Source organism: Phacochoerus africanus, chromosome 8 (assembly GCF_016906955.1).
Source record: "Phacochoerus africanus isolate WHEZ1 chromosome 8, ROS_Pafr_v1, whole genome shotgun sequence".
In the NCBI taxonomy this organism is placed as follows: Eukaryota; Metazoa; Chordata; class Mammalia; order Artiodactyla; family Suidae; genus Phacochoerus; species Phacochoerus africanus.
This window is the reverse complement of record NC_062551.1, coordinates 57167139-57228086: the sequence shown is the minus strand read 5'-3', so window position 1 is coordinate 57228086 and position 60948 is coordinate 57167139. Positions and strand designations below refer to the sequence as shown.

General features: G+C 45.9%; 1 protein-coding gene and 1 long non-coding RNA gene across 2 annotated transcripts in view; both read right to left on the bottom strand.

Annotated features, from left to right (window-relative positions):
* Nucleotides 1-5162: 5162 nt before the first annotated feature.
* Nucleotides 5163-26183, bottom strand: LOC125132731 (uncharacterized). Its single transcript, XR_007136310.1, has 4 exons — nt 26139-26183; nt 14883-15121; nt 8495-9871; nt 5163-5274 (listed from the first exon to the last, which is right to left on the bottom strand). It is a non-coding gene; the product is annotated as an uncharacterized LOC125132731 (long non-coding RNA).
* Nucleotides 26184-55028: 28845 nt separating this feature from the next.
* LOC125132694 (zinc finger protein 347-like) overlaps nt 55029-60948 on the bottom strand; it is a 17572-nt gene continuing 11652 nt past the window's right edge. The window contains exon 4 of the mRNA XM_047790329.1: nt 55029-58138. Within this exon, the coding sequence (XP_047646285.1) occupies nt 56619-58138 (1520 nt within the window). The 3' untranslated portion in view covers nt 55029-56618. The remainder of the gene's footprint in view (nt 58139-60948) is intronic.

The following is a 60948-nucleotide window of genomic DNA, read 5'->3' as shown; positions in this document are numbered from 1 at the left end:
GCTGGCTGCACACCCGCATATACGCAGTGCAGAGGCACTGTGCCCAGAACCATGGGGGAGCCACTGTGCATGAAGAATCCGAAAGAGCAGTGAGGAGTTTGCTGGTGGCACAGAGGGTTGAGGCGCTGGTATTGTCACTGCTGTGGCTCAGGTCACTACTGTGGCATGGGTTCAATCCCTGACCTGGGAAATTCTGCATGCCCACGGCTTGACCGAAAAAAGAAAAAAGAACTAGTTATCATACACACAAACTAGCAAACTAGTCAAGCTAGGTATCACATAAGGTACTTGACAGTACCATTAGTTACACATAATTCATCTTATCTTTGCTTAGTAACTGGGATGACCCGCTGTGTTAGCATATAATCTGGAGAGAAGTGGGAAACAGTTTTTCTACATTTAGGATAGGACATTGCTTGGAAACTGGGAGCCAGGTGCCCACTCTCGTTAGGCTCCTGCTCTCCCACATAAACTGGTTAAAAAAATAAAAAATCCCTAGGTTGCAAAGCTGAAAAATCCTTATTTAGTTTTGTGGAATGAGGAGACAAAGCTGGGACAGGTCTGTAGGGGACGCTCTCACCACCTGTCTTGCATCATAAAAGGCTCCACAGTGACTCAGGCTTACATCTGGAACAGGAAGGTGTCTCTAATATCCAGCAGGAAAGGAAAACACTCTGTCCCATGACGGCCGGGTTGTTCAGAGGCTGCAGCAGCCCAACTGAGTTGAAGCTTTCAAACTGTGGACCTAAATCTTCCTCCAAGGGACTCGGGTTATCACAGCCTATCCCAACTCACCTGTTTTTCCTATAAAAGAAAGAAAGATTTCCTTCTTTGATTTCTGGATATGCCTACGGTTACTTGCATGATCTGAATTCCAATTCCAGTTATATTAACAGCCAATAAATGAAGCAATTCCCTATCTATACAGTACACTTAAATGTCTACTTCAGTGGCTCCAAAATGTATGTAATAAGCTTTATCTATCTTTCTTTAAACGATGCTTTATCTAGTATGTATCATCTCCTGGTCATCATGGGGTCTCTGATAGCCACCCAAAGATAAATAAAAGCAATCAGCTTCAGAAGCAAGCTTAGAATCGCTTCTTAATTCAATTAAACTTTACGATGTCACAAAGTAAGGAATAACTTTTTGGAAAGTGAGTTTTAGACTGTAAACACTGACCTCAAGAAACAAAATGAATTTAATATTTGTTGAAACATTATCTTTTTATTTAAAATGTCCCTCATTAAAATATATATATATGCATATATAAAGCCAAGTTAAGACTATAGAAAGCATGCCAAATAGAAAACACATTTTCTAACCACTTTTTCTTTTTCATTGTAAGGGCATCTGCCCTGCAGCAAGGGAAGGCTTTCATTCACCAAATAAAAATGGGGTTTGCCTGGGACCTGGGAAGAACCAAGTGGCCTCCTTGGAATTCCCAGAGCCCTGACAGTTTAATTCACAGCTATCGTTAACCTATTTTTTTGGCCACACTCATGGCACGTGGAAGTTCCCCAGGTCAGGGATTGAACCCCCACCACAGCAGTAACTCCAAGCCACTGCAGTGACAATGCCAGATCCCTAACCTGCTGCGTTGCAAGGGAACTCCTTGTTTACCTACCTTAATTTCTCTGATTTAGGAGCACACTTGCTATGCTACAAGGATATCAGGAAACCAAAGTCTGACAAGGAGGTTAATTTTTGTAGAGATAGAATACACTGTATCTACATGTGCCATCATCTTGACAGATTTTCTTGCTGTTGCTTCTAATTTGACAATGTTTCTCCTGTAATTTAATCTATCAAATAATCCTAGTTAGTTTAATAATTTTTGAGATGCCTCAAGGGCCCTCTGAAGCACCCCAAAGTGAGCTGCAGGTCAGAGTTTTAATTAGAATTTGACACTCAGTAAATTTCTTTTCTTTTTTCTTTTTTTTTTTTGTCTTTTTGCCATTTTCTAGGGCCACACCTGCGGCATATGGAGATTCCCAGGCTAGGGGTCGAATCAGAGCTGTAGCCACTGGCCTCCACCACAACCACAACGCAGGATCTGAGCCTCGTCTGCGACCTACACCACAGATCACGGCAATGCTGGATCCTTAACCCACTGAGCAAGGCCAGGATCGAACCTGCAACCTCATGGTTCCTAGTCCGATTCCTGAACCACTGAGCCGCAATGGGAACTCCTACACTCAGTAAATTTCTTAAACATGGAGTTCCTCTTGGGGCTCAGCAGGTGACGAACCTGACATAGTGTCCATGAGGATACGAGCTCAATCCACGGCCTCGCTCAGTGGGTTAAGGATCCAGCATTACCATAAGGTTTCAGCTCTGATTTGACTCCTAGCCCAGGAACTTCCAAATGCCACAGGTACAGCCCTAAAAACAAAATTTGTTAACTATATAAAAAAGTTTAACACTTGGTCAAATAAAATCATAGGTTATTTTGAAACAGTGCTCATACAAAGTAACAGATTTCAAAACCAAATACAAATTAAAGACAATTTCAAAACAGACACAATCAAAAGCAACCTTGTTCCTGGACTTCCGTTGTGGCGCAGAGCAAACGAATCCGACTAGGAACCATGAAGCTGTGGGTTCGATCCCTGGCCTTGCTCACTGGGTTAAGGATCTGGCATTGCCATGAACTGTGGTGTAGGCTGCAAACATGTCTCGGATCCCACATGGCTATGGCTGTGGTGTAGGCCCAGGTGCAGCCTTAAAAAGACAAAAGACCAAAACAAAAAACAAACAAAAACAAACCTTGTTCTCTTTTAACAAAGACCAAATCCAAGTCTTGCCTCAGCTACTCCTAAATATTCTAGTTTCTCTGCAAAGGGAATTAAGGTTTCAGTGTTTTATTTTATCTGGGAAACACCCAGCCATTCAAACTTTGATCACCCAATTTAGCACACCCCAAGATTACCAAATATCTGGAGAGATCATTCTCCTAAAACAACCCAAAGTGAAAAAACTTAAGGGAAATAAATGTAAATAAGATAAGAGCTTTCAGATAAACTTTATAGAAATAACTGTTTTAGGAATATTAGCAATTTATAAATTTATTAAGTTAGGGTCAGACACAGGGTTGATGAGAATAAATTTCAAAAAAAGAAAAGAACATATAAGATAATATGCAAACAAAAGGGATAACAAACATGACAGTATTAACATAGCTTTTTATAAAAAAGCAACTTTTGAGTCCTTACTTAAAAAAAAAAAGCACTATTTTAAGGCATCTCACAGTACTAGTTTCTCTTAAAAGCCTTAAGGAAACATATGATTTTTCAATTAAGGACACTAGACTCACAGGTTTATGTACACGACCCCAAAAGGCACAGAAAGTGAGGGAACCAGGATTTGAACCTGGACCTACACACTAAGACAACATAACAAGCATGACTGCCCATCCAAGGAGCAGAGAGGACATACTATTACACCAACTTCCAGGAGTTTAGGGGAAAAAAAAAAGCTTCAAGGGAAATGCAAGAAGAGAGGAGCTATGCAACTAAAAATACTATTCAGCCATGCCTCCTGGAAATGGTTTCTGGTTCATCATTGAAGGTATAAGCCACTTCATAAGCTCTCACATAAAGGTGCTTCAAAATTAGGAGTTGAGGTAGAATGAACAATGGCGACCAAAAAAAAAAAAAAAATGTCATCAGCAACAGTTTACTCAATAGCATCACAAATACGAAGATGTGAACTTGGACAGTGCTCTTCCTCCCTAGGAGAAATCCCTGTATCACTCACTGAGGCTGAAATGGGATGGTCATTAGCACATGAGAAAGGGGAGGGTCATTAGCACATGAGAAAGGGGACGGTCATTAGCACATGAGAAAGGGGACAGTCATTAGTACATGAGAAACACTATCACAGTGCCCTGGAGACAAGCCTTTGTCACATTCCTCAAAACCAGAAAGTCTCATCAGGAGGCTCCGGATGTACTTTCTATCCCCTCTCCTAGACATCATGACCACTCCACAAAGTGGCTTGACGTGGAGATTTTGAAGGTAGAAGGAAAATATTACAACAGTTGAGGGAACACAGTCTCCAACAAAACTGTAACCCAGTAAGCCCACTCCACAGACTCCACCAGCAGGTATCCATTAACTAGGGTGGACCATCACAGCAAAGAAACCAGAAAAAATTTCAGACCCTAGGACTATGCATTTCAAAAGCAAATTTCAGGAGCAAAATCATGCAAACCTAGAAAACACAAAATCAGGAAACACATAGATTCCTAGACAAGGCAGAGCAGTAAGAGTGGTAAAAATACAAGATATGTGTGTCACGTATTGTAGGACCATCAAACGCTAATGAGGGCTCTAAGGGCAGATACCCAACAAAAAGCCTGAAAGATGCAGCTCTTCACTCCACGGGGACCTGGGGACTACGAAGAGACCTCTCTGTCCACTGACCTCAACCTTTTCCTAAATAACAGTCACAGAAGAACAATCCACCTGGCTGTTACATGCATCTCTGAAGCATGTGGCAAAAGCCGAAGAGAAGAAACGTCTCAGGGGTGCAAACACGCAGACAGGGCTTGAGGCAGCTGCATGCAGGCTCTGAGGGGCCGGAGGGACTCAGAGCAGCCAGTGTTTGTCCATCTTCGGACGAGGTCTCCTGAGAACATGAGATGAGGATGGAACCCAGAGAAGTTCAGGGACTGGGGTCTGGAGGCCTCACCTCTTCTCTATGTGGACTGAGAATTGAGCTTCCAAAGCAACTGAGAGATGAGGGGCAGGGGGCCTATGTCAAACAGGCAGTAGTCCAGTGAGCAGGGGCTCACGGAGGATGCTCAGGAGCGCGCCTGGTCCTGGCAGCTTTTTTTTTCCTGAGCAAGGCACGACTGCCGGGGAGGGGACAGGGTGGGCTCCCCACTCCGCAGAGCGCCTCCTGGCCCACTCTGGGCCTGTGCCGGGCGAAGGACTTGGCTTCCAAGTTCCACCAAAGGTGGCCCTCAGCCCGTGCGCACGCAGAGGAGTTTTCGGCATCATCTTCAGCCCGTTTCACACCCTCTGTGCGCAAGAGAGGTGACTCCCTCCTCCGCAGCCCCACGGTCCCCACGACAGAGAGACATCAAATAATGAGGCTAAGGAAAATGCAGTAACATTTAAAGGAAAAAAACTAAAAAAAAAAAAAAAAAAAAAAGCCCGCCACATGCTCCTGTAGGTCAAGTGACAACGATTTCCCAGGCGCCAGATGGCGAGTGAGGCGGATCACGATCCAGAGCTTCTATTCGTCTCCGGTCGAACCGCAGCGCCACTGGGAAAAAAATCAAAGAATACGTTTCACATGTGGAAGGAGAGAGTGGTAAATTATGGAAAAGAAAATTTTCCCTCTGCGTTCAAATATCAAACTACCTATTATTCCCAAAGCACTCTCTGACAGGGAAGTGTCTCACTTTTCTTTTCTTTTTTCTTTTTTTTTTTTTTTTTTTTTTGACTGTCCCCATGGAAGATAGGAATTCCTGGGCCAGGGACTGAATTAGAGCTGCAGCTGCGACCTCCGTGGCAGCTGCACAAACGCTGGAATCTTTTTTTTTTTTTGGTCTTTTTGCCATTTCCTGGGACGCTCTCACAGCATATGAAGGTTCCCAGGCTAGGGGTCTCATCGGAGCTGTTGCTGCCGGCCTACACCACAGCCACAGCAATGCGGGATCTGAGGTGCGTCTGCAACCTACACCACAGCTCATGGCAACGCTGGATCCTCAACCCACTGAGCAAGGCCAGGGATCGAACCTGCAACCTCATGGTTCCTAGTTGGATGCGTTAACCACTGCGCAACGACGGGAACTCCAGAAACACTGGAATCTTAACGCATTGTGCTGGGCCTGGGATTGAACCAGTGCCACCACAGAGACACTGAACCCACAGTGGGAACTCCTCAAGCACTATGAATAAGAAGGCTTCCCCTTGGCCCTTCGGAGAGTGGTCCTGGGTTCACACTCTGATACATCCCAGGGTATTCTCATCACTCTCCATGGCCCAGCGCTCTTTCTCTTGCTACAAAGTGGGTAAAAAGTTCAGATGAGAAAAATTCCTCCATGTAAGAAGGAAGAAACATGATTGGCTGTGGCTTTTCCAGGAACCCAGTTCTTTGTTCACTGGAGGATTCAGGACATCCCTGATGGGTCTAGAAAAATATTTCAAAACTCCACCCTCCTTCTGAATACACAGCGAACAGTATAACACATTGAAATGTAGTTCCCTTCATAGAACTGTTAAATCTAAAACACATGGGTAGAACTATGTCTCGTCACTTACAATGGAGCGTGATAATGTGCAAAAATAGAATGTGTACATGTATGTGTAACTGGGTCACCATGCTGTACAGTAGGAAAAAATTGTATTGGGGAAATAACTATTAAAAAATGATAATAATTAAAAAATAAAAGTACTAGGAGTTCCCGTCGTGGCAGCAGTAGTTAATGAATCTGACTAGGAACCGTGAGGTTGCGGGTTCGGTCCCTGCCCTTGCTCAGTGGGTTAAGGATCAGGTGTGGCCGTGAGCTGTGGTGTAGGTTGCAGATGCGGCTCGGATCCCGCGTTGCTGTGGCTCTGGCGTAGGCCGGTGGCTACAGCGCCGATTCAACCCCTAGCCTGGGAACCTCCATATGCCGCGGGAGCAGCCCTAGAAAAGGCAAAAAGGCAAAAACATAAAAATAAAAGTACTAATCAATAAACAGCTTAAAAAATAAAATAAAACGCATGGGTAGAAAACGGGAAAGTGGGTATGTGAAAAGTTTGTCATTATGCTTTATAAATGAACTGCCTTCAGGTTTCCACTTAATGGCAAGAAAGCCATCTCCTGTCTTACTCTACATTCCTGAATCCATTCTAGTGGTTTTGTTTGCCTTTTTCATTCTGGGAGGACTGGGACCCACTGAAAATTCTAAATATGGCGGGACACGCTCTCCAAAAAGACCTGCCATACATAAGACACACACCTAATTAGGCCAATGATTTCAAGGGTCAGTGTGCCTCAGACTTAGAGTTTCTGGTCTAGTCTCTTATCTCCATGTTACAAGTGGGCTCCCTGAGGTGCAGACGGGAGACATTTCTGAGAAAATCTGAGCTGAGTGACCTGAACCAGGTGTAGCTGAATTCTGAAATGGGAGCCGGAATGGCCCGTGATCGGAGTTTGTCCTTACTGATTTCCTCATTTAAAATACCACCTTTCAGGATCTTTAGCAATGGAAACTTCTTGTTCCAGGACTGACCATGCTGACGACCAGGGAATTCCCATGCTATTTAGCAGGTTATATGTCTCCAGAAATTCACAGTAAAATAATAAAAAGTACAGAAGTGCCAAAAAATAAAAAATAAAAAAAGCTAAAAAACATTAGAAGGCATCAGCTTATAAATAAGCTCTGAGCAAACTTCTTCATCATGAAGAGAGGGGCTATGGTGGAAGAAGATACCAGGGCAGTCCAATCCTGCCATCATCATTTGTAGAGAACAGTTAAGACAGACTTGATGGGGAGTTCCCTTGGTGGCTCAGCAGGTTGAGGATCTGGCATCATCACTACTGTGTTGTGTGTTCAATCTCTGGCCTGGGAACTTCTGAATGCCATGGATGCAGTCAAAAAAAAAAAAAAAAAGATGGACCTGATGAAAATATCTGATCACTTCACAGCTATTTCAACAGATCACAGAAAAAGGAGGAAAATGGAATATAAGGCTAACTGTTAAACTAGGTTTGAATGTTAATATGAAAGACCTTTGAGTAAATCAACTATAATAAAATTTTTTTAAAGAAATAGAAATAAACAGAATATATGTTAAAAAAAAAGACCTTTGACATCTTTGCCAAATACTCATCAAAACAGACTAAAATTATTTATGATTTTCCAAAGTCCTCTTCCAAATCTTACACAAATGGAGGAAGCACACAAATATCAAATAAGCCACATGAAAATTTAAATGGAAACAATTTGTGAATTATGTGAAACCTAAAAATTCTGGTGTAAAGTTTTAAATAATTGAGAATATATCATATAGAGAACAGAGGATGACATGAGTTAATTATAGAAAGCCACTGAAACTTATTTCAGAAATTAATATTTATAGAAAAGTAGAAACTGGAGCTCCTGTTGTGGCTCAGGGGAAAGGAATCCGATGAGGAACCATGAGGTTGCAGGTTCCATCCCTGGCCTTGCTCAGTGGGTTAAGGATCCGGCGTTGCCGTGAACTGTGGTATAGGCTGTGGCGTAGGATCTGACATTGCTGTGGCTGTGGCGCAGGCCAGCAGCTACTCCATTGGACCCCTAGCCTGGGAACCTCCGTATACCTTGGCTGCAGCCCTAAAAAGGAAAAAAAAAAAAGAAAGTAGGAACTGAACTTGCCGCAGCTTGATGTGGCCTCCAACGTGGAGGAGCTGCCCTGCAAGGTGTGAATCCAACTCACAGAAAAGGATTTTACATGGTGGGGTCAGGGGAGTAAAGGGTTTTAAGCAGGAAAATGTCAGGAAAGGCGATGCCTACCTGGGTTGCTCACCATAATGTTTTCTCTGACTTGAAAGGGTTGGACTTTGAGTAAAGACCTTGTAAGGTTGAATGCTCTGATGAACTGTGAGGTTTCCTTCCATCCTAAAGACCACACTCACTCCATTGGTAAGGTTTCTCTCCAGTATGAATCCTCTGATAATGAGCAAGGATTGAATCGCGACTGAAGACTTTCCCACACACATCACATTTATATGGTTTTGCCCCTGTGTGGATTATCTCATGTTTTCTGAGGCCTGTACTAAAAACAAAGGTTTTCTCACAAAAATGACATTTGTAAGGTTTCTCTCCGGTATGAATTCTCTGATGACGCTTAAGATAGGAATTTCGACCAAAGACGTTGCCGCATAAATCGCATTTATATGGTTTGGCTCCTGCATGGCTGACCTCATGGGCCCTGAGGCCTGTGCCACAAACAAAGGTTTTCCCACACAGACTGCATTTGTAAAGGTTCTCTCCAGTATGAATCCTCTGATGATGTTTGAGGGATATATTCTGACGATAGACTTTGCCACAGTTGTCACATTTATGTAAATTGTCACATTTATATAATTTGCCTTGAATGCAGATGAGCTGATGTCTTCTGAGGTATGAGCCAAGAGGGAAGGTCTTGCCACACTTGTTACATTTGTAAGGTTTCTCGCCAGTATGAATTCTCCAGTGAGCTGATATAGTTCCTTTCCAACTAAAGGCCTTGCCACACACATTACACCTATAAGGTTTCTCGCCAGTATGAATTCGTCGATGAACTACAAGGTCTGAATTTCAGCGGAAGAACTTGTGACATACATTGCATTTGGGTAACTTCTCTGCCATGTGGATTCTCTGCTGACTCCTGAGATTTGAGCCCCGGGGAAAGGTTTTGCCACACTGGTGACATGTGTGAGGTCCTTCCCTGTGTGTGCTCTGCACCTGTGTCAGTGCTGATGTCTGAAGAAAGTCGCCCCTGTCCATGTTAGATATGCTGGCCTGGGCAGTAGGAGACCTACGGTGGATGCTCTTCTCGGCTTGATTAAATTCATCACTTTTTGGTTCATCTTGAAACATAGTCCGTTCATCCTGAAAGCCTAACACAAGTCTGTTTCCAACATGCTTGTGTCTTGTATCCCTTCTTGAATGGTGACATCTTCTATCAGTGACATTTTGGTCAGGGGATGTAGGGGTAGTTTTGTAATTTCTTTCATCACCTCTCCACGGACAACCATGGTCACACGTATTTTCCTCAATTTCCCGATGATACGAATGTTTGATTTCCTGGCTTTCATGTCTTCCCAGCATCAGTGTTTGGAATACGTCACCTCTGTCGGTGTTTGGCTTTAGTTTCCTGGTCACATCCATATGAGCGATATCTATAAGCTAGAACGAACCACAGATATCTTACTCATGAGGATGCATGAGTAAATGATTCACGTTGAAGAAATGACATTACACCAAAGATAATACTTACAACAAACAGTGAGGAAATTTTACAACCATGGTAAAATTCTTAGAAACATTAAGAATAGGATCCTTTACTAAAGAAAAAGTGATTACATGTAATTCAATTAAGTTTAGGGTATAGCATCAAACATAGCATGATAAAACATTTGAATTGGAAACATTTATATGAGCTCACAAAAAAAGGGTTTTTTTCCCACCATGACCTCAAGAACATACCCATTCATGGTAAACACACAAATAACCTGCAGTTTAGAGAGAAAACTTCCAGGGAGATGAAAGAAGTGAGTCATATAGCAAATCAAGTTATTCAGTCATTCCTTCTAGAAATGATTTCGGCATTATCAGGGCTGCCTCGCAACTTAGGTAATGTCCTGAGAAAGTTGTTGAGTTGGTGAAAGGAGATGGTTTTCACAGGGTGATTAAGAAGGGAAGTGGCGGATCGGGTGGAGGAGTATTTGGGGAAAGTGGGAAGATGAGGACAACAATTTAAATTATATGAGCACATGACAGAATCATGAACATGAAGGGACCATGTAAAGAAGCAGCAGGATGGAGATGGGGGCTGAGAGGACCACAAAGGATCATCAGTAATACCAACCTGCGATTGCATACATGTGAGAGTAAAACTGCACGAGGCAACTGAAAGACTGCGGTTAAAGAAAAGCACTGGCTTAGCAAGTAACATATCCTGTTCCATTTTGAACTGTGGGAATTACAATATGGGTAGGGGACAGAAACAAGGAATTTAAAAAGGGTCAAAATGAGGGAGTTCCCGTCGTGGCGCAGTGGTTAACGAATCCGACTAGGAACCATGAGGTTGCGGGTTCGATCCCTGCCCTTGCTCAGTGGGTTAACGATCCAGCGTTGCCGTGAGCTGTGGTGTAGGTTGCAGACTCGGCTCAGATCCCGCGTTGCTGTGGCTCTGGCGTAGGCCAGTGGCTACAGCTCCGATTCCACCCCTGGCCTGAGAACCTCCATATGCCGCGGGAGCGGCCCAAGAAATAGCAAAAAGACAAAAAAAAAATAAAAAAAAAATAAAAAGGGACAAAATGAGATATTGCAGAAACAAAGCAAGGTTTATATCTATTACATTATTTGCTATGTAAGGTATCAAACTGAATATTCCATAAGTCCTATTTCCATGCATACATTCACGAAGAGCATACATAATATTCCAGAAGATGTGGAACCCTTGGCCGAAACCTGAAAGAAAAGCTAGAAAAAGGCCATCAAAGGCAGATGGATGGGAATTCCCATCATGGCACAGCGGAAACGAATCCGACTAGGAACAATGAGGTTGAGGGTTTGATCCCTGGCTTCGCTCAGTGGGTTAAGGATTCAGTGTTGCTGTGGCTGTGGCGTAGGCCAGCACCTATAGCTCCACTTTGACCCCTAGCCTGGGAACCTCCATACGCTGCAGGTGCAGCCCTAAAAAGCAAAACAAACAAACAAACAAAGCAGATGGATGAGTTTATCTCAGACACAAATAGAGATACAAAGAAATCAAAGTACAAAAATTCCTGAAATAATTTTAAAAAGAAAAATACTGCTAGAATGCAGCAATTACTTTCTTGGGACTCTACCACACAAAATGAAGTCATTGTCTTAAAAGACACCTGTACTCCCACACTTGTTAGAGCAGTAACCACAATAACCAAGGCCACAGAACAACCTTGGTGTCCAACAGGTGAATGGAAAAACCTGGGAGATACACGAATGCAGTATGGTTTACCCATAATGAAGAAAAAAGTCCTTTTTTTTTTTTGGTTTTTAGGGCCATAGGGTCAGCATATGGAAGTTCCCAGGCTAGGGGTCAAATTGGAGCTGCAGCTGCCCGCCATAGCCACAGCCACGCAAGATCTAGCTACATCTGAGACCTACATCATAGCTCACAGCAATACCGGATCCTTAACCCACTGAGAGAGGCCAGGGATCAAACCCACATCTTCATGGATACTGGTCAGGTCTGTAAGCCGCTAAGCCGTAATGGAAATTCCCCTCCTATTTAAAACCACACAGATGGACAATGAGGGTATGGGCTCAGGAAAATATTTCTTTTCTTTCTTTCCCCCTATTTTGGCTGCCCTGTGGCAAATGCAGTTCCCAGGCTAGGGACTGGATCAGGCCCACAGCTGCAGCAACAACAGGTCATTTAATCCACTGTGCCAGGCCAAGCATGCCACAGATCCCGTTGCACTACAGCAGAAACTCCTCAGTAAAATATTTCAAAGGGCAAGAATACTGAATGATCAGGAGTTCCCATCGTGACTCAGTGGAAATGAATCTGACTAGTATCCATGAGGACACAGGTTCCATTCCTGGCCTTGGTCAGTGGGTTAAGGATCCGGTATTGCTGTGAGCTGTGGTGTAGGTCGTGGATATGGTTGAGATCCCACGTTGCCATGGCTGTGGCACAGGCCGGTGGCTACAGCTCCGATTTGACTCCTAGCCTGGGAACTTCCATGTGCCAGGAGTGCAGTCCTAAAAAGACAAAATAAAATAAAATAAAATCACTGAATGATCCCACCTATGTGTAAAATATATTTTTTAAAAAAGAGCCAAACTAAGACCAACATAAAGTAGAAGAGTGGTCATCAAAGGTTGGTTTTTAGTAGAATGGGGAGATATTCATCAAAGGAATAAATTTACCATCTTAAGTTGAAATAGTTCTACAAATTTAATGTAAAGCATGGTAATTACTGTTATCAATAATATACTATATATTTGAAAGTTTATAAGACAGTAGACCTTAGATGTTCTCATCATAGACAAAAAAATCTGTAATTATGTCAAAGATGAATTTATTAAGTAACTCATTGAAGCAATTATTTTGGAATAAAACTGGATCAAATCATTACAGTGTACAACTTAAACTGATCCAACAATATATATTAATTAAATTTCAGGAGTTCCCGTCACGGCTCAGTGGCTAACAAATCCGACTAGGAACCAAGGAATCCCTGGCCTTGCTCAGTGGGTTAAGGATCTGGCGTTGCCATGAGCTGTGGTGTACGTCGCAGATGCAGCTCAGATCCCACATTGCTGTGGCTCTGGCGAAGGCTGGCAGCTACAGCTTGGATTCAACCCCTTGCCTGGAAACCTCCATATGCCAAGGGAACGGCCCTAGAAAAGGCAAAAAGACAAAAATAAAATAAAATTAAATAAATAAAAAAATTTCAATAAGTCAGGGAAAGAAAACAGAATTAAGTAGATAAAAAAAGGTCACAGTCAGAGTTCTACGGTAGCCTAGTGGTTAATGATCCACCATTGCCATTGCTGTGGCTCTGGTTTGCTCCCTGGCCTGAGACCTTCTGCATGCTGTAGGTGCACCAAAAAAAAAAAAAAAAAAAGTTGTGGTTTACCAAAGGAAAAAAAATAAATCTTAAAAAACATATAAATAAAATATTTTAGGAGTACAAAATACACCATAGCTGGCAGAAGTGAAAAGAATTAGATTATAGGTCAAAGAAATAGAGCATAAAAACTACATAAAATCACAACCCTACAAGTTGGTTCTTACCTACATCTAGAATAACAAAAGGAGAGAAGGCTCAAATTACTGAAATCAGAAATGAAAGAGGACATTACAAATGATTAAAAAACAATCAAGAAAATTAGAACAGAACATCAGGACAATACTGTGAGTAGGTACCGGAAAAACAAGAAATGAATAAATTCTGAGAAAAACACAACCTAGTGACACAACCATGAAGAAATTTAAAGTCTGTATGAATTGGCAAGGAGACAAAATCACTAATCAAAGACAACTGATAAGGAAAATCAGATAATTCTATACAACATTCCAAAACTAAATTAGAATCATATTGCTTAAACTGTTCCCCCCAAAACAAACAAAAAGGAACAGTTTCAAACTCTGTGACACTAGAATTAATCTAATACCAACTCTAGTCAAAGACACTATAAGAAAACCAGAGACTAAAATCTCTACTGGGAGTTCTCATCGTGGCTCAGTGGTTAACGAGTCCGACTAGGAACCATGAGATTGCGATTTCGATCCCTGGCCTTGCTCAGTGGGTTAAGGATCCAGCGTTGCCATGAGCTGTGGCGTAGGTTACAGATGTGGCTCGGATCCCACGCTGCTGTGGCTGTGGTGTAGGCCTGTGGCTATAGCTCCAATTGGACCCCTAGCCTGGGAACCTCCATATGCTACAGAAGCAGCCCTAGAAATGGCAGAAAGACCAAACAAACAAACAAAAACAAAAGCAAAAAAAACCCCAAAAACCTCTACTGAATAATGATGCAAAAAGCATCAATAAAACAACAGCAAACTAAAATGAACATACAATTAAAAGGATTACATACCATAACAAAGAAAAATATGTCCATGAAATATAAGGATGGTTCAATATATGAAAACTTTCAATGTAAAACAAATACATTAACAGAAGGAAACTAAAAAATTTACATGATGGTCTCAATTGATGTTGTAAAAAGCATTTGACAAAAACCAACAGGCTTTCAAGATAAAAATACTTAATAAAGTAGGAACTAAGACAAAGCTACTGCAACACAATAAAGGACATGTATTAACAGCAGCTGGAGTTCCCACTGTGGTGCAGTAGAAACAAACCAGACTAGGAACCATGAGGTTGCAGATTCGATCTCTGGCCTCAGTGGGTTAAGGATCTGGTGTTGCCATGAGCTGTTGGTGTAGGTCGCAGATACGGCTTGGATCCTGCATTGCTGTGGCTGTGGTGTAGGCCGGAGGCTACAGCTCCGATTGGACCCCTAGCCTGGAAACCTCCATATGCTGAGAGTGTGGCCCTAAGAAGCAAAAAAGAAAAAAAAAACAAACTGAACAAACTTTAAGCACTGGAAAAATTTCTGGTGTAACATGAAGTGGGGAGATCATCTCAAGAAAAGGCATGCTGAAACTCCTGGTGCTTTATCAGGAAGCTTTTCATACCTGAGTCCACTGGGCTTTGAGCTCAACTAAGCAAGGCAGGTGAAAAGCAAACAGGGAAAATGCAAAGATATCCAAGGGCAGACCCCCAACTTCTGGAGTAAGACATCCTCCCCCAGGGAGAGCAGGTTCCTGCAGGTCTCCAGCATCACGTCCCTGTACAAGGCCCTCTGGGAAGGGTCCAGGCAGGCCCACTCCTCCCGAGAGAACTCAATGGCCACCTCCTCCAAGGTCAATGGTCCCTGAAATGCAAAGCACATTGCACCAACTGTGAAAGAGTTTATCTGTGTATTCCACTAACAGTATACTGACTCAAAATTAGAAAAGTTACTAATATATGCTTATTTAATGGATTAAGAAAGAAAATTAGGGTGCTCCCATGGTGGCTCAGTGGTAACAAACCTGGCTAGTATCCATGAGGACGTGGGTTTGATCCCTGGCCTTGCTCAGTGGGTTAAGGATCCAGCATTGCCATGAGCTGTGCTGTAGGTCACAGATGCACCTCGGATCTCGAGTTTCTGTTTCTGTGGCTGTGGCATAGGCCAGCAGCTGTAGCTCCAGTTTCACCTCTAGCCTGGGAACTTCCATATATCACAGGTGCAGCTCCCCTGCCCCACCCCCCCAAAAAAGGAGAAGAAAAAAAAGAAAACACAATAATAAAGTTAAAAACTTACTGGAACATTAAAAATGATTAAAAATACGGAAAAAATACTGTAATTAAGCAAGAACAGCAAGTTCCTGTCATGGCTCAGAGGTAACAAACCCAACTAGTATCCATAGGGATGCGGTTTCAATCCCTGGCCTACCTCAGTGGATTAAGGATCTGGCATTGCTGTGAGCTGTGATTTAGGTTGCAGATGTGGCTCAGATCCCACATTGCTGTGGCTGTGGTGTAAGCTGGCAGCTGTAGCTCTATTTGACCCCTAGCCTGGGAACGTCCATATGCTATGGTGTGTCCCTTAAAAAAGAAAAAAAGAAAAAAGGCAAGAACATTTCACCAAATGTGATGATCAGAAGAACACACTCAGAGAAAAGGGAACCCTCTTACACTGTTGGTGGGAGTGTAAATTGGCTTAGTCATTATGGAAAACAGTATGGAGGTCCCCTCCCAAAAAATTAAAAGTTGAGCTGTCATATTTTTGACACATACACCCACCAAAAGCCATCATTGGAAAAAGACCATGCATCCCTATGTTTATAGCATCACTAGCTACAATAGTCAAGACATGGAAATAATCTAAATGCCCATCAACAGACGAATGGATAAAGAAGATGTGGTGTACATATATATAATGGAATATTACTCAGCCATAAAAAATAATAAAATAATGCCATATGCAGCAACATGGATGGACCTAGACTTATCACACTAAGCAAAACAAGTCAGAAGAAGAAAGACACTTCCCATACTATATCATTTACATGTGGACTCTAAACTGTAACACAAATGAACTTAGCTAAGAACCAGAAATAGACTCATGGGCATAGAGAACAGACTTGTGGTTGCCAAGGGGGAAGAGGTATGGGGAAAGGAAGGATTGAGACTTTAAGATTAGCAGATAAAAACTAGTATATATAGGATAGATAAATTATAAGGTCCTCCAGTGTGGCACAGGGAACCATATTCAACATCCTGTGATAAACCATCATAGAGAATAATATGAAGGAGTTGCTGATCTGGCTCAGCAGTAACAAACTGGACCAGGATCCATGAGGACATGGAGGATACATGAGGATGGGGGTTCAATCCCTGGCCTAGCTCAGTGGGTTAAGGATCTGGCGTTGCCAAGAGTTGTAATGTAGATCACAGACACAGCTCGGATCCCACACTGCTGTGGCGTAGGCCGGCAGGGTGATGACTGCCTGTCAGGCAAAATGAATTAAAGAGAAAATTTGACATAAAAAAGAAAGGCATTACATTATTAGAAAGGGGTCCATTCTCCATAGAAGCCATAACAATTATAAATATGCATAATCTGACATCAGAGCTCCCAGCAAAAGAAAACAATCACTAACAGAAATGAAGAGAGGAATACACAGCAGCCACAGTAATTTTACAAAGTAACTTCCATACCCGAGTTTTATGTACAAATGAAAGCAAAGCAAAGACCAAAGGGACACAGCACTGGAACAACATTACAGACCCAATGGACCAAAGAGATCACCCCACCCAACAGCAACAGAAAACACATGCTTCTGGAGCACACATGAAATAGTCTCCACGACAGACTACATGGTAGGCCACAAAACAAATCTTAGTAAAGCTAAGGAGGCCAAGATGATAAAAATTATCTTCTCCAAACACAATGAAATCAAACTTCAACTAACCAGCAGAAAACAGAAATACTTCAAACATGTGGATTCAACAATCCATTCCTAAACAACCAATATGTGTTGGAGAAGACAAGGTAACTTTTTAAATTTTTAAATGGCTACACCTGTGGCATATGACGGTCCTGGGCAAGGGCCTGAATCCAAGCCACAGCTGCAACTAACTAGATCCTTTAACCCACTGCACTGGGCCGGGGATCAAGCCCACATCTCCACAGCAACTGAGGCACTGCAGCTGGATTCTTAACACACCAAGCCACCGCAGGAAATCCAGGTCGAGCTAATTTTTAAAGTCTCTAAATGAAAATAACAACACAACATACTAAAAATTATAGCATATTGGAGTTCCTGTCGTGGTTCAGTGGTTAATGAATCTGACTAAGAACCATGAGGTTGCAGGTTAGATCCCTGGCCTTGCCCAGTGGGTTGGGGATCTGGCGTTGCTGTGAGCTGTGGTGTAGGTCACAGACATGGCTTGGATCCCGTGTTGCTGTGGCTGTGGTGTAGGCCAGCAGCTATAGCTCCGATTCAACCCTGAGCCTGGGAACCTCCACATGCCGTGGGTGCAGCCCAAGAAATGGCAAAAAGACAAAAAAAAATAAAAATTATAGCAGACAGTTGAATTTGTACAGAAAGAGAAGTCTAGGGAGTTCCCGTCATGGCTCAATGGTTAATGAATCTGACTAGGAACCACGAGCTTGCAGGTTCGATCCCTGGCCTTGCTCAGTGGGTTAAGGATCCAGCATTGCCATGAGCTGTGGTGTAGGTTGCAGACGCAGCTTGGATCCCACATTGCTGTGGCTCTGGCATAGGCCAGTGGCTACAGCTCTGATTCAACCCCTAGCCTGGGAACCTCCACATGCTGTGGGTGTGGCCCAAGAAATGGCAAAAAGAAAAAAAAAAAAAAAAAGGAAGTCTACACTGCTAAATACCTACCACAAAAAAGAGAGAACACAAATCAGAAATATATTTATCATGACGAGGAAGCAGAAACAGAAAAAAGGGAACAGAAATTTAGTAGAAAGAAAGAGCGAGAGAAGAAAGATTAGATGAGAGAGAAATGAAATAGTGTGTAGAAAAACATACCCGTGGCATATGGAAGTTCCTGAGCCAGGGGTTAAACCTGAGCCACTGCAGTGATAATGCCAGATCCTTAACCCACGATGCCACAAGAGAACTCCCAGAGTTGGTGTTTTGAAAACATTAAATGGACAAACCAATAGCTAGACTAGAAAAGAAAAAAACAAGATTCAAATAGCTAAAAACATATAGGAGAATTGAATCAATATTGTGTGATAATCTACATGGAATCTGAAAAAGAATACATGTAAGTATATGTATTAGCGAAACACTACTGTGCAGCAGAAATTATCACAATATTGTAAATCAACCACGCGTCAAGAAAACTTGAAAATATGAAAAAAAAAATACAAGAGATTGCAACTGATGTCACAAAAAATGTCTTTGGTTTTTTTTTTTAATGCTTATAAGGGAGTACCATGAACAACAATGTTGACAAGTTACATAAACTAGAAGATACAGGTAAATTCAGGCAAATGTCAAACCTGGTAAGGCCTAATCATTAGAAAATTTAAAAAACTCTCCTAGAGTTATAACTGGGAGATTAAAGCCAAAATCAAAAACCCCAAACAAGGAAAAACCTAGGACAAGAGAGCATCACTACCAAATGCTACCAAACATTTACAGAAGAATTACCTCAAATCCTGCTAAAAATCTTCTGAAGAGTCTCAGAGGGAACACTGGCAAACTCTGTCTATGGAGCCTGCATGACTCTGATACCAAAGTCAGAAAAAGACACAAGAAGAAAACTACAAAACCAGTAACCCCCATGCATACTGATGCAAAATTCTTTTCTATTCTTTCTTTCTTTCTTTTTTTTTTTTTTTGGTCTTTTTAGGACCCCAGGCTAGGGGTCCAATCGTAGCTACAGCTGCCAGCCAATGCCACAGCTACAGCAACGCAGGATCTGAGCCGAGTCTGTGACCTACACCACAGCTCAGGGCAACACCAGATCCTTAACCCACTGAGCAAGACCAAGGATCACACTCACGTTCTCATGGATACTAGTCAGGTTCGTTAACCACTGAGCCACCACAGGAACTCCCTGATAAAAAATTCTTTTAAAAAACTCTACGAGGAGTTCCTATCATGGCACAGTGAAAACGAATCCGACTAGGAACCATGAGGTTGTGGGTTCGAACCCTGGCCGCACTCAGTGGGTTAAGGATCCGGCATTGCCACAAGCTGTGGTGTAGGCTGCAGAAATAGCTCGGATCACGTGTTGCTGTGGCTGTGGCGTAGGCTGGCAGCTCTAGCTTTGATTTGATCCCTAGCCTGGGAACCTCCACATGCTGCAAGAGCAGCCCTAGAAAGCAAAAAAAAAAAAAAAAACTCTATAAAACAAAATTCAATAGCACATTAAAATTTGTTCAAATCATGACCAAATAGATTTTATTCCTTTAAAGCAAGGATGGCTAAATATACAAACATTTATTAATGTGACACAGCACATTAATAAAGGAAAAAAAACTCACAAATGATTGGGAGTTCCCATCATGGCTCAGCGATAATGAACCCAACAAGTAACAATGAGAATGTGGGTTTGATCCCTGGCCTCACTCACTGGGTTAAGGATCCAGCATTGCTGTAGCTGTGGAACTTCCATATGCTGCAGGTGTGGCATAAAAATAAACAAACAAAACAAAAAAACAAATCTAGGAGTTCCTGTCGTGACGCAGTGGTTAATGAATCCAACTAGGAACCATGAGGTTGAGGTTCCATCCCTGCCCTTGCTCAGTGGGTTAAGGATCCAGCGTTGCCGTAAGCTGTGGTGTAGGTTGCAGACATGGCTCGGATCCCACATTGCTGTGGCTCTGGTGTAGGCCGGCAGCTACAGCTCCGATTAGACCCCTAGCCCTGGAAGCTCCATATGCTGCCGGAGCGGCCCTAGAAAAGACAAAAACAAACAAACAAACAAAAACAAAAAACAAACAAAAAACAAATCTAGAGCACTAAAAGAGACAGATATTTAGAAATAAATTAATGAAGATGGAAGGCTTGTATATTGCATACTACAAAATTTGTTACATCTAAGGAGATACAAACAGAAAGATCCAGGAGTTCCCGTTGTGGCACAGTGGTTAAAGAATCCAACTAGGAACCATGAGGTTGCGGGTTCGGTCCCTGCCCTTGCTCAGTGGGTTAACGATCCGGCGTTGCCGTGAGCTGTGGTGTAGGTTGCAGACGCGGCTAGGATCCCGTGTTGCTGTGGCTCTGGCGTAGGCCAGTGGCTACAGCTCCGATTGGACCCCTAGCCTGGGAACCTCCATATGCCGTGGGAGCGGCCCAAGAAATAGCAAAAAGACAAAAAAAAAAAAAAAAGAAAAGGACCCGAAATAACAAAAATACTCTTGAAATAGAAGGAAGATTTTATTTATTTATTTATTTATTTATTTATTTATTGTCTTTTTGCCATTTCTTGGGCCACTCCTGCGGCATACGGAGGTTCCCAGGCTAGGGGTCTGATGGGAGCTGTAGCCGCCGGCCCACGCCAGAGCCACAGCAACGTGGGATCCGAGCCATGTCTGCAACCTACACCACAGCTCACGGCAATGCTGGATCCTTAACCCACTGAGCAAGGCCAGGGATCGAACCTGAAACCTCATGGTTCCTATTCGGATTTGTTAGCCACTGAGCCACAACAGGAACTCCGAGGAGGACCTTTTTAAATACCAAAACCCACTACATACAAAGTAGTCAGGAGAGTTGGTAGGGGCAAGAACACAGACACATAAAGCAATGGAACAGAACAGAATGCTCACAAATAATCCTTTGCATGTACATAAAATGGACTCACAAGGGTGCTAAGACTACACAACGGACAAAGGACAGTCTCAGGAACAAAAGGTGCTGGGAAACTGTGTGCGGACCAGCAAAAGGATAAAGCTGGAGCCTTACCTGCATCAAAGAGAAAAACTTCTGTCTCAAAGGCAGCAATCAACAGAGTGGAAAACATCTCCTGAGGAATGGAGGTGATGCAAGTGACTTCAAGTATCTCCAAGTATCAGAGAAGTTTGTTGATATCATAGCTTAAAACAAATGATGGAATAAAACACCCTCTAATACTGCTATCTCTTTCTGAACTTTCCATTCCATTTCCAATCATTAAGCTTCTGAAATGATTTATCTTCTAGTGTATTATAAAAAAAAAATCAGAACAAATTTCTCATTACTGGGCAGTTTCCCAGAATTTACCAAGTATTATGCATATTAATATCTAACTTCAGGAATAGGGATTTACAGAGAGGCAGACAGTGCATCCAGATGACCCCCTTAAGCAATGCTTGCAGCCCAATAGCACTGACACCCCATCTCCAGTCCATGGGTGCAAAGCCCCACCAATTTGATGTCCAGTGGGACCTCAGGGGAGATGGAATCTGAGGGGACATGACTGTCCCTGAGGGAAGAGGAGGTAAGGGTGTCAGTGTCAGGCAGGATACTTCAGAGTCAGACGAGATTAGCGAGTCCAAAGAAGGGCACCTCCGGAAATTCAGACTGAGAATCAACTGAGAAACAGCCATTCCCGACTCCTTGTCTTTCCTCTTCTTCCTCTTAAGATCTTCTTAGACAAGAGGATTCTTTAGAAGTCAATCTTAAAAGTCAAAATCGTGCTGTTCAATGCTTAGGATCCACACGCCCCCTTCCTGTGCCACAACCACACACACAGGGGAGGGCTCACCATGGGGAAGAGACAGGCCTCTGCTGCCCACGGTCCCAGGAGGGACTCGGGACAGGAGACTCCCACAAAGACCAAGAGGGGAGATTTCCCCACACTTTCTTCTCATCTCGCTCCCCTCCTGGTGAGGCCCTCACCCACACTGCAGCCATGGGCACCTTAGCTGGACCCCACAATGCCCTGCAGAGCAGAGCCCCCTCGCCCTCAGCCCAGATCCCAGCCCCCAGGATTGGGAGGACACAGAGCCTTGCTGCTCAAGGATGGATCCAGATTGGAATCTCCTGGGGCACCTTAAATATTATTAATGTTGGGCTCCACCCAGACTATTTGAAGGCAAATCTCTGGTCAGGGGGTATAAGACAAGTATAAGAAGATGAATTTTTTGAACCAACGTGAAGTCTGCGTTAGCACCACCTAGAGGAGGTAAATCCAACACAACATCCAAATTCCTTTTCTTTTCAAGCTCTACCGAAGTGACGAATACAAATGCTGTACCTATAGCTGTACGATGAGATTACCTGGCAGACACACACCCTGTGTAATAACTATCATAAAAAATACAGGCGGAGATTCCCAAGGACCCACTAGACCCAAGGTACCATATTTTCATTTACAGCGACTCCAGCCCAAACACTGTCATCTCCCAAACCTAAGTAAAGACGAATGGCTCCAATGATGCGCATGCCACAGTCAGACCACAACCTCTCTTTTGCTCCAAACTCCCACTTTTGCATCTTTCTAAGGGCACCTGAAATGTTCTTCACTTGCACAACAGGCTCAAAAATTCCAAAGGTAATCCACAAAAATCTGAGATTTTCCTTATATTACTTTAAGAGTTGCATGACGATTCTCCCTTTGTCAAAGACACAGTCTTATAGAGAAGATTCTGTGGGGCACCCTAGAGAAGCATTGCCTCAGGACCAATCATGTCACCCATCCTCCTACACCCAGAGCCCAGAGCACCCTGTGGGCACAGCTCAGATCATATCTCTAACAACCCTGGAGGAAAACACTTCTTTCTAAACCCACTGCCTTCATTCCCACTTACACGTGACCATGAGTTACCCAATGCGATCAATGCATGCAATCCAGTCCCAGCATGTACGTCCCAGGGAACCTGAGCTAGGACTTGACGGCAATTCAGTTCATGCAGTGAGGCCCATAAAAACCCCATAAACCCACCTCAAGGTGTCCCAGCCAGAATTAAAGACATCCCTTTCCAATATGTCCCAACATCCCTTGATCCCATAAGAGCCAGGTGCAGGCAACATTCAATCTGCTCACCCTGATGCCCACACTTGCTGCCCTACCCCTCCTGCGGACCCCTCCAGGCTCCCCTCCACTCCCCCATTTTTCTACCTCTCCTCCATGTGCTCATGGGCAAACGGGGACAAAACGCACAAGGACCTCTCAGCTAAGCCATCCCAACAGGAATGCACAGAAGCGGCCACCCAGAGGACACTGGGCATTCAGTGGAAAGATCAAGAAGCTGCCTCTCCTGGGAAAACATACCAGCACCTGGGGTCATTTTGGAGTCCAGTTACAAAGGCATTTGAGCTCAGTCTCAAAGACAGACGGTTCTCAAGTTTCTTGTCTCCTGTTCTCGCCAAGCACAGGTAATGAAAAGACACCCTAGTTCTTTGAGGGGAGCCTCCTTCACGCCTCCCCGAGGTTCCAGACTTCTGCCCTCCCTTAGCACAGCGAAATCACCACCCCTGACCGTGAGCAGATGAATGGCTGGAAGGCAAAGCTCCCGTCCAAGGAAGGAACTGGTCCCTGGGTGTGCACAGCCTGGAACCCCTGGGGTTACAGCAGAGCAGTGGCACAGCAGATGACACATGGGGACACCTGCAGCGCACTGCCATTTGTATAGGACTTCTTAGGCCTCCCTACATCTTTATGCTCTTAGGTAATTAAGTACAGAAGGAAAAGAAAAGTTAGAGGGCAAGGATCTAGAACAAGTGTGAGAATCATCCTCCATACCTACCCTGGTGCCCTGGTCTCCCACGAGGAGTACTCAGCCCAGTGGACAATCCTAGTCGCAAAACTAGCCCCAGATGAGGTGCTGCAGCCACCCTGGGAAGAGGACGAACCCTTTGTCCTTCAATGGAAGTGAAACAGGAAAGACTAAAAAGAATCGTGGCGCAGGGGAAACGAATCCAACTAGGAACCATGAGGTTTCGGGTTTGATCCCTGGCCTCGCTCAGTGGGTTAAGGATCCGGCGTTGCCGTCGGCTGTGGTATAGATCGCAGACGCGGCTCGGATCTGGTGTTTCTGTGGCTGTGGTGTAGGCTGGCAGCTACAGCTCCGATTAGACCCCTAGCCTGGGAACCTCCCTATGCCGTGGGTGCGGCCCTACAAAAGACAAAAAGACAAAAAATAATCAGTGGAGAAGTGCATTTCTGCTGAGGGTGACTGATGGAGAGGTAATTAACCCCGGTGAACTTGACAGAGAGAGAAGGGAAGACACCTCTGAGATAAGGTGAGTGTGCCAGGGCAGAGCGAACCCTGAGAACAGGGTCAGCTCCCAGGATGGGGCTGGAGACACGGGCAGGACCCTGAGGATGACACAGGGCTGTGTAGCCACAGGCAGGAGTTGGGATTTGGTCCTGAGGACAAAGAAGAGCCAGGGGAAGTCTAAGGGCCGGGACTGACAGAAACTCTCTTCAAATTCGAACTTTATGCAGAGAAATATATCTCTGGTCATTTTTACTCTGAGCCCATGTTCTCGCCTCCATTCTAGCATTTCTGTTTTTCTTACGCATTCTAAGAGGACTGGGACCCATTTAAAATTCTTTTTATTTCTAAATTTTTTCTTATTAGGGCTGCACTTGCAGCATATGGAACTTCCTGGGCTAGGGGTTGCATCGGAGTCACAGCCGCCGACCTAACCCACTGACACAGCAACACTGGATCCGAGCTGCTGGATCCTTAACCCACAGATCGAGGCCAGAGATCGAACCTGCATCCTCAAAGACACTCTTTTGGGTTCTTAACCCGCTGAGCCATAAAGTGAACTCCAAAAATTCTAAATACACCTGCACACTCTCTCCAAGAAGAGCTGCCACACACCAACGCCACAGCAGGAACTCCTACGTATTTACCTTCAATTAGATTTTTCTATCTGTCTGCTTCTTTCTCTGCCTCCATCATTTTGTTCCCCTCTACTCTCCTGCTGTTTGTTCTTTCCCCTATTTCTTTCTTTCTTTTTTTAGGGTCACATCTGCGGCATATGGAAGTCCCCAGGCTAGGGATTGAATCTAAGCTACAGCATCTGGCCTACACCACAGCCACAGCAAGGCCAGATCCAAGCAGGGTCTGCAACCGACACCACAGCTCATGTCAACTGCTGGATCCTTACACCCCTCGAGGCCAGGGATCGAACCCGCACCCTCATGGGTACTAGTCGGGTTACCACTGAGCCACACCGGGAACTCCTGTCCTCTCCCCTACTTCTGCCCTCACACCTGTCCCGCCTCACTCTGCAACTTGTTTCCCCTCTTGCTGCTCTTCCCCCCTCCCCCCGCAACATATCGAATTGTCCTAAATATCCGTATATTTCTACATCCTTATTCCCTGTCTCGGCTTCCTCTCTGATACCCAGGTTACAGCCCTTTCACCTCTGTTACCATCCCTTTTGATTCACGCTCTGGCACCTCCAAGTGGCTATACTTCCAGTCTGTTCTCTAACTCTGCTCTTCTAGTCACTACGGGAGTCCGGAAGGACCCGCCGGAGGGGCCGCGAGGACAGAGGGGCTGCTGGGCGGGTGTCTCCGGAGAGGCGGGGCTCCCGAATCCCAGGACCAGGGCGAGGACGCGGCCTCTCCGGGAGACCGGCGGCCTGCGCTGCCTCCAGGGTCGGGGGGCGAGGTGGGGGCGCGGACCCAACTCCGGGAAGAGGACGTTACAAGGATTCGGGGCGGGATTCAGGGAAGGGTTTAAAGCAAGAAAACGGAGCCAAAGGCCGTGTCTACGTGGAATGAAGGCCGAAAAGCTCCCGCAGGGACCAATCTCAGCGATTTCAAACCCGAAGGAATAGGCGCCCGCCTGTAACAGCAACGGCTGGATCCACCTGGGGCGGAGGGCTAGGTGTTGGCATTCCTGGAGTGCCCGGAGGTTGGCGTAAGGGAGACTGCGAAACACAGATCTTGACCAGAAAAAACAAATTTACCTCTGCAGGGGGACCTCCCCGCCATGCTTTCCTTCTCTGGTCGCCCGGCGGGGGCGGGGGCGGGGGGCGGGGCGATACGTCCGTGGGCGGGGTCTGGGCGGGGCGCTAGTGCGAGGGGCGGGGCGCGAAGCCAGGCGGGCGCGGGAAGGGCGGGAGGGCGCGGCAGGGAGCACGGAGGCCACTTTTATCAAAAACTGAGATGTCTCCTCTCAACAACTTACAGATGGGTTTTCTTTTGTCAACAGGTTGCTCTAACGTCACGCTAATGAGGCTGAAGCAACTCAGAGTTCTGGAAACTTAGGTCACCAAATAGTAGGTAAGGGTTCCTGACTGCAGCCAGGTACATTTCCTGCAATTAGAATTAATTCAAGGGAGGTCCCTCGTGGCGCAGTGGAAACGAATCCGACTAGGAAGTATGAGGTGGCGGGTTCGATCCCTGGCCTCGCTCAGTGGGTTGAGGATCCGGCCTTGCCATGACCTGTGGGTAGGTCGCAGACAGGGCTCGGGCCTGGTGGTGCTGTGGCTGTGGCGTAGGCCAGCGGCAACAGCTCCGGCTAGACCCCTAGCCTGGGAACCTCCATATGCCGAGGATGAGGCCCTAAAAAGACAAAATACAAAAAAAAAAAAAAATTTAAGCAGGGAGTTCCCATCGTGGCGCGCAGCAGAAACGAATTCCACTAGGAGCCATGAAGTTGGGGGTTCTTTCCCTGGCCTTGCACAGTAGGTTAAGGATCCAGTGTTGCAGTGAGCTGTGGTCGCAGATGCAGCTCAGATCCAGAGTTGCTGTGGCTCTGTCACAGGCTGGCAGCTGTAGCTCTGTTTCCACCAACCTCCATATGCCACAAATGCGGCCCTAAAAAACAAAACAAAAGAATTAAAGCAGGAGTAGAATTCTCACTGTAGCTCTGAGAGTTAAAAACGCAGCTAGTGTACACGTGGGTTCCATCCTGGATTTCACTCAGTGGTTTAAGGATCCAACGTTGCCACCATCTGTGGATAGGTTGCAGACACAGCTCGGATCTGGCGTTGCTGTGATTGTGGCATAGACCAGAAGCTACAACTCCAATTCAACCCCTAGCCTGGGAATTTCCATATGCCAGAGGTGCGGCCCTAAAAGGAAAAAAAAAAAAAATTAAGCAGTAGTTCTTAATATATAAGAACATATGTATATTATATATATATATTTTTGGTCTTTTTGCCTTTTCCAAGGCCGCTCCCGCGGCACATGGAGGTTCCCAGGTTAGGGGTCCAATCAGAGCTGCAGCCGTCGGCCTACGCCAGAGCCACAGCAAGGAGGGATCCGGGCCGCATCTGCAACCTACACCACAGCTCACAGCAACGCCGGATCCTTGACCCACTGAGCAAGGTCAGGGATCGAACCCGCAACCTCATGGTTCCTAGTCGGATTCATTAACCACTGCACCACGACAGGAACTCCTGAACTTGTTTATATATTACAAATCACAATGAGAATTACAAAACTCTCTCTGCATAGTGCTTCATGGTGAAACTCTAAAGAAGAGATACTCTGTTTCTGTTATTTATTTATTCAGTGTGGAAGCCAAACTCAGGAGGCTGCTCATTTCCAGAGAAATCAGAGACAAGACCTAGGATCTGAGACCAGAGACTAGAGGACTAAGGCAAGGGATGATTTAGGTCACTAACCCTTACTATCAAAAGAGCAATACACCAGAGTTCCCTTTGCGGCTCAGCGAGGTTAAGGATCCAGGTAGCTGCAGCACAGGTCACAGACGCACCTCAGATCTGGTGTTGCCGAGGCTCCAGCACTGCCTCAGCTCCCATAGACCCCTGGCCCGGGGAACTTACATATGCGGGTTTCACCGAAAATGAGAAAAAAAAAATACAATTTTTAAATTGTATTCTTCTTTTTTCTTTTGTGGGTAAATTTTCAAATTTGTTTTTGCTTGTTTTTAGCTCTTAAAACTACCTTTCTCCCCGAGTTTCATAGAGTAATACTTGAGCTATAGCATTGTATTTCTTAGGGTGTACTGCTTTTGTCTAACTTACACATCTTCTGAAATGATTACCACAGTAAACTAGCACCCATCATCTCATACACATAAAAAGCAAAAAAGAGAAATATTTTATTCCTTTCACGAGAATGCATTCTTTCTTTCTTTTTTTTTCTTTTTTTTTTTTTTTTTTTTTGCTGTTTAGAGCCATACCAGCAGCATATGGAGGTTCCCAAGCTAGGGATCGAACTGGAGCTACAGCTGCTGGCCTACACCACAGCCACAGCAACGCGGGATCTGAACCAAGTCTGTGACCTACACGACAGCTCAAGGCAACGCCGGATCCCCAACCCACTGAGCAGGCCAGGGATCAAACCCGCATCCTCATGGATCCTAGTCGGGTTCGTTAACCACTGAGCCACAAAGGGACCTCCCAAGAATGAATTAGTTTTTAAAGTACTTATTCTAGTCTACATTTAATAATTACCTTCACATATCTCTGAGAAAAACTTGTTTATGTCACAGCATACCTAAGTCAAACACAACTAAATATAATGCAACTGTAACTAGAACATTTACTTTTCTTTTAAAATTGTAACAGATTTTAGTTTTGATTGTTTCTGAACATTGTTATTGTTCTGGATAAGAAAGCCTGTAAAGTGTATAATATTCAGAAGAAATTCAGATTTATTTTCATCTAAAGAATAATTAATTTTACAATATGTTCAGGTCATTTAATGGGGAGGTATATTCTCTTGAAGAGGAACCCTAAAGAAATTAAAATTAGATCATCAATTATGCAAAAACTTCATTTCAACCCTGAATATATTTATGGAAATATTTGTCAGATAACATCTGCTACAAAGTACGTTTTCTTACATCCCTACATGAAAAAGCTTTCAACCACAGAGAAATGCCAATTCATTGAACTATGATTATTATATAGGGAAATAACTTAATTACAATATTTTCAGGTAAACAAATAACCTGCCACAATTCAGATTTATGAAACAGATCATTTGAGGAAATACTTTGAATCACAGACCAAATTTGGTTAGTTGTTTGTTTTTTTTTTCAAATGTGTAATCTCAAAGTCCCCACCACCCAAACAAGAAATCTCCCAGAACAAAGGTGACAATGAGAAGCTGGTTAAACGACTCCATAATGTGATGGTTTCAGCATATATTTGGCCTAGGAGATCCCGTTGTGGCTCAGTGGTAACAAATCCGACTTGAATCCATGAGGTCAAGGGTTCGATCCCTGGCCTCACTCAGTGGGTCTTAACTCCAGCATTGCCATGAGCTGTAGTGTAGGCTGGCAGCTATGGCTCCGATTCGACCCCTCGCCTGGGAACTTCCATGTGCTGCAAGGTGCAGCCCTAAAAAGAGAAAAGAAAAAAAAGAAGCATATATTTGGTGTAGGCAATTGGCTGGCAGGGATCTTGATCTGATTCTACCCTTTCTCTTGACAAAATGTCCTATGCATTTGCAACATGGATGGACCTAGAAACTATCATGCTAAGTGAAGTCAGCCAGACAATGAGACACCAACATCAAATGCTTTCACTGACATGTGGAATCTGAAGAAAGGACAGACGGAACTTCTTTGCAGAACAGATGCTGACTCACAGATACTGAAAACCTTATGATCTCCGGAGGAGACAGTTTGGGGGGTGGGGAGATGTGCCTGGGCTGTGGGATGGAAATCCTGTGAAATTGGATTGTGATGATCATTATACAACTACAGATGTGATAAATTCATTTGAGTAATAAAAAAATGGAAAAAAATAAAATAAATGTATCTCAAAAAAAAAAAAAGTGTCCTATACAACAGCCCACAGAGTGACAGTGAAATTAAGTTCCTGATAGGACTCCCCAAACTGCCCACGTGATAACCATTCACCCCTGTCATCCAAGGCTTTCCCCTGGTTCTTCTTCAGATGAGACACTCTTCCAAAAATGAAGATTACCAGTTCCTGTTCTTTTTGGTTTGAACTGACACATCCAGCCTAAACCCAAGAACCCAAACCACTCCATCCATGGACTCTAACGAAGGTAACTGCCTCAGGTCAAGCCCCCTGCTCTCTGCCTGCACCCGGGCTTGAATTCTTACACAGGCCCTCCAGGTGGCTGGTAGCTCCTCCAGGATCTACCAGCAATAAATGTTTCTATTTCACTTTCCCTTGCCATCTTTTGTTGACTTGTTGCTCAGCATTTGACATCGAGTGCTCTAATTAACAAATGTTAATTACAAAATGTCACAAGAGGATTTCCCAACTAGTATCCACAAGGATTCGAGTTCGATCGCTCGCCTTGCTCAGTGGGTGAAGGATCTGGGGTTGCCATAAGCTGTGGTGTAGGTTGCAGATGCGGCTCACATTTGGTGTGGCTGTGGCTGTGTCTGTGGTGTAGGCCGGTACCTGCAGCTCCGGTTCGACCCCTAGCCTGAGAACTTCCATATGCTGCAAGTGTGGCCCTAAAAAAAAAGCCACAAGAGTGATATAAGACAATTCTATCAAGTATATGAAGGATTAACAGTAATTCTACACATATTTTTTAACGAAATTTCACCATACTTCCCAAATCAATTTATGAGGCCAGGATTGCAAAAATACAAAACTAGACAAAGGTATTCAAAAAAAAGAAGTAAAAATTCTAGGTGATTTCATGCAGTCATTGTCCTGGGAGTTGCAACTTTATATAAGTTTGCTGTGGCTGAACCAAGAATGAAGACACATGCAAATTTCTACAGAAATTATGATTCCATAAAAGATTTTGAGGTTGAGTTCCTGTCGTGGCACAGTGGTTAACGAATCCGACTAGGAACCATGAGGTTGTGGGTTCAATCCCTGCCCTTGCTCAGTGGGTTAAGGATCCGGCGTTGCCATGAGCTGTGGTGTAGGTTGCAGACGAGGCTCGGATCCCGCGTTGCTGTGGCTCTGGCGTAGGCCGGTGGCTGAAGCTCCGATTCAACCCCTAGCCTGGGAACCTCCATATGCCACGGGAGCGGCCCAAGAAATGGCAAAAAAGACAAAAAAAAAAAAGATTTTTGAGGAGATGAGGAAGGCTGGTATCGTTCAGGATGCAGTGACTCTGGAAAAGAAAGAATTTCTGTGGGTTGAGGTCCATGGCGGTTTCTCATTTACCTGTGATCCTGAACTATGAAACTATGAATTGTGAATTCCTGGGCTAAGTTTCTCTTGTGGATAAACAATTAAAAAACACCATGGGGGGAGAAAAAGAGAGAAAGAAATCAACCTCAGAAAGAACCATGAACCAGTGGAAGGTATTTGAAAGATACAAGTGTATCTTTGTAAATCCCAATCAATGTAATCCACAGTTAAGCTGAAGAAGAAAAAGCAGAGGGTCCTGTCCACTGATGCAGAGGGAGCGTTTCACAAAATTCAGCCACCACATATGATAACACTGCACAAAACTACGAAGTCAGGAAACCTCACTCAACTCAGTAAAGAACACCTGTTAAACAAAACAAAACAAAACCTTACAAAACACATCATGCATAGCAGTGAAAGACTGGATGCTTTTCCCCAAAGAGCTGGAACAAGGAAACAATGTCCACTCTCATCACTGCTATTAACACTGTATTAGAAGTTCTAGCCAATAAAATTAGGGAAAAGAGAAAAAATAAAGACAAAGAGAAGAAAAGATAAAACGATGTCTCCCATTTTCTTTGTTTTCTTTTAATTAATCAATTTTTTGGGCTGCACCCACGCACATGGAAGTTGCTGGGCCAGCGATGGAACCCATACCACAGCTCCAACAAGCCACAGCAGTGACATCAAATCCTTAACCCACTGTGCCGCCAGGGAGCTCCTCCATTTGCAGGTGACGTTACCGGGGGCGGCAGGGTGAATAATGCACCCTCCCCCCAGTACTGTCCCTGTCCTCATATCCATGACATGTTGAGCGCTACTTTATTTATTTTCTTACTTTTATTGTTGTTATGGGATATGCAAGTTCCTGGGCCAGGGACTGAAACCAAGCCAGAGCTGTAACCTGTGCTGCAGTGGCAGCAATGCTGGACCCTTAACTGCTGAGCCACCATGGGAGCTCTGTGGAGTGCTACTTTAAATGTCAAAGAACACACTGGTCAGAATGGCGATCGACAAAAAGAACACAGGTGAAGGAGTTCCCATTGTGGCGCAGTGGTTAATGAATCCGACTAGGAACCATGAGGTTGCAGTTTCGATCCCTGCCCTTGCCCAGTGGGTTGGGGATCTGGCGTTGCCTCAAGCTGTGGTGTAGGTTGTAGACGCGGCTCGGATCCTGAGTTGCTGTTGCTCTGGTGTCAGCCAGCGGCTACAGCTCCGATTCAACCCCTAACCTGGGAACCTCCATATGCTGCAGAAGCGACCCTAGAAAAGGCAAAAGACAAAAAAAAAAAAAAACACATATGAAAGGCTGTCTATGTTCCCACTGTGGCTCAGCGGGTTAAGAACCAGACCTAGTGTCAGTGAGGATGTGGGTTTGATCCCTGGCCTCACTCAGTGGGTTAAGGATCCAGCATTGCCACCAGCTGGGGTGTAGGTCACATATGTGGCTTGGATCCATGGCTGTGGTGTAGGCCAGCAACTGCAGCTCTGATTCAACCCCTAACCCAGGAACTTCCATATGCCACAGGTGTGGCCATAAAAAGAAAAACAATAATAATAATAATAAAATGTTGGTGACAATGTGAATAAAAGGGGACCTTCTTACACCCTTGGTGGGAATGTATATTGGTATAGACACTATGGAAAACAGTATGGAAGTTTCTCAAAAAATTAAAAATAGAACTATTTGGCAAAAAGACAAAAAAAAAAAAATAGAACTGCCATACGATCCAATAATTCCACTCCTGGGCATATATATCCAAAAAAACACAAAAACACTAATTTGAAAAGATTCATGCCATGGAGTTCCCATCGTGGCTCAGTGGTTAATGAATCGACTAGGAACCATGAGGTTGCGGGGTTCGATTCCTGGCGTTGCTCAGTGGGTTAAGGATCCGGTGTTGCCATAAGCTGTGGTGTAGGTTGCAGACGCAGCTCGGATCCTGCGTTGCTGTGGTTGTGGTATAGGCTGGCGGCTACAGCTCCGATTAGACCCTTAGCCTGGGAACCTCCATATGCCATGGGAGTGGCCCAAGAAATGGCAAAAAGACAAAAAAAAAAAAAGATTCATACCAGCAAAGATTCATGAACCCCAATGTTCATGGTGCACCTTCGGCATATGGAGGTTCCCAGGCTAAGGGTTGAATCAGAGTTACAGCTGCCAGCCTACACCACAGCTACAGCAACACCAGATCCTTAACCCACTGAGCGAGGCCAGGGATTGAATGGACATCCTCATGGATCCTAGTGGGGTTTGTTAACCACTGAACCACGAAAGGAACTCCTTCAATAATCCTTTTCAAAGGCACCATGTAATAGCTTCCACTGTAGAGCAACAGGATGGGGCAGCCTCTCTGGAGCGCTGGGACACAGGTTTAATCCCTGGTCCCGCACAGCAGTTTAAGGATCTGGCATTGTGGCAGCGGTGACGCAGGTCAAAATTGTGGCTCGGATCTGATCCCAGGCCGAGGAATTCCTCCTGCCACAAGATGGCCAAAAAAAGACAAAAAACAAAGACGTGACTGGCCTCTCCCAAGACCTGCGCAGAGACACACACCAAGCAATGTCACGCTAATGAAAACCTTGTCATCTGAGGCTTAGTTCTCATTAATTCCCTTTCAGGCCTCAAAGGAACGTAAAAACTCACATAGCGTCCAACAGAGCCTCCATGCAACTCGTAATGACCCACTCACCCGGCTATCAAATACCAGAAAACATCGTCTACTAAATCATACCAGAGGGGAAAAAACCTTTTTTTTTTTGTTGTTTGTTTTTTTTTAGGGCCCCACCCGTGGCATAGGGAGGTTCCCAGGCTAGGGGTCGAATCAGAGCTGCAGCTGCCAGCCTCTGCTGCAGTCAGAGCAATGCAGGATCGAAGCCATGTCTGTGACCTACACCACAACTCACAGCAACGCTAGATCCTTAACCCACTGATCGAGGCCATGGATTGCACCCTCGTCCTCATGGATACTAGTTAGATTTGTTTCTGCTGTGCCACAAGGGGAACTCCAAAAATTACTTTTGAAGACACTCAAGGAACCACTAGACACAAAACATACTTCCATTCACAGCGACCACAGATCAAATGGTGTCATCTCCAAAAACCACATAGGCTACTGGCTACAGCTCCGATTTGACCTCTAGCTTGGGAACCTCCATATGCCTCAGGTTCGGGCCTAAGAAGCAAAAAACAAACAAACCAACCAAACACCTACATAAAAAAAAAGTATCCAGTGACACACATGCCACAGCGAGACCCCAACATCTCCCAAGCAAACACTCTAAATTCTCTTTCGTATCTTTCTTAGTGTATCTGAAACTATATGTGCAACACAAAATACTAAAAAATAACAACAGTAACCCCAAAAGTGATCTCTGAAATTTTCCGTACATTATTCTAAAAATATCACAATGATTTCCTTTTTTATATTTTCCCCCCCAGGGAAGGATTTATTACTTGCAGCAAGTAAGGAGAACCCCAGAGATCTTTCCCAAAGTAGTGTCTTGCCAGGATGAAACTTGATCTCTCAAAGACCCGACAAAGTCACTTCCTGAGTGAAGCACCCTCTAGCTCCATCCCCTCCTGCGCCCAAAGATGCCTGCGGGCTTGGCTCAGGCCACACATCTAACTTTGGAGGAAAATGCTTGTCTTTGCCTCAATCCACTGCCTTCCCTCTTCCTCGGGTATGACCGTGAAATATCCGAATAAACCAGTGCGTGGCAACCTCAGTGTCAGCAGCTCAGTTCTGGGGAACCTGAGCTAAGACACTTTGGAATCTCAGACCACACGAGGCCCCCCCAACTACCCATCAACTCAGTTCCAGGTGTTCCAGCCAGAACGGAGACACCCTTGCTAACACTTCCACAAGCCCTGGAGCCCATAAGGGACAGGTGCCACCGCAGCGACTGGGCTCACTGCAATGGCCCACTTGCTGTCATGCCCCTTAGCAGACCCCTGCAGGTGCCCCTCGCTTTCAGCTGCACTGCATTCTGGTAGAAGATCTTCACAACTGCCAGAGGCGCCAACACAAAGCACGCTCAGGACCACAACCCTTGCTCATGTTACAAGGATGCCATCAGAAGGGCCCATCGCATTTTAAATCCCAAGGTCACAGATACTGTTCCAGATAATGACAGTGTGTTAAACAAATGCACACCTCATATGGGGTTCCCATTGCAGCTCAGTGGTAACGAACCCAGTGAGTATCCATGAGGCTGCTCTGAGCCTAGGTTCTGGTCTCCGTTCTAGTGTTTCGGTTTTTCTTTTCCACTCTGGGAGGTCTGGGACCCATTTCAAATTCTAAATGCACCTGCACATTCTCCAAAGCTGCCACATCACAGACACAGACCCAATGTGGCCAAACATTTCAGGGATCGTGTTGCTCAGACTCGGAGTTTCTAGGCTAGTCTCTCATCTACACGTTACACGTGGTCGCCCTTGAAGCCCAGAAGGGGACATTTATGAGGACGTCTGTGTCCGTGAAGAGAATCAGGTGGAGCTGAATTCCGAGCAGATCGCCGGAAGGGCCAGGGGACAGTGTGTCCTTATCACCTGTCCCTCTTCAAACACAGGGGAGCATCTTTTATGTGACTGAGCAAAGAGAACCTGTTCCTTCAAGATCTGAACACACGGATGCCAAGCATTGAATTCTTCTCTTCCTGAAGATCACAGTGAAATAACTCAAAAATAGAGAATTACAAAAAATATAGCCACTGGTACAGAAAACACTGCAAGGGGTCACATTAGAAATAAGCTCTGAGGGAGTTCCCACTGCGGCTCCAGGGAAATGAATCAGATCAGCAACCATGAGGATGCGGATTTGATCCCTGGCCCTTCTCAGTGGGTTAAGGATCAGGTGTTGCTGTGAGCTGTGGTGTAGATGGTAGATGCAGCTTGGATTCCGAGTGGCTGTGCCTGTGGTGTGGGCTGGCAGCTGTAGCTCCGATTCAACCCCTAGCTTGGGAACTTCCATATGCTGAGGGTGTGGCCCTAAAAAGCAAAAAAAAAAAGAGCTCTGAGCTTATTTCATCATGCATAGAGAGACTTTGTTGGAGGAGGTTCCAAGTCAATCCAGCCCACCCATTATCACCTGCAGTCAAGACAGACGGGAGGGTCACATCACCTCACAGCTCACTGTTTTAGCAGAACACAGAAAACAGGAGTTCCCAGTGTGGCGCAGTGGAAAAGGACCTGACAAGGAACGATGAGGTTGCAAGTTTGATCCCTGGCCTCAGTCAGTGGGTTAAGGATCTGGCATTGCTGTGAGCTGTGGTGTAGGCCGCAGTTGCGGCTCAGATCCTGTGTTGTAGGCCAACAGCTGTAGCTCCGATTAGACCCCTAGCCTGGGAAGCTCCATATGCTGCAGGTGTTGCCCTAAAAACAAACAAACAAACAAAACCAGAAAATAGAGAAACCTGAATGTAAGACTAATGGGTAGGAGTTTCTACTGTGGCTCAGAAGGTTAAGAACCCAACTAGAATCCATGAGGATATGGGTTCCTGGCCTCACTCAGTGGGTTAAGGATCTGGCATTGCTGCGAGCTGTGGCACAGGTCACAGATGTTGCTTGGATCCTGCCTTGTTGTGGCTGTGGCCAAAGCCAGCAGCTGCAGCCCGGATTTGATACCAAGCCCAGGAACTGCCCATGCCACAGGTGAAGCCCCCCCTGCCCCCAAAAAAGAAAGACTGATGGGTAAAACTAGGTTTTGACTGTTTATATAAGATTAAGAGGACAAAGTAGGGGCAGGCCTCAAGGAAATTATGAAACATCATAAAAAATAATAATTCTGGTAACAAAGTTTTAGAGAATTGACAATATATCATATTTAGAAAAATGACTCAATTTTAAAAGACCACCAAAGTTTATTGCAGGAGTTAATAATTACTGATCGAGAAGTAGAAATGGAATGAACTAAAATGTACTCGAAGCCACAAAAAGAATTATAGGTAAAGAAATGACAACGGAAAGTAAACCCATCACAAAAAATCAAGACTTTTTTTTTTGTCTTTTTAGGGCCACACCCTTGGCATATAGATGATCCCAGGTTAGGGTTGAATGGGGAGCTGTAACTGCCAGCCTACACCGAGTCTGCAACCTACACCACAGCTCACAGCAACGTGGGATCCTTAACCCACTGAGCGAGGCCAGGAATTGAACCTGTGTCCTCATGGGTATTAGTCAGATTCGTTTCCACTCAGTCACACCGGGAACTCAAAAAACCAAGACTTTTAATGTTCCTTTTAAAAGCCATGTAGTTGGAGTTCCCGTTGTGGCGCAGTGGTTAACGAATCCGACTGGGAACCATGAGGTTTCGGGTTCAATCCTTGGCCTTGCTCAGTGGGTTAAGGATCCGGCGTTGCTGTGAGCTGTGGTATAGGTTGCAGACGCGGCTCAGATCTGGCGTTGCTGTGGCTGTGGTGTAGGCCAGTGGCTACAGCTCCAATTAGACCCTGGCCTGGGAATCTCCATATGCCAGCGGGAGCGGCCCTATAAAAGGCAAAAAGACAAAAAAAAAAAAAAAGCCATATAGTCATAGAGTCAGTCGTTTCTGGCCCCACTTCTCTCCCCTGTCCCCTATTCTATGTCAGGAAAAGGGAAGGGGGGTGGTGACACAAGTGAGTGAATCAATAACCCCCACTCCCCGCCCAGGCTTAACAGGGTGGACAAATGTAAGTTACTGTATCCTAGAAACAATTACAAAATGCACAAGCTTTGTGGACAGCTTTGCAATTCGCATCCTCACCCACATAACCTAAACAAAATGTAAATGTACCAGGTTCTAAATCCACAAATCATACATCACAACTTAATCCGAACAACTCACCACCCATCCCGTCTGGCTTCCCCTCTACCTGCCCTGTGTTTCCATTTCATTCTATTTATCTGCTTCTTTCTCTTCCTCTTTTCGCTCCCCTCTGCTCTCCTGCTGCCCCTGCCCTCCTATTTCTCCCCCCACGCGGGACCTGCGCCACTCTGCAACTCTATCCCGTTCCCGATGCCAGCTCTCCCCGACCGTCCCGGCTGCCCTAAATCTCCAAGTGTTTCTGCCCCTTTCTTCCCCCATCTCTGCTCGCTCTTTGCCCTTCGGGTTGCGCCCCTTCCATCCCTGTTCTGCTCCCTCGCCCCTCTCTAGCCCCCCAGATGCTCCCTTCCCGCTCTCTCTTCCTCTGCTCTTCTGGTCACCCTTCGTCCTCTTTCTCTCCCGGCACCGGGACGCTCGCTCGGAAAGCCCGGGTTCCGACCCTGTGAAGTGACCCCCCGCTGTTAACCCCCTCCCACCGCTGATCCAGGGCCCCTCTCCCTACGCTGCTCTCCAATCCTTGGCAATCCACCTTCTTCATTTACTTTTCTCTTTTATTCACCTGCTATTTTCAAGGCTTTCTTTCATTTCACGGACTCTTCACACGTTCCTCAGCCAACCCCCAGGTCTCCACTGGTTCTCTCTCGTTCTTTCCTCAGATTTTTTATTATTCAGCCGCTCTGTCTATGCTTCCCCTGATTCCTGGCCCACGAATTTACAGGGATGGCAACTGAATACGGTGCCCGCCTACTGGAAAGACCATTTTCCATCCGGGGGAATTTGGGACATCAGAGCACCGGGTGTCACCACCCGGGGAAGGGCTGACTGCGCAAGGGAGGCCTTCGGGGCAGAAGGACCGGCCTGAGGGGACGCGCGGACAGAGGGGCTGCAGGGAGGGTGTCTCAGGCGAGGGCTGGAGACAAGGGGGGGCGCGGACCCTCCTCGTGGAAGAGGACTTTACACGGCGGGGCGGAGGTGCGCCAGGCTTTAAAGCAGGAACGTGCCTCTCAAGGTGTCCTCTGCGTGGACCAAAGTCAGAAAGAAGCCAAAGGCAGGGTCTGGCCGCAGAGCGATTTCAAAGGAAACCATACCCGACCCGGAACGGCGACGTCGGTTATGACCCCGGGCGGAGGGCCGGTGTGGGGACGGAAGGTCCGCGGCCCATGCCAAGCCTCTGAGGACCGAGTAAGAGGGACCGTGCAGCACAAACGTACACTACAGAGGAGGAACATGAGCCCCGCATCGGCACCTACGCGGCACGCGGGGAACAGCGGGCTTCCTCTGCCGAGGCCCGCGCGGACTTGGAGGCGGGGCCTGGGCGGGCCTGGGGCGGGGCCGTGCCGGTGAGGGGCGGGGCCGTGCCGGCGAGGGGCGGGGCGAGTCGCCCCAGCCCAAGGGGGCGAGGGGCGAGGAGCGAGGGGGGCTGCCCCGAATCTTGAAGTTACGCCCTTTCGGTTACTGTTCAGAACCATTGCGAGTGAAAAGGGACACTTGCGGGGACCACTGATGTCGAAAACGAGGATGTTTCCGCAGAGCAATCTGAGAATGGTTTCAATAAAAAGCTACTTTACCACCAGGTGGCCGACTGCCCAGCTCCTGAGGCTGGACAGCCGGGGAATGTGGGTGTGTAAGGGGTTGCTGTGGGGCGGTTTCCTGCAGGTCGAATTAAAGTCGCTTAAGAAACAGAAAGAGGACTTGCTCCTTTATTACAAATTAGATTGACAGCTACAAAATTCTCCCTGTGTAGAACAGGCTATTTCATGGGACACCCTACCAAACAGCTTTCCCTTCCATTTCTCATTCAGCAAGGAAGCCAAACTCAACTCTCGAGATTCCAGAGGCTCAGGGACAAAACCTGGGGTCTGGGACTTGAGGACTAAGGCATGTGATCATTTCTGTCACAAACCATTTCTTTCTTTCTTTTTTGTCTTTTTAGGGCCGCACCCCGAGGACGTTTCCAGGCTAGCGGTGGAATCGGAGCTGCAGATGCCAGCCTAGGCCACGGCAACGCTGGATCCTTAACCTACAGACCAGGGCCAGGGATCCAACCCGCGACCTTGTGAATACTAGTTATTTCTTACGGCTGAACCACAACGGAATTCCCACTAAGCATTTCTTCCTTCTTTTTGTCTTTTTAGAGCCACACCCCAACATATGGAAGTTCCCAGGCTAGGGCTCAAATTGGAACTGTAGCCGCTGGCCTACGCCAGAGTCACAGCCACGCCAGATCGGAGCTGCGCCTGCGACCTTACACCACAGCTCACGGCATCGCAGGTTCCTTGACTTGCAGGAGCGAGGCCAGGGTCTTCATGGATGCTAGTCATATTCGTTTGCACTGAGCCACTAAGGGACCTCCCAACTAACCATTTCTTAAAAAAAAAAATGCAATACATTTTAAAAAAATTGCTATAAATTGGATTTTCTTTTTGTTAGTATTTTATTTTTTAATTTTATTGGCATATAGCCAACTTACAATGTTAGTTTCAGGTGTATAGCAAACTGAATAAGTTATACATATATACATTCTTTTTCAGATTCTTATCCCACATAGGTTGTTACAGAATATTGAATAGATTTTCCTATGATATGGTAGGTCCATGTTACTTATCTATATTTTATATAGAGTAGTGTGTATATGTTACTGCCCAACTCCTAATTTATCCCTCCCTGCAGCATTACCCCTTTGGTAACCTTAGGTTTGATTTTGAAATCTGTGAGTCTGTTGCCATTTTGTAAATAAATAAGTTATTTTGTACCATTTTTCATTAGATTCCACATACAAGTGATATCATATAGTATTTGTCTTTCTCTCTCTGACATACTTAGAATGAAAATCTCTAGGTCCATCTGTATTGCTGAAAATGACATTTCATTATTTGCATGGCTGAGTAATATTCCATTGTATATATGCACCACATCTGCTTTATCCATTCCTCTGTGGATGGACATTTAGACTGCTTCCACTTTGTGGCTATTGTAAATAGTGCTGCAATGAACAAAGGGGTACATACACATCTCTTTTCGAATTAAGGTTTTCTCTGGGTACATGCCCAGGAGTGGGAATGTTGGATCATATGGTAGTTTTATATTTAGTATTTGAAGGCACCTCTGTACCATTTTCCATAGTGGTTGTACCAATTTACATTCCACCTATAGTGTAGGACAGTTCCCTTGTCTCCACACCCTCTCCAGCATTTACTGTTTGTAGACTTTTTGGTGATGGCCCTTCTGACTGATGTGAACTGTTATTTGCCTTTTTTTTTTTAAGCTTTTTAGGACCACAACCTTGCATATGGAGGTTCCCAGGTTCAGGGTCGAATCGGAGCTACCACTGCTGGCCTACGCTACAGCCACAGCAATGCAGGATCCTAGTTGCATCCAAGACCCACACCACAGCTCAGGGCAATGCCAGATACTTGACCCACTGAGCAAGGCCAGGGATCGAACCCGCATCCTCACCGATCCTAGTCAGGTTTGTTAACTGCTGAGCCACGAAGGGAACTCCTGTTATTTGCCTTTTAAAACCACAATTCCCCCTTCCCCCTGCCAGTTTTATTGAGATGTGCTGATATATATCATTGTATAGGGTGAAGTTACACAGCATGATATTCTGATTTACATATATTTAAAAAGTTACTGAAAGAAATTTGGTAAGTATCCATCATCTCATATTGACGTGATAAAAAAGAAAAAGAAAAAAACAGGAAAAAAATTATTTTTTATAAGAACTGCATTAGGAGTTCCCACTGTCGCATGACAGGTTAAGGACCTGGCACTCTCACATGGTGGCACAGGGTCAGTCCCTGGCCCGGTGAAGTGGTTTAAAAGAATCTGGTGTTGCCACAGCTGTGGCCTAGATCACAGCGGCAGCTCAGATTTGAGCCCTGGCCTGGGACCATTTACATGCCTCAGGTACGGCCATTAAAAAAAACAAAAAACAACTGCATTATTCTTTTTTTTTTTTTTTGTCTTTTCTGGGGCTGCTCCCGTGGCATATGGAGGTTCCCAGGCTAGGGGTCTAAACGGAGCTGTAGCTGCCAGCCTATGCCTGAGCCACGTCTGCAACCTACACCACAGCTCACGGCAATGCCGGATCCTTAACCCACTGAGCGAGGCCAGGGATCGAACCCGCAACCTCATGGTACCTAGTCGGATTCGTTAACCACTGCACCACGACATGAACTCCAACAACTGCATTATTCTTTAAAATACTTGGCCTATTCCACATTCGAGGGAATTACCTTTAAATATTTTCCAGAAAAACATGTCTATGAAATTATACTTGAGTATACAATAGCTAAACATAATGTAATTTCAACATGACTGTATGTTCACTAGAAGGGCAATTACAACTTTTCACTTTTTATTTTCAAATTCCAATATATTTTAAATATTCGCTTTGTTTTCTATTTTGGAAAGCTGTACCAAGCATGGATAACAGAGCCTGTAAAATATAAGCCCTCAGAAGACACTGGGATTTATTTCCATCTGAAGAATAAATAAATTGCAATATTTCTAAAGGGATTTAGTAAGGAGGTATATTCTCTTTAACATGAACCCTAAGGAAAGTAAAACTAGATTATCAGCTAAGTGTTCCTTGGTAGCCTAGCAGTTAAGGATTCAGAGTTGTTACTGCTATGGCTCTGGTTCAATACTTGGTCTGGGAACTTCCAAATACTGTGGGTGAAGCCAAAAAAAAAAATTTTTTTTGTTTTGTCTTTTTGCCTTTTCTGGGGCCGCTCCCGCGGCATATGGAGGTTCCCAGGCTAGGGGTCGAATCGGAGCTGTAGCCACCGGCCTAAGCCAGGGCCACAGCAACACGGGATCCGAGCCACATCTGCAACCTACACCACAGCTCACGGCAAGGCCAGATCCTTAACCCACTGAGCAGGGCCAGGGATCGAACCCGCAACCTCATGGTTCCCAGTCAGATTCATTAACCACTGCGCCACGACGGGAACTCCCAAAAAAATTTTTAAAAGAGTAAGCCTTCAGGAGTTCTCGTCGTGGCGCAGTGGTTAACGAATCTGACTGGGAATCATGAGGTTGCAGGTTCGGTCCCTGCCCCTGCTTGGTGGGTTAACGATCTGGCGTTGCCATGAGCTGTGGTGTAGGTTGCAGATGTGGCTCGGATCCCGCGTTGCTGTGGTTCTGGCATAGGCCGGTGGCTACAGCTCCGATTCGACCCCTAGCCTGGGAACCTCCATATGCCACGGGAGTGGCCCAAAGAAATGGCAAAAAGAAAAAAAAAAAAAAAAGAAGTTGGTTCTCCTGAAACAAACTCATGGACATGGAGAGCAGACGTGTGGTTGCCAAGGGGGAGGGGGAGTTGGCAGATGCAAACCCTTGCCTTTGGAGTGGATAAGCAATGAGATCCTGCTGTGTAGCACTGCGAACTATATCCAGTCACTTGAGCTGGAACACAATGGAGGATAACGAGAGGAAAAGGATGTGTATATATGTGCGTGTATATATATATATATACACATGTATGCTGTACAACAGAAATTGACAGAACACTGTAAATCGACTGTAATTTAAAAAAAAAAAAAAAACTTAAAAAAAAAAAGATGTTGGTTCTCCTGGGAAAACTTGCCAGCAACTGGGGTATGGCGTCGGGTTACAAAGGCATTTGAGGGCAATGAGATACTTACAGAGATCGGGGCCTCACGTTTCTCTTCTCCTGTTCCCCCCACTCACATCTAATTGGAAAATACGCTCCCTGTTTAGGTCGGTTTCTTTCAAGCCCCCTTAGGTTCTGGGGCTTCTGTCCACCCGTAAAACAGTGACGTCACCATCCCCGACGGAGCAGATGGACGGCTGGAAGGCAAAGCTCTCGTCCAAGGAGGGAACTGGTCCCTGGATGTGCACAGCCGGGAAGCCCTGGGGCTGCAGCAGAGCAGTGACACAGCAGACGACACATGGGGACACCTCGGCACCCTGCAGGAGGACCCCGGTGGTGTGGTATTTCTTGGGCCTCCTCGCAGCTTTTTGCTCTTATGTTGAGTAATTAAGCAGCCACATAAGGTTAAGGATCCGTAGGAGGGGAAACATCCAGAACAGTCGTGGGAAACCATCCTGCTCACCTTCCCTGGGGCCTTGCTCTCCTCTGAGGAGCACTCACCCCAGGCTAAACATCTAAACACATCCATCCACAAACACGTCCCCATGAGTGAGGACATGTCTGAACACATCCCGTGAGTGGGGTGCTGCAGCCACCCTGGGAAGAAGAATGCTTTGTCCTGCAAGGGAGGTGAAACAGGAAAGACTAAAAATACTCAATGGTGGGAGTTCCTGTCATGGCTCAGCAGAAATGAAATCAACTAGTATCCGTGAGGATATGGTTTTGAGCCATGGGCTTGCTCAGTGGGTCAAGGATCTGGCGTAGCCGTGAGCTATGGTAGGAGTCACAGACGTGGCTCAGATCTGGTGCTGCTGTGGCTGTGGTGTAGGCCAGAAGCTACAGCTCTGATTAGACCCCTAACCTGGGAACGTCCATGTGCCGCAGGTGCAGCCCTAAAAAACCCCCCAAAACCAAGCAACAAATAAAATCAATGAAGAAGTGCATTTCTGATGAGGGTGACAGATTCAGAGCCCAGGAAACCTGGTTAATGTCACAGAGATTATCTTCAGCCGAGATCTGAAGAGGATGTAGGGGCAGTCATGATGATTGAATGTCAAAAAGTAAGTATCTGAGATGTGAGACAGAAAGCTGTCAGCATCTGAGAACAGAGTAAACTGTGAGACCTGGGTGAGCTCCCAGGACGGGACTGGAGACACGGGCAGGGCCCTGGGGATGACACAGGGCTGTGTAGCCACAGAGAGGAGTCCGGGTTTGGTCAAAGACGAGCCAGGGGAGGGCTGAGGGCCAGCGCTGACAGAAACTCCCTTCAGATTTAGGCTCAGTGTGAGGCTAAGTTCTAGTCTCCACCCGAACACATTGGATTTTCATTCTGTGTGGCTGGGAATCATTAAAAATGTCAGGAGGAGTTCCCGTCGTGGCACAGTGGTTAAAGAATCCAACTAGGAACCATGAGGTTGCGGGTTCGGTCCCTGCCCTTGCTCAGTGGGTTAACGATCCGGCGTTGCCGTGAGCTGTGGTGTAGGCTGCAGACGAGGCTTGGATCCCGCGTTGCTGTGGCTCTGGCGTAGGCTAGTGGCTACAGCTCCGATTCGACCCCTAGCCTGGGAACCTCCATATGCCGCAGGAGCGGCCCAAAGAAATAGCAAAAAGACAAAAAAAAAAAAAAAAAGTCAGGAGCTCCCCTTGGGGTGTAATGGGATCAGCAGCATCTTGGGAGCACTGGGACACAGGTTCACTCCCTGGGTTAAGGATCCAGCGTTGCTGTAGTTGTGATCTCTGAACAGGGAATTCCATATGCCACAGGGTGGCCAAAAAAATAAAGTGAAAAAATGTGTAAAAAAAAATTTTTTTTTAATACAAATGGACACTCTTCTTAGAAATAATTCCCCCTCCACACACACCCAATTTGACTGGTCACTCTAGGGCTCAGTTGAGAGTTTCCAGTCTCATCTCTCATCTCCATGTTACAAGGAGGCTCCCTGAGGCCCAGACGGGAGACATTTCTGAGGAAGTCTGAGCTGAGTGAACAGAACCATGTGTCGCTGAATAATTTTTTTTTTCTTTTTGCTTCTTAGGGCTGAACACGTGGCATGTGGAAATACCCAGGCTAGGGGGCGAATCGGAGCCACAGCTACTTGGGACCTGAGCCTCGTCTTCGAGCCACACCACAGCTCACAAACAACGCTGGATCCTTAACCCCCTGAGCAAGGCCAGGGATCAAACCCAAGTCTTCATGGGGCCTAGTCGGGTGTGTTACCGCTGAGCCACGATGGGAACTCCAGGTGTAGCTGGATTACGAAATGGGAGCCTCACGTGACAGTGACACTTTGTCCTTCTCACCTACCCCACTTAACACAGGGAGCATCTTTCATGAGCCTGAGCAAAGGAAACTTGTCTTTCAAAGTCTGATCTCACTGGCACCAGGCATTTAATCCTTCTTTTCCAAAAGATCACAGAAAAATATTTTAAACATGCAGATTTGCAAAAACACAGCCACGTGTGAAGAAAACATTGTAAGAAGACAGCTTAGGTGGTGTTGCCGCAGCTGCAGCTGGGATTCCATCCCTGGCCCAGGAACTTCCATACCGCAGAGGGTGTGGCCAGAAGAAACAAACAACCCCCCCCCACACACACAAACCTAGCAGACATCTTTGCAATTCTCATCCCCAATTGCAGAATTGAAGCAGATCCTAAATTCATTAGATTGTAAAGCCCAGCCACAAGGTGACATGTCACAACTTAATTATCCATATCCAATCTCGCCACCCATCCGGACTCAGTGTCTCCCCTCTACCTGCATTGCTATGTGTTTGCATTTCATTAGGTTTATCTAGCTCCCTCTCTCTCTGCCACCTTCTACTCTCCCGATGGTTTCATGCCTCCTCTGTTTATTTATTTGCTTTTTAGGGCCGCACCCGCGGCATACGGAGGTTCCCAGGCTAAGGGTCCGTCCCAGGCTGAGGGTCCAATCGGAGCTACAGCTGCCAGCCTACACCACAGCCACAGCAACGCGGGACCCCAGCCGCGTCTCTCCGACCTACCCCACAGCTCACGACAACGCCCGATCCTTAACCCGCCGAGAGAGGTCAGGGATGGAAGCCGCGACCTCGTGGTTCCTAGTTGGATTCGTTTCCGTTTTGCCACAACGGGAACTCCTACTTCCGCGTCTTTAGTCTCTATGTTGGCTCCCTATCCGACCTCCTGGTTACAGCCCTCTACGCCCTCTGATGTCTTCTACGCCTGCCACAATCCCTTAGTTCCCTCGCTCTGGCACCCCAGGTGGTCATACCTCCTTCCTGCTCTTTCTCTTCCTCTGCTCTTTTAGGCACTGCCTGACCCCTCTTTCTCTCCCAGCATCATATTGCTCTTAAGGCCATGTGGTAGCGTTCAACTCCGAGCCCTGGGCCTCCCCAGTGTGAAGTGCCTCACCACTGCTTTGCTCTCCCTCCTACAGCAGATAAACGGCCCCTCTCCCGACGTTGCTACCTGATCCCTTCTCCCCCATTCATCTCTCATTCTCAGGTTTTCCGTTTCTCTGGCAGTCGCTCCGTTTCTGCTTCTCCTGATCCTTCTCGCCGTCGTATATACATGGAGGGCGACGAAGATGCCTGCCTGTCGAAGACGACCGTTTTCCAGAGGGGTGGAATTTGGGACAGAACACAGGGTTTTGAAACTGACTGGGGTCACCTTCCCTTCCGGGGATGCGGGGAAGGGCTGACTACGTAGCGGAGGCCTGAGGGGCAGAAGGACCGGCCTGAACCGATGCGAGGACAGCGGGGCTGCAGGGCGGGTGTCTCAGGAGAGGGCGGGCTCCCGAATCCCAAGACCAGGGCGAGGACGCGGCCTCTCCGGGCGCGGGTCCTCCTAGTGCAAGAGGACTTTACGTGGCGGGGGGCGGAGGTAGGAAAGGGTTTCAAGCAGGAAAAACGATCCTAAAGGCCGTGTCTACGTGGATCGCAGGCAGAAAACCAAGGACAGGTACCAGGCACAGAACGACTTCAAACCCAGAGGACATACACCCGCCCTGTAACGGCGACGTCTGGATTGACTAGCGGCGGAGGGCCGGGTGCTGGGGCTTAAGAGCCATAGTGACTTCGAGACGTTGAGGTTTGAGTCGGGGGAACTGCTCAGCAGCGATTTACTAGAAACAAGAAACTTACTTGCGGCCTCGGGACCGCCCCCACGCGCCTTCCGTTTCCGGTTCCGTGGGACACTGCGGACGCGCAGAGGAAAGAGGCGAGGCCTCCGGGGCGGGGCTTGGGCGGAGCACCGTCGGCAAGGGGCGGAGTCAAGAAAGCTCCCTAAGGACCCACGAGGGGCGGGCGGCGGGGGGGAGTGGATTCCTCTGCTTGGACCTGTTTAGGTTACTGTCCCTAAGAATTTTACGGTAAAATTTTATAATTATAGAGGCCAGATTCGCAAAAGTTGAGATGTTCCCTCTTAACAAGTTTTTAAAAGTTTAATACAAAGTTTTTCGGGTTTTTTTAAGCCAGCAGCTTTCTCGCATGTCCCAATGGTGCGGCTAAAGAAATTCAGAGCTCTGGAAACTTGGGTTTCCAAGTGGTGGCCAGAAGGAAGTGATGGGAACCAGGTACATTTCTAGTAGTTAGAATTAATTTAAGCAGTTGAAGTAAACAATAATTGGACCTTTCTCTGTGTTACAAACTAGAACGTGTATCACAAAACTCTTCTGTGTAGAAGGTGCTTCCTACTCTCCACTTAAGTATTACCTTTAGGGAGTTTCCCTTGTGGCACAGGGGAAACGAAGCCCAATAGTAAGCAGGGTTCGATTTCTGGCCTCGCTTAGTGGGTTAAGGATCTGGCATTGCCGTGAGATGTTCTGTAGGTCGCAGGTGCAGCTCGAATCCTGCCTGGCCTGTGGCTGTGGTTTAGGCTGGCAGCTCCAGCAGCTGTAGCTCCGATTCGACCCCTTAGCCTGGGAACCTCCATATGCCATGGGTGCGGCCCTAAAAAGCAAAAACGAGAACAAAAACATAAACAAAAAAGAATTACTTTTAGGAGTTCCCGTCCTGGATCAGCGGTTAAGGAACCCGACTAGCATCCATGATGACATGGGTTCGATCCCTGGACTTGCTCAGGAGGTTAAGGATCTGACGTTGCTGTGAGCTGTGGTGTAGGTCGGGGACAAGGCTTGGATCCCCTGCTGCTGTGCCTATGGTATATGTAGGCTGGCGGCTCCAATTTGACCCTTAGCTTGCAAACTTCCATATACCATGGTTGCAGCCCTAAAAGCAAGAATACCTTTAAATAACTTTGAAAAACTCGTTTACATCAGAATATACTTGTCAATCATGAGAGTAAACAGAAAGTTTACTCTTAAAAAAATGGTAATCTTTAGCTCCTTGACTGTCTTCCCTTTCTTTTTTTTTTTTTTTTGTCTTTTCTAGGGCTGCTTCCTGCGACATATGGAGGTTCCCAGGCTAGGGGTCTAATCAGAGCTGTAGCCACCAGCCTATGCCACAGCCACAGCAACGCCAGATCTGAGCTGCCTCTGCAAATTACACCACAGCTCACGGCAATGCCCTGAGCAAAGCCAGGGATCGAACCCGCAACCTCATGGTTTCTAGTTGGATTCGTTAACCACTGAGCCACGACAGGAACTCCTTGTCTTCCCTTTCTGAAAGTTCTGTCCTGTGTAGATAAAAGGGCCTGTAAATACTCTTCAGAAGAAATTGAGATTTGCTTTCATCTAAATAATTAATTTTACGATATTTTAAGAACATTTAATGGGTAGGTATAAAGAAGCAAAACTAGATTATCAATTGTGCAATAACTCCATTTTCATTTTCTTTTTTGGCTGCGCCCGTGGCATATGGATATTCCTGTGCCAGGGATTGAATCTAAGCTGCAGCCGGATCCTTAACCCTTTGTGCTACAGCAAGAACTCTACAGTAACTTCATTTTGACCCTCAATATATTTGTGACAATATCTGTTGGATAACATTTACTACAAAGTATTTTTTGCATTTCCCTACATGATAACGCTTGTGAAAATCCATACAGATGTGACAGTCCATTGAGCTATGAGGATTTTTAGATAATTATAATGTTTTCCAGTAAAATGACAGAATGTCCTAACGTAGCACATTTTTGAATTTAAGAAGATATATCATCACATTTTATTTGTGTTTCTTTTTAAGGCTGCACCTGCAGCATATGGAAGTTCCCAGGAGAGGGTTGAATCAGAGCTGCAACTGTGGTCTACATCACACCCATGGCAACACTGGATCCGAGCTGCATCTGGGACCTGCGCCATAGCTTGTGGCAATGCTGGGTCCTTAACCTACTGTGTGAGGCCAGTGACCAAACCCGAATCCTCATGGATATTATATTGGGTTCTTAACTGGCTGAGCCACAATGGGAATTCTGTATCGCCATATTTTAAAAACATGTGGTGACTGGAAAAAATTGAGGGGTCTAAATCAGTAAGTTTCTCTGTATTATGCAATGTTGCTAAGAAAGACATTTCAGTAGGAACTTCCATGATTCTGAGCAAGGGAATGAGTTGGTGATGGAACTTTCCACTAAACAAAACAGTACAGGAGCCCATGGTAAGGGAGAGTCATAGGTCTTTTTTTTTAATGGGGAGTTTTGCTGGTTTTAGAATTGAAAAGCGGGGAGTTCCCATCATGGCACAGTGGTTAACGAATCCGACTAGGAACCATGAGGTTGCGGGTTCGATCCCTGGCCTTGTTCAGTGGGTTAACGATCCGGCGTTGCCGTGAGCTGTGGTGTAGGTTGCAGACGTGGCTCGGATCCCGTGTTGCTGTGGCTCTGGCGTAGGCCGGTGGCTACAGCTCCGATTCGACCCCTAGCCTGGGAACCTCCATGTGCCGTGGGAGTGGCCCAAAGAAATAGCAAAAAGACAAAAAAAAAAAAAAAAGAATTGAAAAGCGGCAAAATGAACACATTCACGAGAAATAAAAAGTTCCTAAATCACAGGAAGGTTTTGAGATGTCTTCCTGTATATTGTTATGAAACAAATAGAAATTAGTCACAGTTGAAAAATGGAAAAAGCACAAGGAAATAGCCTGACATCTAAGTATGCGTGTTGACAAACACAGTCCTAGAAATACTCAAACACTTGTTGTTGTTAAAGGCGGAACCCGAACCCACGGCATATGGAGGTTCAGGCTAAGGGTCGAACTGGTGTGACAGCTGCTGGCTGTCACCACAGCCACAGTAACGTGGGATCCAGGACACATCTGTGACCTACACCACAGCTCACAGCAACGCCAGATCCCCAACCCACTGAGGGAGGCCAGGGATCAAACCGGCAACCTCATGGATACCAGTAGGATTCGTTTCTGCTGTGCCACAACCGGAACGCCCTAAATACATATATATATATATATTTTGTCTTTTGTCCTTTTAGGGCCACACCCTTGGCATATGGAGGTTCCAGGCTAGGGGTCCAATCGGAGCTGCGGCTGCCAGCCACACCACAGCGACAGTCACAGCAACGCCAGATCCAAGCTGCATCTGCGACCTACACCACAGCTCACAGCAACGCCAGATCCTTAACCCACTGAGAGAGGCCAGGGATCGAACCTGCAACCTCATGATTCCTAGTCGGATTCATTTCCGCTGCACCACGATGGGAACTCCAATATGTATTTTTGAGCTCAGGTAGAATAACTGAAATATTTTAATGCTGTCGAACTTACATGAGGAGATTTTTTTTTTTCCCAAATGATTATTACCATGTCAAGAATAGTCCAGCCATAATACCTGTAAAGCCTCAAAAGCCAGACCGAAAAAGAATTTTCTATCTCGAGAAGTCAATAAGGTAGAAAAATCCCAGCTGGAAGAGGGATGAGCAGGTGCCAGGAGCTGACACTCTCAGGGGATGTTTTATAAAGTCACCTCCTCGGGGGAGTAGCTATTCCAGGAGCATTGTTGTTACGTAGCATGATGCTTAAAAGTTGTTCAAAACAAAGGGGCCCTGGGAAAGGAGAAAACTACGAAGTAAAATTTGAAGTCACCATGACGATCACTGTTCGCAGGAATCACGATAAGACAACGGAATGAAATTCTGAGTCCCTGTGAGGCTCCTAAGAAGAGATCAATGGGAACATGAGTCTTATCCCCAGGGAACTGCAGTTACTAGCAATCCGTGTGTTCCCTTCAGAACAAGAGAAGAAAAGCTGTTAACTGTTAAACTTGCTATTTTTGAGAGTTAAAAAAAAGTAAAGACTATTTACCAACTCAATGTATCATTTACTTAGTTTTTGCCTTTTTAAGGACAAACGCAAGGCTGATGGAAGCTCCCAGGCTAGGGGTCGGATCGGAGCTGCAGCTGCCGTCCACACCACAGCCACAGCAATGCGGGATCCGAGCTGCATCTGTGACCTACACAGCTCATGGCAATGCGGGATCCTCAACCCACTGAGTGAGACCAGCCGTCAAACGTGAGTCCTCATGAATCCTAGTCGGGTTCTTTACTGCTGAGCTATGAGGGGGACTCCTTATTTTTAATATTTATTTGTGCCACAGCGCTGCAGGACTTGAGGTGAATCTGTGACCTACACTGAAGCTTGGGGCCATGTGGGATCCTCAACCTAGTGAGGCCAGGGATGGAACCTGCATCCTTATGGAAACAAGTCAGGTTCTTAAGCCACTGACTCCAAAGGGAACTCATATCAACTCAATATGTGAGGCTAATATTACCATGATATAAAGCTAGTATTACCATGATATAACACAAAGCAAAGGGATTAGGAAAAAAGAAGGAAAAAAAGCAGCTCCCCCTGGGCTGCATTCCATAGCAACAAAGAGTCCAGGTGTACGAGTGGGCGAATGTGTGTGCCTGGTGGCCTGGGTGTGCATGTGACTTTCTAGGAGGGCAGGGAAGGGACAGGGTAGGAAGAGACATTCTTTGGAGGTTGGGCCTGGGCCAGGGAGGCATCCGCTTCCTCCCTCCCTCCCCTGCCATCGCCTCTCTTCTCCCTTTGCTCCCCTCACCCCTTCCGCAAGCATTCTGTCCGGCAGCTTGGGGGTGATGAGCAGAGTGAAGATACGGGCCGGGCACATCACAGGGGGTCAGCCGGGGCCTCCCCAGCTTCCTGAACGCCAAGGGTTACAGCTCCCACTTCTGCTCTTTGATCAGTTGGTAGTAATTTGACCGTGACACCTCTGTGTGAGAATCCAACATATTTCCTACAGGAGGTGTAACAGGGAAGATCAAAGTGGGAGGAATGAAGGCAGACGGGAGGGGGGGGAGGAGACAGAAAATGCTTTTACTAAAAAGAGGGGAAGAAAAGTAATGACCAGGTAAATCCCACATGAAAATGCAAACATTCTGGAGAAAACATTAGCAATAGAAATCAGCAGGAGGGAGTTCCCGTCATGGCTTAGTGGTTAATAACTCTGACGAGAATCCATGAGGACAAGGGTTCCACCCCTGGCCTCGCTCAGCAGGTTAAGGATCCAGTGTTGCCATGAGCTGTGGTATAGGTCACAGACGTGGTTCGGACCCCGTGTTGCTTTGGCCGTGGTGTAGGCTGTCATGCTGTAGCTCCAATTTGACCCTCTAGCCTGGGAACCTCCATATGCCGAGGGTGCAGCCCCAAAAAGACAAAAAAAAGAAAAAAGAAAAAAAATTAACTGTAGGAGTTTCTATTGTGGCAAAGTGGGTTAGTGTGTTAGTGGCAGCACATGTTCGATCCCTGGTGAAGTGGGTTAAGCAGCTGGCATTGCCGCAGTAGTGGCATAGCTTGCAGTTGCAGCTCAGATTCAACCACTGGCCTGGGAACCTCCAGGTGCCGCAGGTGCAGTCAGAAAAATGGAAACCCACTGTAGACAGAACCAACTGTACACCATGAACAAAAGGTGTTTATTTGAAAGATAAAAGGCTGTCTCAAATGCCAATCACTGTAATCCACACCGATAACAGACTGCAGAAAAATCAGAGGGTCCCGGCAATTGATGCAGAAGCAGCATGTGACAAGATTCAATGACCGTTTGCAATACAAGCTTCACAAAAGTAGGAAGTCAGGGAACCTCCCTCAACCCACAGTAAAAACCACCCATAAAAAAAAATTGGAATTCCCTCAGCGGCTAGCAGTTAAGGATCCAGTGTTGTCACTGGTGTATATGGCTATCTATGACGGAAGACTACGCAGCCATAAAAAATGAAATACTGCCATTTGCAGCATCGTAGACTAGGAGATTATGCTCAGTGAAGTCAGTCAGACAGAGAAAGACAAATACTGGATGATACCACCTATACGGGGAGACTAAAAAAATACAAGGAACCAGTAAATGTAACAAAAAAGAAGCCATCCAACAGACACAGAATAAACGAATGGTTAACTGCGGGGAGACAAGGGGTAGGGCGATAGAGGCGTGAGGGAGTGAGGAGATCAAAGTCTTAGATGTCAGGAGGCTCAAGGATGTAACGTACAACATGGAAAACACAGCCCACATCTGCTAATAACTACACATGAGAAGTAACCTTTGAAAGTTTTATTAAGGAAAAAAAAAAAAAAAAAAGCCAGAGGCGTTTACTTGGTAGCACAGCAGGTCAAGGATCCAATGTCAAAAGTGCTGTGCCTCAGGTTGCAGCTGTGGCCCAGGATAAATCCCTGGCACTGGAACTTCTTCATGTGGTGGTCATGGCCCAACAAAAATAAAAACACGACCCCCCCCCCCAAAAAAAAAATCCTATAAATCTTTTTTTTTTGCCTTTTTGCCTTTTCTTGGGCCCCTCCCGTGGCACATGGAGGTTCCCAGGCTAGGGGTTGAATCGGAGCTGTAGCTACAAGCCTACGCCAGAGCCACAGCAATGAGGGATCCGAGCCGCATCTGTGACCTGCACCACGGCTCACGGCAACACCGGATCCTTAACCCACTGAGCGAGGCCAGAGATCGAACCCACAACCTCATGATTCCTAGTCGGATTTGTTAACCACTGCGCCACAGTGGGAACTCCCCACCCTATAAATCTTGTGAGAAAAAATAAATCAATGGACTGTTTGCAGGTGTGATCTAGTTAAGATCTGTACAGATAACACTGTACGAGCTGGTCAATCTGACATAATACTAAGTGTCTCCGTAAGGAAAATGCAGGTGGGGTTTGACTTGTGAAGAGATTCCTGTGAAGGAAGCAGGTGACAGAGATAAAAAGATTTTAAAAGGCTACCTTGGGAGTTCCCACTGTGGCTCAGCAGTAATGAACCCGAGTAGTACCCATGAGGACACAGGTTTGAACCCTGGCCTGGCTCAGTGGGTTAAAGACTAGCGTTGCTGTGGCTGTGGTGTAGCCAGCGGCTGTAGCTCCGATTCAACCCCTAGCCTGGGAACTTCCATACACCGCAGTTGTGGGCCTAAAAAGCCAAAAAAAAAAAAAAAAAAAGAAGGCTGCTTTGCTGCCTTTAAAGGAGGAAGGAGACCATGAGACAAAGAATTAAGTGGCCTTTTTAATATACTGCAATAGACACTAGAAATTTACAAATGGAAATAAAAATTGAAAGAATAAAAACATGTTTGACAGCTCAGAAAAGAAAAATGTGTAAATCTAACAAAACATGGACTTTTTGGCTGAAAAAAAAAATCAAAATGGAAACGAATCAAAGATGCCAGTTAAGATAAGGGCCATACCTACACACACCCTCCATCCTGTCATATACACACTATGCGGTAAGTTCTAATGTTCTGTAACTTGTAATGACTCTGCCGTATGTAATAACTCAATCTTGGAGAGCTCAGGACGTCTTAACTGCCAGTGCGGAGTGTCAGAGGCGTGGACTGATGCAAGGTTTGCTCCAAACATTTACCTGACTCGTTCCCTTTGTAAGGCTCCTCCCCATCATGAGCTCACTGGTGAACCCTCAAGTCATACTGCTTCGTCATTTTCTCTCCATGTTCTGGAAATCTCCATAGGTTCTGACCTGTACAATTTCTCTCATTACACCAAAGCCGCAGATACTTGAAAATTTTTACGAGGTTCATGACGTTTGAAATGCTGCTCGCCAAAATAAATCCTTTGTGTCTCAGAGACTTAATCTGCAGGGACAAGGCTTAGCACGCCTCTTCCATCCTGTGGCTTCCCTCACAGATGGACCCGGAGACGTCCACAGCTCGGTGAGGCCTGGATCAAGCCTCAGCTCGTACATGTGTCTGGTTTCTCTTCAAAGGACTCTCTTCTGCTGTCACACAGCACTTGAACTCAAGGTGAAGGTTTTGCCATTCACTGCATTTGGAAGCAATCACTCCAGTTAAGTTCGCCTCTGGTGCTCTTGGATAAAATCCTTGCTACACACATTCCATCTGTGTAGTTTCTCTCCAGGATAAATATTCCGACATCTAGTGATGACTGAGCACTAACTCAAACGTTTGCTGCATTCAGTACATCTGTAATGTTCTGTCCAGAAGGATTATCATCATTGCTTGGTGAGACGTGAGCAGGGAGTAAAGGTTTTTCTGCATTCAAGCCACGCATGGGCGAGGTGCTCTCCGAAATCCATTCCTTGAAGAATGAATTCCTTGCCTAAAAGCCTGGTCACGTGAAGTTCACTTACGAGATTTCTCCCCAGGGTGACTTTCCAATGAAGCCTAACATGTGGACACCTGCTAAAACCCGTGCTTCAAGTCTCTCACCAACATGGATTAACCTGATGGGAAGATAGGCTCAAAGTATACTGATGGATGTGCCAATTCGTATTCGCAAGGTTTTTATACACGTGAAAGGTTGGCGCCCCTTAAGGTACGAATTTTGCCCACACATGTTGAGACATGCATCCCATTTTCTACAATCTCTATCCTGTAGGGATGAGCTGACGCCAAGCGAGGCTGCTCCACACTCGTCACCCCTGCGCGGTCTCACCCCCTCAAGACCCTCCCGTTAAGTTAAAGGGTCGGTTTTGAATGGAGACCGTAATACACGCGTCGCATAAATAGGGTTTCCCCTTGGTATTTCCCCGGGTGTGCAGTGAGGGTTCAGATGTGAGTGGAGTTTTTTTCAACCTGCTGTCAACTCGTGGAAGGGGTCTATCTAGTGTGCACAAACTGATGATGAACCAGGGAGGCCTTCCGACTGAAGGTGCTGCCACACTCGCTGCACTTGAACGGCTTCTCTCCGGTGTGAATCCTCTCGTGGACCACGAGGTTTGACTTCCGGTTGAAGACCCTGCCACAATCATTGCACTTGTAAGGTTTCTCGCCGGTATGGATTCTCTGGTGAAATGAGAGGTGTGAAAGCTGATGGAAGAATTTCCCACAAACATCACACTTAAAGGGTTTATCTCCCGAATGGATTATCTGATGCTGTATGAGGTGTGAGGCGTTATAAAAAGTTTTGCCGCACTCAAAACATTTGAAATGCTTCTCTCCGCTGTGAATCAACTGATGACCAATAAGGGTTGATCTGTGGCTAAAGGCCTTGCCACACTCGTTGCATTTGTAAGGTTTCTCCCCGGTATGGATTCTATAATGACTCGCCAGGTAACCTCTTTGAGTGAAGGCCTTGCCACACTCGTTACATTCAAAAGGTTTCTCCCCGGTATGAATCCTCCAATGTCTTGTAAGGTAAGACTTCCGACGAAAGGTCAGGCCGCATTCACTACACTCGTAAGGTTTCTCTCCAGGATGAACTCTCTGATGAACGGCAAGGTATGAATTTTGACTGAACACTTTGTCATAGACGTCACATTGATATAAGTTCTCTTCTGGGTGGATCATCTGGTGTCCGGGGATGTGGGAGCCGTGACTAAGGGTGGTGCCACACTCGGTATAGTCGTAAAGTTTCTCGCCAGTGTGACTACTATGATGAATGGAGAGATCTGGCTTTTGATCAAAGATTTCAGAACACGCGTCACAATTATTTTTCTCGTCTGGGTGGATCTTCTGATCGTGGGTGAGGCTGAAGCCTTGATGAAAGGTTTTGCCACACTGATGACAGGTGTAAGGTCTCTCACTTTGGGTGCTCTGGTCCTGGGTCAGCAAGGGAGGAGGCATAAAATCATTCCCGTATGTATGAGACATGTTCGTTGGGACACTAGGAGAAATTCTTTGAAGGGGTAAAAATGAGGCACTACTGCTGATACTCTTAGCAGCTTGATTAAATTCATCGATTTTCTCTTCGCTTTTAAAAACACGCCGTTCATCGGGAAAGCCCAAGGCCAGGCTGTTAGCAACAGGCTTGAGTCCTGCACCCCTTCGCATTTGTGGCTCTCTTCCCTCCGCGAGACTTCCCTTGTGGTTTGCGGGCATGCCTTTGTCATTTCCTTCATCAGGCCTCTTCTCAGCACACTTGATTCCTGCGACACTTCTATCAGGGTCATCTCTCGTCTCAGTGAGATATTCGTTAACGGCCAGAGGCATTCCGTGGTAACTGCGTTCCTTCTCTCTCCACTGAAACCTAAAGTCATCGTCTGCCTGGCTCTCCCTGAGGTAAAAATGTCTGACTTCACTCCATTCTTGTCTTCCCAGGATCAGTGTTTGGAATACGACTCCTCTATCAATGTTCGCTTTCAGTTGCAGTATCTTCATCACATATATATGAGAGATATCTACGAGATATAAAGAACCGTAAGGATCCATTGGTCGCAATTCATACATAAATGTTTCACGCTACATGCATGGGAGTCCACTCAAATGAGTGCTTAGACGGAACAGAGAAAAGAAACTTGTGAACCATGATAATAAAATCTTTAGGAACACAAAAGCAATGATTCTTCTTGTTTTTTTGCTTCTGTTTTATGGGGCCGCATCTGAGGCATGTGGAAGTTCCCAGGCTAGGGGCCTAATCAGAGCTGCAGATGCTGGCCTATAGCTCAGCCACAGCCACATGGGATCCAAGCTGAGTCTGTGACCCACCCCTCAGCTCACATCAACACCAGATCCTTCACCCATGGAGCAAAGCCAGGGATCGAAGCTGTGTCCTCATGGATACTAGTCAGGTTCCTTACCACTGAGCCACAACGGGAACTCCAATGATTCCTTTTTTTTTTTTTGCCTTTTGAGGGTCGCACACAAGGCATATGGAGGTTCCTAGGCTAGGGGTTGAATCGGAGCTGTAGCAGCTGGCCTACACCACAGCTCTCGACAACACCGGATTCTTAAACCCACTGAGGGAGGCCAGGGGTCGAACCTGCATCCTCACGGATCCTAGTCAGATTTGTTTCCGCTGAACCAGGATGAAAACTCCCAATGATCCTTTTTTTTTTTTTTTTTGCCTTTTCTAGGGCTGCTCCCACGGCATATGGAGGTTCCCAGGCTAGCGGTCTAATTGGAGCTGTAGCCGCCGGCCTATACCACAGCCACGGCAACACGGGATCTGAGCCGTGTCTGCGACCTACACCACAGCTCATGACAATGCTGGATCCTTAACCCACTGAGCAAGGCCAGGGATTGAACCCACAATCTCATGGTTCCTAGTCGGATTCGTTAACCACTGAGCCACGATGAGAACTCCCCAATGATTCTTAACTAAAGATAAAGTGATCCGAGGTAATCCTACTTAGACACTGTATTTTCAAACAACCTATAACCAAAACACCTGGGTAAAATTTCTGCTAGTTATCAAAGAAATTGTATTTTTCTTTTTTTTTTTTTGTCTTTTTAGGGCTACACCCGTGGCATATGGAGGTTCCCAGGCTAGGGGTCCAACTGGAGCTATTGCTGTCAGCCTACACCAGAGCTGCAGCAACACCAGATCTGAGCCACATCTGTGACCTACACAACAGCTCACGGCATCACCGGATTCTTAACCCACTGAGCGAGGCCAGGGATTGAACTCATAACCTCACGGTTCCTAGTCAGTTTCCTTTCCAATGCGCCAAGACGGGAAGTCCATATTTTTCTTTTCTTGGCCACACCCACAGCATGAGGAAGTTCCAGGGTCAAGGCTCAAACCCGCGCCACAGCAGTAACACAAGGCACTGCAGTGACGACGCTGTATTCTTAACCCATTGAACCACAAAGGAACTCCAGAAAGTGTATTTTTCAACCATGAGGTCGAAGTACTTACCAATAAACAGTAAACATACTGGTATCCCATAACTGAGAAATTATACTGTATGTATATACCGAATAGTTTTTACATGTAAAATACTAAGAAATAGCTATGTTGTAACAATAAATAACCCCCAAACTAGCTTATCCATGACTAAAATCAATGCGTAGCAGTTTAGAATTGGGAAACGAATACAGAATAGAGAAAGCTGAGAATTTCATAAAACAGGTTTTTTTTTTCTTCTTTTTCAATTGCTGCACCCACAGTATATGGAAGTTCCCCAGCCAGGGATGGAATCCGAGCAGCGGCCGTGACCTACAGCTTTGGCAACACAGGATACTTAACCTACTGCACCACAGCAGGAGCTCCAAAAGATTAAAAAAAAAAAAAAGTATTTTTCTAAATATCTCCTAAAAATCTATGTACCCATAAAGAAGCATGGCTCAGAAGGTTAAAGGATCTGGCATTGCTGCAGCTATGGCCTGGGTCGCAACTGTGGCTCAGATCTGATCCCCGGCCAGGGAATTAATTCCATATGCCGAGGGGTGACCAAAAAGAGAAATGAATAAACAAACAGATACATAAATAAATAGTCAAACTAACAGAAAGAAAAAGTAGGGGCTGGAGTTGGTAGAATGGGGATACACTGGTCCAAAGAACACATTTCCAGTTATAAGTGGCAAGAGTTGTAGGAATCAAATACACAGCATGTCATTATATATATCAATACAGTGGTACCTGACTGCAAGTTCAGACATTAGAACTTAAATGTTCTCATGTCACAAAAAGCACTGTAATTAAGTGAGTGGATGAACGTGTTAAGAAAACTACGGAAGGATTTCCCTGGTTAGGGACCCAGCATTGTCACTGCGGTGGCGAGGATCCCTGGCCTAGGAACTCCCACCGAAAAGAACACAAAATAAACAAACAAAAAAACCCACCAAGGGAATCGTTTTCCAGTGTAAATAAATGTATGTCAAATCATCACACTGTACACATTAAATTTATAACGTGTTTAAGTTATTTAAACTTCAATAAAGAAGAGAAGAAGAAAAGGCAAATTACTACACAAAAGAGGTCCTGTTTTGCCTCAAAAGAGGACCTGTGTTCAAAAAAAAATTTCAGGAGGGCATTCGAATGGTGGCACAATGGGTTAAGAATCCTACTGTAGTGTTGGTAGCTCAGGTTGCTGCAGAGGTTTGAGTCTGATCCCCAGCCCAGCGCAATGGGTTAAAGGATCCTGTGTTGCTGCAGCTTCAGCATGGGGCACCACTGTGGCTCAGATTAAATCCTTGGCCCTGGAAGATCCATATGCCACGGAAGCGGCCCTAAAAAAATAAATAAATAAAATGCCAGGAGTTTCCT